This window comes from Carassius gibelio, chromosome A25, assembly GCF_023724105.1.
Source record: "Carassius gibelio isolate Cgi1373 ecotype wild population from Czech Republic chromosome A25, carGib1.2-hapl.c, whole genome shotgun sequence".
NCBI lineage: Eukaryota > Metazoa > Chordata > Actinopteri > Cypriniformes > Cyprinidae > Carassius > Carassius gibelio.
Window position 1 is genome coordinate 19994553 of NC_068395.1, and position 60948 is coordinate 20055500.

At 38.9% G+C, this 60948-nt stretch overlaps 2 protein-coding genes across 4 annotated transcripts; both read left to right on the forward strand.

The window, feature by feature from the left end:
• The first annotated feature begins 650 nt into the window (after positions 1-650).
• LOC127947413 (calcitonin gene-related peptide-like) lies at positions 651-3041 on the forward strand. Of its 3 annotated transcripts, XM_052544528.1 has the most exons (5): positions 655-734; positions 955-1046; positions 1153-1284; positions 2543-2714; positions 2804-3041. In XM_052544528.1, exons 2-4 carry the CDS (start codon positions 961-963, stop codon positions 2694-2696), a joined length of 372 nt encoding a protein of 123 aa, XP_052400488.1. In that variant the 5' UTR covers positions 655-734; positions 955-960; the 3' UTR covers positions 2697-2714; positions 2804-3041. The 3 variants fall into 3 exon arrangements, with proteins under 3 accessions (XP_052400486.1, XP_052400488.1, XP_052400485.1); XM_052544526.1 differs by lacking the exon at positions 2804-3041 and having other exon boundaries at positions 651-729; positions 1768-2685; XM_052544525.1 differs by lacking the exon at positions 2804-3041 and having other exon boundaries at positions 1768-2685.
• A 2369-nt stretch (positions 3042-5410) lies between these two features.
• LOC127947396 (protein inscuteable homolog) lies at positions 5411-59283 on the forward strand. Its single transcript, XM_052544501.1, has 13 exons — positions 5411-5877; positions 36603-36691; positions 40164-40524; positions 41826-41878; positions 41988-42111; positions 42840-42953; positions 47666-47791; positions 51667-51838; positions 52569-52747; positions 57551-57617; positions 57764-57919; positions 58241-58317; positions 58749-59283. The coding sequence occupies exons 2-13, from the start codon at positions 36636-36638 to the stop codon at positions 58875-58877; spliced, it is 1614 nt and encodes a 537-aa protein (XP_052400461.1). The 5' UTR covers positions 5411-5877; positions 36603-36635; the 3' UTR covers positions 58878-59283.
• Positions 59284-60948: the final 1665 nt, after the last annotated feature.

Consider the following 60948-nt stretch of genomic DNA (forward strand, 5'->3'; position numbering starts at 1 on the left):
GATTGATGCTCAGATTCACACTATTTTATGAATTCCTTTAATACGTCAGATTAAATATACAGTAGGTAACACAGTAAATTAACAGTTATTAACAATATCATTGATAGTCAATATTGACTAATGTAGTTAACTGGTTAACAAAAGGAACCTTATTGTAAAGTGTAATCAAAAATGTATGAAACAGATAAGACATCTCAACACAATTCTTCAACTGATGAGTTAAGCTCCTGTAAGATTCACACACAAATCTGAAGTAAAAGCTAGAACAGTGTAATAACTGATCATGAAAAGCTGAGAGCTAGTAGTGCTCCTCTCTCACCAGCAGATGGCCTCCATGAGTCGCACTGATACAGCTGTGGATGACAGTGAAGTATTGATCTCATAGTATTCAGAGCATTTATTCAGTTTAAGCTAAATGAATGACCCACATGCAGATGCAAGTGCAGATAGCGAAGAGCGTGAGTTTACTGAATGGAGCACTTAGTGGCCAAAGGATGACGTCACAGTAAATCTTTAGACATTATCAGTGTGCCAGAGCCACGATTGGCTGCCTGCTGCCTGTCTGTCTGATGATTGGCCAGTGGGAGATAATTAAACACCTACACTGATACTACATAACTCCTCATAGTGAATATATAGGGGCTTGACCACTGAAGCTGCACACAGTAGTATCAAGGCAGTCACCAGGTGAAAAAGAGAATCAATATTTTTATCAAGCAGCAAGACAAGGTGAGGTAAGACCTCTAAAAACTGACTTTTTATGAAATATAATTCTTTGTGCTTTTGGACAGGGACATCTTTCCTTCTACTAACTGGTTAAAGGAGTGAATGAGGAACAAGGAGAGGAACCTAGTCGGCAGATATTCATAGCAGTCCACCCTCACAGAACCTGAGAGAAAGATCAGTGAATTTCCAAATCCTCCGTTTTAAAGCATCACTGTATTTTTGTCTCAGGGTACCATGTTTATGTTGAAGATCTCTGCCTTCCTTGTCGCTTACGCCACAGTGGTGTGCCAGATGTCCAGCTCAAACGCTGCTCCAGCAAGGTAAACTCAACTCATTTTCTGTCCGTGGCATTAGCTGATGGCTTCTTCAGCTGTATCTCATCAGGTGGCAAACTCTTGCTCTTCTCCGTCACTGTTTGATCTTCAGACCTGGTTCAGAATCTCTGACAGACAGATTTGCGCTCATGGACTACGAAGCACGGAGATTACTGAGTGCTATAGTCAAAAACGTAGTGCAGATGACAGCGGAGGAACTGGAGCAGACGAATGATGACAACAGGTACGACCTCAGCATCCTCTCACAGCTTCTGCTGTATTTTCTCACTGGAGGGTTTTCAGTGGAAAGAGTGTTTCTTTTAAACATCCCACTTCTGCTTTCATTCTGCAAGAGGCAGTCAAAGTAGATCCAAACTGCCTGCCACTTCTAGCAGAGTTAGTAAAGTGAGGAATCCACTGAAATGTGTGACAAAGTCTCTCTGCCCGAATGAGGTGTATCTTCTTTTATTTCAGTATAATGCAGTAAAACCCTGTCTGCTTGCCGAGGGAATGTCCTAACAGCAGCAGCATGTCAATCTTCCCCTTCACTGGAATGGCTGCATGTTAACCCCAAGAGTTTTGTTCGTTAGTTTTCCCGTCTGAAGACGCACAGCATGTTCTCTCTCTTAACCTGATGCATGCAGTGTATGAACTCTAACGGTGGTCTGGGTGGGACCCTGCATGTGTGTGATGATACGCCTGTGTGCATGTGTGTTTCTCCCGACAGCCAGGGCAGATTCCTGTCCAAGCGTTGCTCCAATCTCAGCACCTGCGTGCTGGGAAAACTCTCCCAGGAGCTGCACAAATTGCAAACTTTCCCGCAGACGGACGTGGGCGCCGGTACACCCGGCAAGAAACGCAGCCTGCTCGAGGGCAATCAGTTTACAAGCTACGAAGAAACTTTTAACACCATCTAACCCTAAGCGTATGCTCTACGGTCCCGTTGCATGTGGATTCTGCCTGCTTGACTGATCGCACACAAACGGCTGGTTGCAGTGCTCCCTTTCTTTCTTTCTTTCTTTCTTTCTTTCTTTTGGCAGAGAAAGGCATGTTAAAAATCTAGATAAAATTTCTTCCGCACAAAAATTCAGGAATAGTTTTCTGTGCATTTTACACATGCCTCTTGAATAACTGAATACATGTATTATACAAAATATTGAAAATAATAATAAAAACAGTGTTTAAGTTCAATAAAGTTATTTTTTTATATCAGGAACTCTTACTTTGTCAAATTATTAGCTACGTTAATTTGAAGTCATTTTATATGCGTGTTATCATTGAGTGTCTCTACAAATAAACATCCAATGCATGAAGATTTCTGCAGGTAAGACGTCTGAAATGACATCTGTGAATGTGAGCAGTTAATAATGGATTTAATATACATAATCTCTGTTTATATGATAAATAAACCTATGAATATAATGCATGAAAGTAATCTAATGACTGTTGTAGATGTATAACAGGAGAGTGTGTGCTGAAGTCTGGTCTCGTCTGTGTTGAAGCAAGCAGAAGCGCGCGTGTAACACAGCCACGTGTGTCACTCACCGTCTGGCAGACTTCCTGAGCCGCTCCGGTGGGATGGGCAACAGCAACTTCGTCCCGACTAACGTGGGCTCCCAAGCTTTCGGCCGTCGGAGGAGAAACTCGCGGATGTGAGCGGCTCCAGTCAGGGGGGTATGACAACACTTCTCAGAGTTTCTCCTGTGGGCATGAGTCCCTGATAGTTATGTGATTTGATTGATTATTGCTGTCTTCTGTTTCAGCTGTGAACTCGGGGCCAAATCATTTTCAGTCGGAGAGAACAGAACAACTACAGCTACAGAAATGGTCTCACTTTCCAAGCAGAAACAGCGGTGTTCTCGGCAATGGCCTCTCTCAACAAGGCGGGAATTAAAAAATGCACTTAAGCACTTGTGTTATTAATCCTTATGTATTGACAGAGTGTCTAAAATACAGAGACATCTAGATTTTTATACAAAATAAATCAGATTCATAAAGACATTGAGTGTTTATTCTCCATCTTTGTGAGGACTGAATAAATCCAGACTGTTCAAGACTCAAGGACGGATGTACATATGTGCCTTCATGCTTGTGTAGGTTGTGATAATAAATGGGAAATACAATAGATATTAATTTAGTGGTTGTTAGGAACCTCTGAGAAGATGAAAGGCATTGTGGATTGAAAAGGTTGCTTTGGGAGAGCATCTGTTCTGTTCTCACTCAGCTTTCTGAACAAACAGGTGAGACCTGCTGAACGGCACACATACAAACAATCCCACAGGACTCACAAACAGGACTTCATTCAGCATCCTCTCTCTAATTGAGTCTCATGGTATCGCTTCACATCTGCAGGGGCTGGTGTAAACCTGGAGCAGGTGAAGATAAAGGCCATTAACATCAGGAAATGACAAGACAAAACAAAACTATTGAGTGAACTCCAAAAAGCCTTGGACTTGATATAATCCTGTCATAATAGAGCTTGTTACAGCTTTGCTGACATTATAGGTTTAAAATGCATTAGCTAAACCATCAAATACCTTCAATCATTCATCAAGTCCTGTCAGTTTAGACCTTTTCTGACCTGTCCAGATGAGAAAGTGTTGTACCTTCATAGTCCAACAGATGGCAGAATGAGTCTCATTTTAAAAGAATTGAATTTATTGAAAATTGATGGTTGTTTAAAGATAGATATAAAGCTGCTGATATGATGCAGCTAGTTGAAACAAACGCTATAAGCTAAGCAACCCTTAGTGACAGAAGTATTACTAACGGTGTTCCTAACTTCAGGGGTTTGTTTGAACACGCTTCTTTCTTCAAACTGTGTCTGTGGGGTTTTTCACCAGCAGCAGATGAGGATCATTCATGTCTGGAGCAGGATGCACTAGTTTAATATTTAAACTATTCATATCCTCTTTAGAAAGAACTGTTTTAAAACATAAATAAATAATCTTGTCATTTGACCATGTTTCGAGTGTCTCATTTCTTCGGTGATAGTAAATCAGAATCACAAAAATAATCTTTCACTTTTCTGATGATATAACAAACACCAATTCAACTTTAAACTCTTTGTTATAGAGTTATTAGTAATGTGTTCATCAGTAGTTGATGCAATGTTAAAACAGTTGTTAAAGCTGATATAATATCTGTAAATTCAGTGGTCAGATGCGGTGTAGCCACCTAAGACTGTTCTTTGTGTGAACGTGCACAAAACTGGAAGACTTTCTGAAGCCATAGGCTATATCGGAAATGACCATTTAAGAAATGATGTATCAAAATATCAAAATATTTAGAACAATTGCTATTGTGTGAATAATATGTAATCATGTAATCAATAAAAAAAGGTAACTGTTTTTGAGTATTAAAAATTGTTAATTGTTAATTTTTGGAATGTGCTGTAATCCAGATTATATGTAATCAGTTATTACCAGCTATGTCTGTAATTATACATCGAGGTGTTTCATCAGTCTGTCCATTTAAACTAAAAATTATTTAAAATAAAATAAAAAAAATAAGGAATGGTTTTCCTGCACACATACTGTTGAAACTAAGAAGAAAGATATGCACTTCTGGTGTGCTTGTGGTTAATGGCAATTTACTGGAAGTTGGTGTTCTTTGAGCACATTATATAACCCAAAATTATAGCCATTATTTCAAAGAAATAATTTTTTTCACTAGTTGTTTTTGTGGTCTCCGTGCAATCCATTTGGATGAACTCAGCTGTGGAGGCTCTTGCGGTATCCACATGGAAAGTTTGCATGGAAGATCGTGGCAGGCTTGAAATCAGGGATTGTTTCTTTCTTTCTCTCTTTCTTTTTTCGCAGGGTTTTGTAACATTCTTAGTTCTAAGCAAGCCATTGAAGAGAGCACTCTTAATAGTGAGCAGCTGTTTGTCATTTAGTCATTGCAGATGAAAATAAATCGTAACAGTGTGAGCAAGGATCTCCTTCTTTATAAACACCCAGAGAGTCACTAGTCTTTTTTCAGTAAGCCATAAAACTGTAAAAGGGCCATTTGTCTTCCCTATTTCATTCTTCTTCTTTTTTTAATGTATATTTGAGCATCAAGGTCTGCATGCAGATCTAAATCTGCTTTTGATGCAGTCCGATGAAACGGACTATGCGTTCCTCAGCTTGTTTTCATAGGCGTTTTTTTTTTTCCATGGCTGATTTTTTCCACAGAGTAGCTTAGGCGAAATCAGATACCCTGAAAGTTTAATGGTAAAAGTCTAGGAATAACTGAGCCCAGACAGCTCCTCCCAAAATCTCGCCTCTTTTAAGATATTTAAAAAAACAGTCATCTTGTCACATAAGAAAAAGAGAAACGTTTTCTTTCCCATCGCAGCAGCAGCTCTGGCTCTCCTAACTGTTTTCCCCAGCGTCTGTTACCTCTCTCGTTCCTCCCCTATTCCACATCTGGATTCCAGGCCCACATTTATTTATGGGACTTGAGTTGTTTTTAAGGAGTTTAAAGTTCTTGACCATGTACCGTTGGCAGCTGGGCTGGATCCGATGAAGTCTACAATTACATTTTACCATACCCGGTCACTCTGCAATTACATGTTTGACCGCAGAATGTCTTGAAAAGCACAACCCTGCCGCTCATATGGCAGACAGAAATAGACGGGTTTCGTGTCTGGTTGGACTTTTGCCCGGCAGAAACTATGCTGCTTGACTGACGAAGAGATGTGGGCTCAGCTCATTTCAGGCTACAGCCGTGTCTAGCACGTTCCAGATCCACCGTGAACATCGCACAGTGGACACTCTCAAGACCAAATGTGCTGTCTTACTGAATGAAACGCGCAAGCTTTGAGAAACTGATCAACTGATCAACTGCCCTGGTAAGTGTTGCTTCTTTTTCAAGTTTTTCTTCTCGACCCCTGAACTCAGTGTGTGTGGGACAGTTTATGGGACAGCATCATCAGCATCAGGCAGCTGAGTAAATACTCCAGTCTGATATTAGACCAGTGTGGCAGATCTGTATTCCTGTGCAATATTTAAAGTGTCTCATGTCTGGTCACCGGAGCTTTAAATGCATTATTATAGTGCCCTGTCCACTTGTCTTGAATTCATTAGTCACACCATTATTGTGCTCGACAAATTCAGACTGCTGTTGTGGAGCTGCTGGGTGTTCATGGAAGCATCACACATGTCTAATAGCAGAGCTGGAGGAGCAGAACGGTTTAATGAGCATCTAGAGATGAGAGACGACACTCAAGCGGCTCCACTGACTCAAACAAATGCAAACGTGGATTTAATGGCTCGGGATACTGTTACTCCCCTCGATCCACACAGAAAGACTCTTTGTTTTAAGAGAGTCAGGCCTCGAGTCAAACTCACCCATGCAGGCTTGTAGTCAGCATTTTTCTCCAAACCAAAAGTGGAGGTTTACAGCTTGCAAAATGTCTTCATAAGCAGTTTTAAAGTAGCCGGTCTGTATATTGTGGGTGGAGGAGAAGTGCCAAGAGTTCAGCATTAGTTTGATGCAGGATAGCCTAGTCTACATTTATATCTGCAAAGGCTGTTTGAGCTTCTGTTTGGTACTGTCTCCCAAATTCAGTCTGGCCTTCCAACAGTCAGGCCAGAAAGCAGGATTACCCGAACCCTAACCCTTCATTTAGAGTAAGCTGTTAAGAACACACGTAACTTAAAGTGTATGTTAGTAACAAAACCGGCTCTGTACCAGAAGTTATGTACCAGGGTGAATTTACTTCAGGTAAACGTTGCTCAGCTTCAGAGGGACCGGATGCACATGTGCACGTTTGATGAGGCTCCAAATGACTTGACACCACAGATTACACATGATATTGTAATTATAAAAACTTTATACAATTCCAAAGTTTCTGTATTTATTTATTTTATTTTATTTTTTCAGTTCTGTATTTTATATTTTCAAGATGTTAGACTCCAGAAGAGGAAAACTGACCATGCAAATGTGCAGAGCTATAAATGGCAGCTTCACTTCTTTAGGCTATTGCTAGCATTAATGGCAGAAAGTTCACGTCAAACATGAAGATTATGATATAAAACTAAACAAACATAAAATCACAGTTTGTTATATTAATTTATAAATTACATATATTATTGATAATACACCATTGTTAAATGTTGCTTCACTCTAAACTCCTTGTGTGGGTTGAAATCAGTCCTTTCTATTTATTTATGTGGCCAGACGTTTTCCAGCTGTTGAACTAACCACAGAGTAAAGCTGCAGCTGTTGAGTGAAGGTGTGTCTGCCTCCACACATTTACCTTCTTTAAAATCACTGCTCGCAAATACATTCATTTTAACTAGAAAATACTAAATACCCTTGTGAAAAAAGTACACTTCAGCATGCTTTTAAAAAAAGTGCTTATTAAAGGAATAGGCTACTTTTAAGGAGCTCTTTTTTTAGAAGTGGATTAGTGATGACATCATAGCAGACAGTTATGTCATGAACCCTCTGCTTGGCCCTCATATAATATGTGAATGTATTTTAGTTTAAATCTATATTAAACATAATTAGTTGAACTACTGTATATGATTTATAATTACTTCTTTTGCTTTTTAATATTGGTAAAGTCTATTATCGAATACACTTTACCAGTTTATTTATATCATTATTACACTACAGCTAAAATCAAGCACTACGTGTATAACACAAGATTTAACAAAGTTCACCTCCAAAAAATAAATATGTAATCCATCCAAGGCCATCCAAGATGCAGATGAGTTTGTTTGTGGCTGCATGTATATAGACAAATACTAAATAATTCACTTTTAAAAGATTACGCAACCTAATCATGACGGGTGTGAGATCTGTGGAGCAGGGATAAGAACAGTTGAGAAACACTGCTCTAGCTAACATTGACATCTGCTCATCCTAGCTCTTTTCTTTTTCCATGGATTGAGTGGAAAACCTGAAATCAACACACAATAGTGTGTCTAAAACAGGACGGTACAGCTGTTGGGCTTATTTCTGTTTTATACTCCATGTGCTGGTTGTTTGCTATTCTCTTTGTCTAAGGGAGATGTGACAACACAGCAGTCAAAGGCAGCTGATTTTATAACAGGGCGCTTGCGTGTGTTTGCCTTCATCCTCATTGCAGGAATGTCAAGTGACTGACAGAATGTTTCAGTTTCCTTCTGTGTTTCCTCCCACTTTTCATCGCTTCTCATACTTATAATTGAGCCTTGTATGTTTTGTTTGCGTTGTAATATAAATTATATTTTCATACTCACGTTTTTTTCTTCTAAAAATGGTATACTTCTGTACAAATTCATACGAAATCCCCACTTCATGGAATAGTTAATTTTTTCTCATGAGATTGCATTGGACTATCATAATAACACCGACGTGAAGTACTTGATTATAATTTTAACTGTAGTTTGTTATTTGATATAACATTTAAAGTTAATGTATTTTAAATGTACTAAATTGCAAATTCGTGATTACAAATGTATAATTACATATATTTAAATACATGACATACAACTTATATTTTAATTTAATTCTAAGTACTTCTCATGACTTTCGGCAATACAAAGACAAAATAAATAATTATGAAATTAATTGACATAGTTAACAAAATCCAACAAATTATATTTAATTTAAATGTTAAATATAATTCATTTTTAGGTGCTATAAAAGCTTAACGTCATCTGACCAAACTGAAAAACTGGAAAGTGTTAACAGTGGCATGAACTAATGGGAATATAATATAATATAATATAATATAATATAATATAATATAATATAATATAATATAATATAATATAATATAACAATCAGCTAACAGCTACTTCAATTAGGGTACAATAATCAGCAATCAAATATTTATTTATCATCATTGGACACCAATTTGGAAAATTTTAGCATCACAACAATTCAAATTATCAATGTTTTGATTTTAAATGTAGACAGAAAAATAATCAGAAAGAAGCAACAATACTTGTCAAGGATTATTAACCCATCTCCAACAACTGAATCTATCGAGAGACATAGAAGTATAGCCTACACACACACACACACACACACACACTCTTATAAGAACTTCTATGACTCATTCATCCATGCTTCCGTTTTCATGCCAATGTTCCCATAATTCCTGCCCATTAAAAGCTGCACGGATATATTCACTTTCCCCATAGGCCCGTCTATGTAAACAATTTAGAAAAAGTCCAGTCGATTCACTTTTTATATCATTGCCATGATATGTATTCTCCTCTCTTTTCTTCTTTAATGTTAACTAAAGGCAAATCTGAATGATGCGGTATTTTATTACCTGTAATCATCGAGTACAGCTGAGCATGACATCCTCCCCTTCTCTCACTCAGAGCTGAATGGAGCTGTACAGCAGCAGATAACGTGAGGACTGTACAATCTAGCATTTTCTATTTCAAATACGTATTTTAAATACATGTGTCTGAAATACTGCCCATCCCTGCACACACACATGCTGTTCTCATCCCAGGTTGAAGAGGCCGTTTGTGTTGGGATATGACACTGCTAGAATGCATATAACCCTGTTTGAAGGACGTCCCAAAGGTAGTCTTCAGATCTGCTGTAGTTATTCTCTGCACTAATCACTCAGTTTCAATGAGTCTGTAATTGTGACCTTTGACTTTACATACCTCCTCAAACAAGAGAGTCTTTTATCACAGAGATACAGACCTAGACACATTATGAAACATCACCTCAAGTCATTTAAGATGAACAAAGAGATCTAAAGATGACACATTTAGAAAATAAATAAATAAACAGGGCATTCAGAAAATCCTCAATAATATAAATACATTAAGAAATAATATAGTTACTATAATTCAGTAATCCAGAGCACCAAAACAACACATTTCCCAAATGCATAATTTCACATAAAAAAATAAATCAATAAAAATATAAAAATAACATTTGAACATTTTCTGAACTGCTTGATGTTTCATTTTTTATTTGTTTTCATGTCATCAGTGAACCCACTAACATGCAAAACAAACTCTGTGGGGGAAAAATACTTCTATATTCTGGACTTAAAGTGCATTTTCTCAAGAGATTCGTCCAGTCTGGCTCCTTTATTATGTTTTGAGGTCCACAACTCTAAACTGACCACACGTTACAGATCTCCTTCCAGGTTGAGCAGTCATTCACTGGCATAGTACTTTAAGTAATTGATTGGTCTATGTATAATTAGAAATGAACATTATAATGAAATGGTATTATGTACGGCGTTTGAGTGATTTTGGTATGAAAGATGTTGCTTTTTCTTTCCCAGACACACATATCAATAGAGAGCGGTAGCAGTGATGACTACAGAGCACATGGACAGCATGTGCATTTGAGAGTCTAGTTGCATTTCATTCATTATTAAGAGGCACAAGGTGTTTAGCTGCATGCATCCCATCTGTTGGAAGTCTCACAGTTTCATAGGACACGAATGTCTCCGTAACTTTGCAAAGATGTTCCCTGAGTTCAGGAAGACATTAGCTGTGACCCTCTATTCAGCTCTTTACAGAAATCATCTGCCATCATCTGTGCCTTTGGATGATAGCAGCTTTTAAATTGGTTTATAAAAAGGTAAGGTGCACTTTTTTTTTGTCTTTCTGTATGTGTTGTTTTAAGCGTCCCTCTGTGTATCTATGAGAAAATGAGGAACACGTTTGACACTTTGTATTTGAAATGGCAAAGGAATGTTGTACAGACAGTAGTGTGGTTTATAAGACATGTCATGTAGATGCCAGGTAAAGTTATGTACTGACGGCTATTATCTGAATTTTGTCTTCTCAAACTCGTACTATAGAGGGAGGGTCTCTTTAAACAGTAACCTGAGCTGATTGAGTAATCTAACTCAGCTCGGATCTCTCTTCAGTGTCCACTGACAGTATGGCAGCAGCTGTTAAACACTTTCATAGAAGATGCACTTACCCTTGACTACATCTACTTTTGTATTAGTGTGAGAGAGTTATTCACCCTGACAATGTGAGAAACCTGCAGTACCTGAACATCAGCATGGACCGTCTGTGCAGAAAAATATTTTTAGTATAACAGATGAAAATGTTCTTACAAATGTTGCAAAATTCATTGGTTATGAAACAAATACATCAACAGCTCTACAGATACCAACAGTGTTATTATTCAGTTCAATTTAATACAGTGTTGATTCATTGTAGTTCAATAACAGCATCAGTTATGAATTGACTTCAAAAATAGCTTTACAGGATACAATAATGTCTTTTTTATTTCAACATTGATTAATTTCAATTGATTAAGTTCAATAAAAGTGCAACGTTCATCAGTTAATGAATTAGTTATGTAAGGAGCAGAACAAAATTAAAGTCTTTACTCAATGATCTTCATCTCCAACCTCAGAAGTGACTGTAACCACTACATTTTCCAAATTGTAAGAATAGTTATCTCAATACATATTCATAACCAAATGTGTAATGTGTGTTTTGAGGGACAGATTAATTTAAATGAGATGTGAGTACCTTTACAGAGTGGGAATAACATTTTAGCTATTAAAGAAACTTCATATTTTATTCTGTACCTCACCTCATACCAACCATACCACCAGAGAGCACCTTAAATGCAATAATCACTACTTTGGACTACTTTGGTACTTATGATTACACTTGTCTGCCTTGAATAACATTTATCTTGAAACTATATCATTTTAGGTAAATGGTTAGGATTAGGATGAGTGATAGCAGAGGGTTTAATGGCTCAAAAACATCTTGTAACTAACGTTTTTTGTTATGTAAAGTAGTTATATTTAGGTTTGAGGATAGTATTAAGGGAACTAAAGTTTCAATGTATAAATATAAGTTTGATATAACACTTGACTTGATACAGACTTGTTAATGTTTTTATTGAAAAAAAAAAAACTGTAATACTGCACACAGTTTAGATGTCCATGTTGTGTGTCTATCCGTATGTTTTTGTACCTGTAAATGTTATGTACCTGAGAGCAGGCTGGTCCAGTCAGTCATATGTCACATCACTGAGGTCTACTGAAGCACGTCCTCTCGCTGAGAGCTGATTAACTTCCTGCTCTCCACACGCCTCAGAGCCTCTCAGCCGTAGAGAGCTTCTCATCCACAGCTTCTTCAGAAGCATCATCACATGCAGCTCTACAGTTATTCTGCTTCACCTTCCACCTGTTTGAAAGCCATCTTTGTTGAGTTTTCATTATTTGCTTTTTTGTCCTGTTGTTGACAATTGAGGACATGTACTCATGAGCAAATAATACTGAGGTAGTGTTTAGTTGATGGGCCGACAATAATTTGTAATGATGGATGCAGTGATTATGTAACTGAGTCGTCGCTTGCACTCTGTGAAGCATTTGCCTGGGAATATTTTATTATGACTGTCAGTTTTTGAAATCAATGACTCATTTCCATTTGGCCATTGCATTCATTCATTTTGCATACAAGAAGTCCTGGGTAGTTTGTTATACCACAGTTGCCACACACACACACAAACGCGCGCGCACACACACTTTTAAGTATTTTCACATTCTACCTCATGCTACTGTTTAAGCATCCTGATTAGAAACACTTCAATGTTTTTCCTTTTTCTTTGTAGCACTCTCTTCACTTTACGGAGGAAGAGGGCTCTGGGTTCGTAGAATATCTCTATAAACTGATCTAATTTCAACCAGCTCTATGGATAGATTACTTCACCTGTCTCTGTGATCTGTAATTAAACAAACAAAAAGACTGAAAATTAACAAAATGGATCCTTTAATTTTCTTTAAGCCTAATGAAATGTGATCAATTTAAATAAATGTGAGGAAAACTTGCATCAGTATGAATTAAATGAAAATAAAATTACATTCTTCAAAATGTGAATTTACTTGTCTTATTTCAACAAACAATGTAACCCTGGAGATGTATTAGCTTTTAAACATAAAAGTAAAACAATTAAGCCTTCCAGAAATGTACACAAGACAGATTTCGTGGGAAAAATCTCACAACTCTAATGATTTTTCCTACAGCATTCAAATATGAAAAAAAAGGGAAAAAAATAAAAATAAAATTATAATCACTTAAACTTGTTCACACAAATATTCGACCGTGGAATTCACTCAATATTCATAGTTCTAAACACTCATTGGTACAATGTTTACCCTATAGTTCAAACACAAACATTAAGCGAGTGTTTTCTCTTAATTAAATACCATTCTCGTTCAATGTTCAGCAACGGTATTCACTGGGCCCAGACTCAATGTCAACCGAAACTGGCAAAAAAAAAACACTGGTTGCAGGCCTGGACGGTGCTTGGGAGCGTTGTGGCATTAAACAAAATGCCCCTTCACTCGGATGAGCAAGTATAAACAATGTACTTACGAACCTGTAGCGATCCTTCAGTGTAACTCAGTCCGATTGATCCGCGAGGAGCAGAAGAGAACGGAGCAGATGAGTAGATAGATGAGAATGCTTCTCCAACGTTGTCAGCAAAACAACGAGCGTCTTAGGAACTTGACTAGATGAGGAAATCTAGCATTGTCCAAGGGCCTCAGTCTCTGGTTAATGATCCATCCTCCCGCGATGAACAAACGCAGCACACAAACTGAGAGTAACTTGACTCATTAAACGCACATAATGGTGTGCGATCTCGACAGTCCCTCGATACTTCAGTTCGTAACGGTGACGAGAGAAAAACTACACTTTAAACAAAAGCATAACTTAAAGAAACAGCGAGCAACACTCAGCGTGCACATCTCAGCAGATCTTTTTTTCTCTCTCGAACGTTCCAAAGAAAAAACTCCTACGCCCCACGTTCAACCCTTCCACCAATCACATTTTTCTCTTAGATGATAGGCATGTTACAACACAAATCAGGCTTCGAGCTGAACACAGGTGAACACATCAAGTTAGATAAACTTGCATTGAAGCCACGTTTTTGCTGTGTCCAATTCACACAAACTATATCGATTTCAGAACTTTATTTAAAGAAAAAAAACTAACAAACAAAAGTTATTAATATTGTGAGCAACAATTAATATTGTTCATTTTACCAGGGCTACATCCTCCCCCTCCTAAAGGGTCTGGATGTCCCCATCAGACTCCAACTCTGCATGTGTTACATAGACATTACTATGATTTAAAAAACTTGCATCAAGTCATCTGAATGCAATGCACAGTAAGAACCTCTTATTACTCAATTCTAAGAGATCTGAATGATCATACCTCTATGTATTATTGTTACTGGTTGATCTGTCGGCTTTCCAGGTTCATCATAGCTAAGGCGGATGACAGGTTTTACTTTCCTCTTTGCTCTACGTTCACAAGCAGATTCCTCATCCCCATCCATGATACTAGAAGAAGGGACGTCTCCCCCCTCTAGTCCTGAGTCCACCCCAGGCTCATGGACAGGTGAAAAAGGAATTTCTGCTTCTCTCTGAACTAACTCATCTTGTCTGTCTTCTTCCCCAGGTACATCAGGAACCGAGGCATCAGCCGGAGCAGTTTCATTTTGCACAGATAAGTTATTACTAGGTTTAGACAATCTGTCTCTCAACCCTGAATGCTCAAAAGTAAACTGAGGCGAAGTACAACGACCCTCGTCGTCCGATTCAGAGGCCCAGCCCTCACAAATGTTTTGTACCTTCGAAGACTGATCATTTGTCTCTTCAATCTTTTCACCCTGAGATGCTCGTGTCACTGGTCTTTGTCTCTTAGTTGGTCCCTGGCTTATCATCGGCAATCTCACCATGTAACCAATGGGCAAAAGGTGGTCACGGTGCAGTGTCTTTACAACACCTGGACCCTGTTCTGGCTTTACACGATACACAGGCAAGTTGGGAAGTTTCCCAATCACCTGGTAAGGTAAAGGATTCCACCTGTCTTTTAATTTGTGTTTGCCCGGGATCCCTAAGTTACGTATTAACACTCTATCATTCACTTCAAGAGTTTGATTTCTGACCCTAGCATCATAAAGTCTCTTATTCCTCTGATGGTTCTTAATAGCTGTCGAGGTTGCCAGTTGATATGCACTCTTCAACTCGTGCTTCATCTGGTCTACATACTGGTGGTATTTTACCTCATCTTCGCCATGTGGGGATATACCAAAGCACAGATCAATGGGTAACCTCGCCTCTCTTCCAAACATTAAAAAATAGGGGGAAAACCCAGTGGCATCATTTTGGGTGCAATTATATGCATGTACAAGCTGGCTTATGTGTTGACTCCATTTAGACTTTTTGTCTGAATCAAGGGTTCCCAACATAGACAGCAATGTGCGGTTGAACCTTTCGGGTTGTGCATCCCCTTGCGGATGGTATGGAGACGTTCTTGACTTACGGACACCAAGCATTCCCAGCAGATCTTTGATCACTCTGCTTTCAAAATCACGCCCTTGGTCAGAATGAATTCGAGCTGGCAGTCCGTAATGTACAAAAAATTTCTCGAACAACACTTTTGCAACTGTTAAAGCCTTTTGATCTTTTGTAGTAAAGGCTTGTGCATATCGCGTGAAGTGGTCAGTGACAACCAACACATTTGAGGTACCTTTCGCATCAGGATCTATCGACAAAAAGTCTATACACACCAGGTCCAAAGGGCCTTTACTTGTGATATGTTGCAAAGGTGCAGATCTTTGGGGCAAGGTTTTTCTAGCCACACACCTGCCACAAGTTTTAATGTACTGTGTGATTTCAAAACCCATTCGGGGCCAGTAAAACCGGTCTTTAATGAGCTCCAGGGTACGTTCAGTTCCAAAGTGACCTATATCATCATGCATGGCTCTTAGAACCATAGATCGATATTTGCCAGGCATTACCAACTGACACACCCTTTTGTCTAATCTCTGCACAACTCTATATAAAAGTCCATCCTTTACTTGAATCTTAGGGCTCTCCCTCTGTAGTAGAGAAACCTCAGGGTTTTTAGTTTTTAAATCTGAAATGGGTGTGCCGGTCTCCATCCCTTTCAACACCGGACCAATAGCTGGATCAGCCCTCTGAGCTTCAATCAAGTCTTTCCGACTTAACTGCTCCAACGGACCCATTTCAAGTTGGGAGGCAAAAGAAAAAACATCAGGGATTGCATCAGGAGGAGCACCCAACTGATCAATAAACCTGGTGGAAACATCAGTCTCAGTAACACCAATCTGACGACAAAGAGCCTTTACACCGGATGGTGGTATGTCCTCCCAATCCTCCTGAAATTCTAGAGCATGCCTGGATAACAGGTCAGCATCAACATTACTTTTGCCAGGCTTGTACTGAATGTTGAAGTCGTAAGCGGTTAATGCGGCTAATCACCGATGGCCGGTAGCATTGAGCTTTGCCGTTGTCAGCACATACGTGAGGGGATTATTATCCGTTCTCACCGTAAACTTGGCACCATAGAGATAATCATGAAACTTATCTACTATGGCCCATTTCAAGGCAAGAAACTCAAGCTGATGTATGGGATAATTGCGCTCAGAACGACTCAATTTCCGACTGGCAAACGCTACGGGACGGAGTCCTTCTGGATATTTTTGATTAAGCACAGCACCCAACCCATCTAGACTCGCGTCCACATGCAAAATATAGGGTTTGCTTGGGTCAGAAAAAGCTAGCACTGGAGCGCTTGTGAGGCATTGTATGATATTGGTAAAAGACTCATCACAAGCTTGATCCCAACGGCTACCAAAAGAATCGGACTCCCTGAAATAGTGATGCTTTTCGAGAGGACCAGCTTTGCCTTTCTTATTTGCTGGAGGGTAACCTTTGGTCAACTCAGTTAACGGTCTGACGATGGAGGAATAATTAGCGATAAAACGCCGATAATAACCGCAGAAACCAAGGAAGGATCGTAATAACTTGAGGTTGGTAGGTTTCTTCCAATTCAATACCGCCCTGACCTTCTCAGGGTCAGTTGAGACCCCTTCAGCTGACACAATGTGGCCTACATATTTTACCTGTGCTTGACAAAACTGGCACTTCTCAAGTGATAATTTAAGACCACTTTCCTCCAGTCTATCCAACACCTTTAAAAGGCGCTCCTCATGCTCCTCCAGTGTCTTTCCAAACACAATGAGGTCATCCAAGTACACCAGACATTGCAACAAATTCATATCTCCAACTGTGGCCTCCATAAGCCGCTGGAATGTTGCGGGGGCTCCAGTAACCCCCTGCGGCATTCGTTCAAACTGATAAAAACCAAGTGGACAAATGAATGCTGTCTTTTCTTTATCTTTTTCTGACATCGCAATTTGGTAATATCCGCTCCTCAAGTCAAGAACGGAAAACCATTTGCTTCCTGTCAGACAATCAAGGGCATCATCAATACGTGGCATAGTGTATTGATCTGGAATGGTTCTGGAGTTTAATGTGCGATAATCAATGCACATACGCACACGTCCATTTTTCTTTCTAACGATGACGATAGGGGAAGCATAAGGGCTACGGGATTCTTTGATTATTCCAGCCGCTAAAAGCTCTTGTAGATGACGGCGAACATCATCAATGTCAGCAGGCACAATACGCCTCGACCGCTCTCGGAATGGCTTAGAATCACTCAGTCTTATGTGGTGTTCGACATTCCTGGCTAGCCCCACATCCCATTCATCCAGAGAGAAAACCCTGGCTCTTTCTGACAGCTTTTTAACCAGACGTGCTTTCCAGGCTTCAGGGATAGGTGAACTTCCAAAGTTGAACAGTTGAGGGTCTACAAATGTTTGTGAGGATTTTGATGTCTGTGGTACAGTGGCTATGTCCACAGTATACATCTGGGCAAGAAGAGTACCCACTGGAATGGCAGTTTCCTTTTGAGTCTCGTTGCGCAATGGTAACACAAAGTTATTTACATCCAGACTGGAGGGAGTCATAACCAGGGAAGGCACTAGCACACCCCCAGGAAGCTTGCTATCTTCAGAAATCTCCACTATCAAAATGTTATTACCTAACGGCTGGACTTGTTTCACCTGACAAACAGCATAGCCAGTGCTATGAGGAGGAATGGCCAATGGTCCTGGACCCTGCCACTTCACAAATCCTACAGTATCCCCCTGCGCTAGGGGGCAGGATGGCAGGGGCTGTTCTCTAGTTACCAAGTCATAAGGTGAGATTCTTAAAGATCGAATAATACCCCCATTGTCTAACTCTTTACACTGAGCCAGCAACTCTCGAAGTTTGGGAGTATTGGTACCAAGAATAACTGGCACAGAATCAGGGCTCTTGGGATCCGGACACACTAATGCCAACAGCGAAATTCTCTCTTTCTCCACCCCCTCAGAAATACAGAATCCCACATCAACTGATACAAATCCCCTATAAGGGTAAGTAGAATCACTAAGACCCCATATAGCAAGGTCAGTAAGTGGTAGAATTGGAATGTGAGGAATGTGCTGCTTATACCAACTCTCAAACACGATTGTGACACGAGAGCCACTATCAAGAAGTGCTTTGCATGGCTGACTTTCAATAGTCACATTAGCAAAAGGACACGGGCCAACTAAACCTTCTGGTACAGAGTTGGGCTTACAAAAGTCTACTGCTCCTCGTCTAACAGAGCAATTATCCACAGAGGAAGAGGGTTTTCCTTCTGGTTCTCTGTCCCCTTTACTTTTACGAAGTGCACGGATCAGTTTCTGAATGACCCTGGATGAATTTTCAGGAGAGGTACACTTGGTGGCAAAGTGACCATCCTCACCACATCGGTAACAAAAGAACTCAGAGGAACTATTTGAAGGCTGAGACTTACGATTTTGACTCAAATGTCTCTTATCATCCTTCTTTCGTCCTTCTTTCAACACTGAAGTACCATGTGAAATGGTTAATACGCTGACTTGTTCTTGAAGCTGAAGCACCTGTTTCTGCAAAGCTTCAACATTACTTTCCATAACCGAACTAAAACTGTTTTTGAGAGTTCCAGTCTTTTGCTCATTTTCTGCTTCTCGCTTTTTGGTTAGTTCCCCAAACCGTTTATGCAAAACTTTTATGTCAGCTTTTAACTCTTGTATCTCAGAGGGTTTTGACTTTATTTCCCTAGCCTGAACCTGTCTAACAGCAGGATTCAACTTACGTCGAGAGGCCTCATATTCTTCTTCCTCCCTAATCTCATTTAACAACTGCAAAAAGGTAGGAGGTTTTTCTCTTCTCTCCCTTAGACGGAGGTGTACCAAAGTCAAGTCAGACTCAGAAGAACCTCGCACAAGCTGTTCAAGTCTAGCTTGGTCAGTACGTTGAGAAGATATACCTCCTCTTTGCAAAACCTTTCTGAGAGCTCTTTCTAACCTCTGTAAAAAGTCTGAAAGTTTTTCACTGGGCTGTTGATGCATAGACCTGAAGGCAAAATACAGATCCTCCCCAGACTCAGGGGTGCCAAACGCATTCTCCAGTGCTGTTAAATACTCTAGGGCATCTGCATCCCTGTTATTTAGCCTAACCGCCTGAATGATATCCAAAGCAGGACCTTTCAGGCTTTCAACAATTCTGGTGCGCTTCTCCCTGTTGGAACAGTTACACTCCTCAACCATCAAGTAGGCCTGTGCTAGCCAGTGCTCTAGACTCTCTTCCCCAGGGGGAGTAGGGACAATCCCAGAAAAGGTCCGCAAGCGCCGAAACGCATTATTGTCGCTACTAGGCCTCATTGTTTTCTCTAGTAGGTCTCCAACTGCTCTGATGATACTATCAGGGGAGCTGCCTTGCATAGGCTCACTAGAGAAAAGAGTCTTTACATCAGCCATAGTTTTGCCTTCTTCCCTCATCAACTTTTGAAGTTTGGAAGAAAATGTCTGAGGGGTACTCACTGAGTGGGTAAGTAAAATTGTTCTCCAGGGGGCTCCCCCTCCTAGCGGCATAATCTCAGAGGGAGTGTGATCCGGATCTAAAGTCTCACGGCACTCACATAGCACTAAATTACAATCCAGCTTTGAATTATATTTTTCAGCCCTGGCCCGCACCCTCCCAAAGGCTTTCACTGTCTGAACAGCATTTTCAAAATGTCTGCTACCTCAGTGCCACTCAGTACACCACTAAGGACTAAAGCGTGAGAGGGGTCTACACGTGACTCATCACACCATTCAATCAACTCAGCGATCAACAATTCTGATTGAGAATCCATACTACAAAAATTGTTCCTTTCAAGGGAAAAAAATATATATATAAAATAAAAAAGGGGGAAAAATAGACAAATCTGGCTAAAGAAAAGAAAAGGATCCCAGCGGTGCCTCCAATTTATATGTAGCACTCTCTTCACTTTACGGAGGAAGAGGGCTCTGGGTTCGTAGAATATCTCTATAAACTGATCTAATTTCAACCAGCTCTATGGATAGATTACTTCACCTGTCTCTGTGATCTGTAATTAAACAAACAAAAAGACTGAAAATTAACAAAATGGATCCTTTAATTTTCTTTAAGCCTAATGAAATGTGATCAATTTAAATAAATGTGAGGAAAACTTGCATCAGTATGAATTAAATGAAAATAAAATTACATTCTTCAAAATGTGAATTTACTTGTCTTATTTCAACTAACAATGTAACCCTGGAGATGTATTAGCTTTTAAACATAAAAGTAAAACAATTAAGCCTTCCAGAAATGTACACAAGACAGATTTCGTGGGAAAAATCTCACAACTCTAATGATTTTTCCTACAGCATTCAAATATAAAAAAAAAGGGAAAAAAATAAAAATAAAATTATAATCACTTAAACTTGTTCACACAAATATTCGACCGTGGAATTCACTCAATATTCATAGTTCTAAACACTCATTGGTACAATGTTTACCCTATAGTTCAAACACAAACATTAAGCGAGTGTTTTCTCTTAATTAAATACCATTCTCGTTCAATGTTCAGCAACGGTATTCACTGGGCCCAGACTCAATGTCAACCGAAACTGGCAAAAAAAAAAACACTGGTTGCAGGCCTGGACGGTGCTTGGGAGCGTTGTGGCATTAAACAAAATGCCCCTTCACTCGGATGAGCAAGTATAAACAATGTACTTACGAACCTGTAGCGATCCTTCAGTGTAACTCAGTCCGATTGATCCGCGAGGAGCAGAAGAGAACGGAGCAGATGAGTAGATAGATGAGAATGCTTCTCCAACGTTGTCAGCAAAACAACGAGCGTCTTAGGAACTTGACTAGATGAGGAAATCTAGCATTGTCCAAGGGCCTCAGTCTCTGGTTAATGATCCATCCTCCCGCGATGAACAAACGCAGCACACAAACTGAGAGTAACTTGACTCATTAAACGCACATAATGGTGTGCGATCTCGACAGTCCCTCGATACTTCAGTTCGTAACGGTGACGAGAGAAAAACTACACTTTAAACAAAAGCATAACTTAAAGAAACAGCGAGCAACACTCAGCGTGCACATCTCAGCAGATCTTTTTTTCTCTCTCGAACGTTCCAAAGAAAAAACTCCTACGCCCCACGTTCAACCCTTCCACCAATCACATTTTTCTCTTAGATGATAGGCATGTTACAACACAAATCAGGCTTCGAGCTGAACACAGGTGAACACATCAAGTTAGATAAACTTGCATTGAAGCCACGTTTTTGCTGTGTCCAATTCACACAAACTATATCGATTTCAGAACTTTATTTAAAGAAAAAAAACTAACAAACAAAAGTTATTAATATTGTGAGCAACAATTAATATTGTTCATTTTACCAGGGCTACATCTTTTTTTTTCAATCACTCAAAAAGACCTTATGTGATATTCAGGGATTCGACCAGCTTTTGATGTAATGATGGCAGAGATGGTATTGAGACAGGTTCTTTTTTCTGGGTTCACAGATTTGAGTTTTAATGAATAGGCTGAGTTTAGAAAAACGCTTTCACCTCTGGGTATCACTTTTAGACAGGTGAGTAACGCACACAGCAGTGAAATATCTTTGGTAAGTAACTAAGTATCACGTTGTTCAGTGCTGTAAGACCAGATACGTTTGTAATGCACATCTTTAAAGCTCTTTACACAACAACATGTCAAAATGTAGATAATACAAATGAAAATTGTAATTTAACTTTTTTTGTCTTTTAAATTTTTACTATTCACTTTTTCAAAAAGTTTAGAAGGGTTAAGATAACAGAAAAATACTGTTATAAAAACCAATTGACAGAAGAAGTCTACTAAGGGCTATAATCTACAAACATATCTGAAATATGTTATTCTGTCAGTCTGTAGAAGAAACACTTCATTTCTCTTGATAGCCACCTTGCATCTGTGCAGCATTTCTATTGACTCTAGACAGATTTCTTTTTTTGTATGAACATTTTATTGGCCTTTTTGGAGTCCTATTAAGAGGGAACCTTGTTTGCAATGAATGCATGATTTTGTTACTATTTGTTTAAAACATCTAATTCTTGCTGTTTTTCTGAGATGATAATAAGATGATATCATCATTGATTTTGAATGGCTACTATAAAATAGTCTAAAAATATTTAGGGGGGGGGGGGGTTAAAGGATTAGTTCAATCAAAATTATGCCATTAATGACTCACCCTCATGTCGTTACAAACCTGTGAGACCTCTGCTCATCTTCTGAACACAGTTTAAGACATTTTAGATTTAGTCAGAGAGCTCTCAGTCCCTCCATTGAAGCTGTGTGTACGGTCTACTGTCCATGTCCAGAAAGGTAAGAAACACATCTTCAAAGTAGTCCATGTGACATCAGAGGGTCAGTTAGAATTTGTTGAAGCATTGAAAATACATTTTGGTCCAAAAATAGCATAATAACGACTTTATTCAGCATTGTCTTCTCTTGTGTGTCTGTTGTGAGAGAGTTTAAAACAAAGCAGTTTGTGATATCTGGATTGTTAACGAATCATTCGATGTAACCGGATCTTCTTGAACCAGTTCACCAAATCGAAAGGAATCGTTTAAAACAGTTCACGTCTCCAACAAGCATTAATCCACAAATGACTTAAGCTGTTAACTTTTTTAATGTGGCTGACACTCCCTCTGAGTTAAAACAAACCAATATCCCGGAGTAATTCATTTACTCAAACAGCACACTGACTGAACTGCTGTGAAGAGAGAACTGAAGATTAACACAGAGCCGAGCCATATAACGAACGAAAGACTGACTCGTTCACGAGTCAAGAACCGTTTCTGTCGGACGCGTCCGATTCGTGAACCGAGGAGCTGATGATACTGCGCATGTGTGATTCACCGCATGGCCGCGGGAAGTGGGGGTGCTGGGGGTGCTGCAGCACCCCCTAGTGATGAGAGGGAGATTTAAAAAAAAATGAAGGCCTATTAAAATATTTTGCACAATTTATAAATTCCTTATGAATATTTTAGAAAATTATTTTGACACACGTAGGCTATTACGTATATTTTGGATTTTAATTTCATATTTTGAGGCCTAATCAACACAGGTTTGGAAGTTACGTTGTCAACGTCAGGCAGGCAGGTTTGGTCGCCGAGTAACGAGGTTTCCCGCTCGTTCCATGCAGAATACCTCCATCTTTGGCAGCAGCTGACTAGTAAATTTACATAGTTTTCTCTGATGCATACCAACACAGACATTCTGAACTCCCTGGACATTCGTCCCCTCATGAGAGACTTTATGTCCACGACCCCAGAGCGCACCTAGACATTTGGACACCTGTAACCAGGGCACCCCGCCTGCATGTAGCTCAGGTAAGAGCATGGTGCTGCCGCGCTTGTAACATTAATTTTTTTGGCAACAAGTGTGGGATCATCTTTGACTAGCCAAGCAATTGTAAGTAGTACACTATAGTTTTTTTTGTAAGGTGGTGGGGATGGAGAGTATTATTTCGTTCGTGTGTTCTTTGTGTAATGGTTGTGGAGAACTGTTAAATAAAGTTTAAATAGTCAGAGATTATTTCCTTGTGGTTTGTGTAAAAAGGTTGGAGATGGAGACAGAAAGCTTTATACTGTGCGTGTTCTTTGCGTAATGGATGTGGAGAACTGTTCAATAAACAAATTGCTTAAATATTCAGAGATTATTTCCTTGTGGTGTGCGTAAAAAGATTTTGGAGTTAATAGAGTTGCGTGTGACATAAACGTGCAGTGACTCAAGCCAGCTGACCAAATCGATTGCATTGTTTTAGCGTTATTGTGAAGTTTGATTAATATTATATTTTGTTGTAATAGTATTTGTTGTATCTAAATAAGTTGCATGTATGTATAGGATATCTGAAATTGTAATGAAAGTAATTATTTCGTTTTCTTTCTATTATTAAACGATTATTTCTGCTTCTGCTACAGATTAATAATGCATTGCGCATATCTAAGAACTGATGTCTGTGTGTTTCAGACCCTGGCTGGCTGTGCACTGAAGTGTATATGACAATAAAGTAATAAATCTCAATGTATTTATTTTTAAAATTTATTTTAAATAGGCCTATAGGCTCATAGGTTTTTGTCAAAATTTTTTTTGTCAAATTCACAGCACCCCCTGTTCAAAATTACTTCCCGCGGCCCTGATTCAGCGTGACGCAGACGGACACACAGAGAAAAATGCAGTTTTACAAATGCTAGAAACGTGGCTTTCTAAGGAAAGATTGCGATCAAGTAGCACACCTAGGTTCCTAACTGATGACGAAGAATTGACAGAGCAACCATCAAGTCTTAGACAGTGTTCTAGGTTATTACAAGTAGAGTTTTTAGGCCCTATGATTAACACCTCTGTTTTTTCTGAATTTAGCAGTAAGAATTTACTCGTCATCCAATTTTTTATATCGACTATGCAATTAAATTGTTAACCTTAACTTGGTTTGGACGTTTTTTGTATTTTCTAGTTCGTGGAACAGACACAGTCTCTATAGTGTGATATCTAGGTGAAAGAGTCTCTATGTGCTGAGAATTAACTGACCTCTGTGACGGGAGGCAGCTAGCAGACGGTCGGTTTAGCCAGTGTGTCTGCTTCCTGACCTGGGCCCCAGTTAGTCAAGTATAAACACTAAGACTATTTGCCATATTTCTAGACAGAAGAGTGGCGCCACCCCAGGAGGGATGAAGACCATCTCTTTTAAACAGGTCAGGTCTGCCCCAAAAGCTCGTCCAATTGTCTATATAACCTATGTTATTCTGTGGGCACCACTTAGACATCCAGCCATTGAGTGATGACAATCTGCTATGCATCTCATCACCACGGTAAGCAGGCAGGGGACCAGAGCATATTACAGTGTCTGACACTGTACACTTCACACTTCACAGCAGTTCAGTCAGTGTACTGTTTGAGTAAATTAATTACTCCGGGATATTGGTTTGTTTGAACTCAGAGGGAGCGTCAGCCACATTAAAAAAGTTATCAGCTGAAGTCATTTGTGGATTAAAGCTGAAGTAGGTAACTTTTGTAAATATATATTTTTTTTACATATTTGTTAAACCTGTCATTATGTCCTGACAGTGGAATATGAGACAGATAATCTGTGAAAAAAATCAAGCTCCTCTGGCTCCTCCCAGTGTCCTATTGCCATTTGCAGTTACGGACTGCTCCCGGTAAGAAACAACCAATCAGAGCTGCGGTCCGTAACTTTGTTTGTGTTCAAAATTTAGAAAAATGTATATAATAAGCGAGTACACCATGAATCCATTTTCCAAACCGTGTTTTTAGCTTGTCCTGAATCACTAGGGTGCACCTATAATAAGTGTTTATATTCAGACTATTTTAGATTGCTTCGGGGATACCACGGCGGAGTAACCCAGTACCTTTGTGATTCTTCATAGACATAAACAGAGAGAAGTAGTTCCGGCTACGATGTTCTTCCGCAAGACGCAAGCAGTTCTGTTTATTAACCGCTAGAGCGTCAAAAGTTCCCTACCGCAGCTTTAATGCTTATTTGACGCGAACCGTTTCAAACGATTCAGTTCGATTTGGTGAACTGGTTCAAGAAGATCTAGTTACATCGAATGATTCGTTCGCAAACCGGATATCATACACTACAGTGAACGTGCTCACAACAGACCCTGAAGAGAAGACAATGCAGAATAAAGTCATAGTTATGCTATTTTTGGACCAAAATGTCTTTCCGATGCTTCAACAAATTCTAACGGACCCTCTGATGTCACATGGACTACTTTGATGATGTTTTTCTTACCTTTCTGGACATGGACAGTAGACCATACACACAGCTTCAATGGAGGCACTGAGAGCTCTCGGACTAAATCTAAAATATCTTAAACTGTGTTCTGATGATAAACGGACGTCTCACTGGTTTGGAACGACATGAGGGTGAGTCATTAATTACATAATTTAGATTTTTGGGTGAACTAACCCTTTAACCAGACTGCTTTAGTATTAACAGAAATGCACAGCTTTCATCAAATATATCCTGTTTGATAATAAACAATTGACAGGAACACCTTATTTCACTTACTTTCTCTCTTTTTTTGTCTTTTCTTTTTCTTTTTTAATTGCGTAACATGTACAGCTATAGCTACATTCAAAATAATGCCCAAATCCCACTATTACATTAGTCACCACAATATCAAATCACTTGATTCCAGTGAAATTGGCCCTTATAGTGAAATGGTGAGATCATTTTCAATGGCACTTGACATGTCACTTAAGTGAATGCTAATGGTCATTGACTTGCTTGAATTATCTACGTCAATTTATATGTTAATGTTGTAGGTGGTTTTAATGACAGCTCTTGAAAAAAGGACAAGACAGAGGGAGCGTTTCAATGGAAACATTAAAACTGACAATCCAGTTTGAAGTAGAACTTTTTTGATATTTTCCTGCATACAGAATGTACAGTCACCCAGTAGTGTGAAACACAGCAAAATCTCCACAACACACACAAAAAAAGTGCAATACAACAGAAACATATCATAAGACAATGGAAACAAGCAACCACACAACAAAATTAGCAAAACACACCGGACAACGAGCCATAACACAACGAAATTGGAACAGCACAACAGAAAGTGTCCTGTGTTTGCAAACAAATTGGCCTATATTTGTGACTTTTTGAAGTGTGAGCTCCTCTTTAATAAATATGGTGCTTCGTCTTATTAAGCGCTAGTGTTGAGTGAGCCAAGGGATTAAATGTAGGGTCTAATGATCTAAATAAATCCAAATTTTGATTTCAATATATTTTTATGAACCTTTGAAGTTTCTATGGGGCAATATATTACAGTATATAAGCCCATAACACAGTGCTGTTGATAATAAGTCTTTCAAGTGTTATTTACATAAAGTGCAAATAGCAAGCCTTGTTGACATATAGGCTATTTAGAGTTATTATGCCCACAAGTGTCTGGTTGGGCCACATAAAATTGAACATGGTGTGCATTTTATAACAGTTTTAGTGGTCAAGTGAGTAAAGCACATAGAAGCAGCGGGAATGTGGATCTGGCAGAGGGAATGGAGACGGGCGAGTCCCAATCTCCTTCCACTTCAGCCAGATCCGGCGCCCATCCCTGGGTTTGGAAGTACGCTCTGCAGTTCCTTCCCCCCAGGGAGAGGGATCGACACTCTGCCTCTCTTCCTCCAAGGAGGTCGATGTGGAGTCTGTTGACGGGGATTTGCCACCAAACAGTATGAGGATGTGGTTACTCACACGGTGACCTAAACATCCTAAACATCAAATGGCCCGCCGAAAATACATCCGAACCGCAGAAAAGCAAGCCCTTTTTTCTCAGTCTGCATGAAGAGATAGCCAGATCGTGGAAATGCATGTTTTCAGCCCGCCTCTACATCCCCTCGTCTGACTACTATGGCAAAGTTGTGGGGATGGGAGAGCACGGCTATATAGCGATGCCCCGGAGATGCATCGTCTCTGAAGGCCCCGGCAGGGCAGGCTGGTGCGTGTCTGCACACCATGTCGTTGACAGGTTTCAGGAGGCACGCAAACAATTGGCGGCGTTCCATAAGTTCCTCCCTCGTCGCCCTCTTGAGACATTTGGGCGGGAGATGCCACAGCCGCATGCCAGCTCCTCATACAGGGAGGTTCAAAAGCAGAGCGTGCCTCAAGAGCTTCTTGTGCTCCTCCGCGTCTGGAACAAGAGTCCCAGCGACGCTCTCAGTCTAAGCCCAAACAAGATCTTAGGGCAGTAATTGAAGCTAAGAAGTCCTTGGGCCAAGAAGTCCTGATGCCAGAGGGTCGGACTTCAGTGGACAGCCTCTGCTGGGGTAGAGCGGCATACACCACATTGCACGGTGCCCGTCTCACCTCAGCGCCCTCTAGTTCAGTTTCGAGAGACTGATTCCCTTAGTAGATTATTTAGTAGCATAGAAACTACTGACAAATGTATCTCAATGGGTCCTGCATACAGTAGAAAAAGGCTACCGTATTCAGTTCAGCTCTCCACCATCGATATTCAATGGAGTTACTCTGATGTTTGTCGGCCCAGAGAATGCTCTGGTTATGGAACAAGAAGTGAAAACCCTATTAGGGAAGGAGGCCATCGAGGTGGTCCCTCCTCAAGACAGGGAGTCCGGGTTCTACAGCTGGTATTTCATAGTTCCAAAGAAGGAGGGGGGTTGCGTCCGATCATAGATAATCCCTCAGTCATGAAACTGAAGTTCAAAATGCTCACAATCAGGCATGTTGTAGCTCAAGTAAGATCCGAGGACTGGTTTGTCACAATAGATCTCAAAGATGCATACTTCCATATATCCATGCTTCCAAGTTTTTGAGGTTCGCTTTCGGGGGCAAAGCTTACCAATATCGTGTACTTCCCTTTGGCCTTGCACTCTTACCCCACACCTTCACGAAGTGTGTAGATGCGGCCCTGGTTCCTCTACACATGCAGGGCATCTGCATTCTCAATTATATACATGATTGGTTGATTTTAGCTCAACCATAGCAGGTGGCGGTTCGACACCGAGATGTCGTTCCCGCACATATGGGGGAGCTGGGTTTGAGACTGAATGCCAAGAAGAGTGTACTTTCTCTAGTGCAGAGAACCACCTATATAGACTAGTATGGGATTCGACTGCGATGCAGGCATGTCTGTCCCCTGCTCTTATCGAGGTGATCCTCATCTCAGTCAAGAGAGTCAAAGAAGGCCAGTCACTCACTGTCAAACAATTTCAGAGATTGTTGGGTCTGACGGCAGCTGCGTCCAACATGATACCTCTTGGTCTGCTGTAAATGAGACCCCTACAGTGGTGGCTCAGGACTAAGGGATTTTCCCAGAGGGGCAATCCACTTCAAACTATCAAGGTCATGTGGCGATGTCTCTGTACCTTGGACATGTGGGAGCTCCTTGTCACCGTTTAATACTAGCAACGGATGCATCCCTCAATGGCTGGGGTGCGGTCATGAGTGGCCACCCTGCCCGTGGTCTGTGGAGCGGTCGCATCTGACACGGCATATCAATTGTCTAGAGATGCTAGCAGTTTATCGTGCACTAAAGCATTTCCTCCCAGACCTGAGAAGTCACCATGTGTTGGTGTGCACCGACAACACATCGGTGGTCTCTTATATCAACCACCAGGGAGGTCTGCGTTCACCAGATCCTTGTGTGGTCCCAGGGCAAACTCCTCTCACTCAGAGCAGTGTACATTCCTGGGAAAATAAATATGGGATCAGACATACTGTCGAGGCAGGGGCAGAGGCCCGGGGAATGGAAAGTTCATCCCGAGGTGGTGAAGCAGATATGGAGAATCTTTGGCAAAGCTCAAGTAGATCTCCTTGCGACTCAAGAGACATCACAAAGTCCCCTTTGGTTTGCTATAGTTCATCCAGCTCCTCTGGGACTGGACAGTATGGTACAGACCTGGTCGAGGCTTCGTCTGTACACCCCCCCCCCCCATTGCTCTGGTCCCGGGAGTTCTGGCGAGAGTCCGTCTGTTGCTAGTAGCCCCGTACTGGCCGGGCCGAGTAGGGTTCGCAGATCTGTTATTGCTCCTCGACGGCTCTCCATGGGAGATACCGATCAGGACAGACCTACTCTCATAGGTGCAGGGCACGATAATTCACCCTAAACTGTACTTACCATTATTGTTTGATGAACTCGTGAAAAACGGCAGGAGAGAAAATAAATGAGAGAAAATAAACGAGACAAAAGAAAAAAAGAAAATGATAATAGACATGAATAGAAATGCTGATATGTGAATTTCAAGCTAACCTAGCTAGCTGTAGGTGCGCTGCACTCACGATTTAAAATTTTAAATCAAATGGTCAGTTAGACAAATTAGATTGACAGACAATATTGAATATATGGTGGGAATTAAGCTAATCTATGTCTAATGGTTACTAGTAATCTACAGACAGGTGAGTTTTAATCAAGGTTGGCGCAAAACTCCGCAGGACTGTAGCTCTTCAGGACCGATGTTGGTCATCCCTGCTCTTTAATACTGAGAGTGTGAAACTGATTTTCACACTCTTTTAATGGTCTACAAGAATTGTAAATAATTTTAATGATCATAGGCATTTATAAGCATTTGCTTATAAGCATTTGTAAAATGATTATAAAAAAAACTACAGTATATTGACAGTGCATTACATTTTAATTGATAATATGCATTTCCCCACCTTATTACCCCTAACTAATAGGATCTGACGGGAAAAAAAAATCATGTTTAAAAGATTTCTTATCCCATTTTTTATCACCCAGTGGACAACCTTAATATTACAGCCTTTGCCTGCAGCCATATCACCCTGGAGCCCAAGACTGGTTGTCCACTGAAGCTAAGCAGGGCTGAGTCTGGTCAGTAGCTGGATGGGAGACCTCCTGAGAAAACTAGGTTGCTGCTGGAAGAGGTGTAAGTGATGCCAGCAGGGGGCGCTCACCCTGTGGTCTGTGTGGGTCCTAGCGTCCCAGTGTAGAGACGGGGTCACTATACTGTCAACAAGCACCGTAATTCGGATAAGACATTAAACTGAGGTCCTGAGTCTCTGTTGTCATAAAAAATCCCAAATCCTAAATTTGCCCATTGGCTTCTGACCATCATGGCCTCCTAACAATCCCCATATCTGCTGATTGGCTTCATCACTCTGTCTCCTCTCCACCAGTAAGTTGGTGTGTGGTGGGCATTCTAGTGCAATATGGCTGCTGTCACATCATCCAGGTGGATGCTGCACACTGGTGGTGGATGAGGAGATACCCCCTGACAATGTAAAGCACTTTGAGTGCCTAGAAAAGCCCTATATAAATGTAAGGAATTATTATTATTATTATTATTTATATGTAAGTTAAAATTTTTGATATTTTACAATTTGCTGTTATGCCCCACATCATCAAAATTCATAAAACTAAACATGTTTCTTCAGAATTACTTGTTCTTTTCAAAAATCTGCATACAAATCAAAATAGCTGACTTCCAGTTCATTGTAACTAATGACTGTAAATAAGAAAGCAACTGGCTTTATGAGAACAAAACATGTACAGAGTTTGGTGATTGTGGGTACAGTTTTACATTGGACATGTTTTGGCATATACGTTGAAGTTTGAACCAATTTGGTGCACACCAATTATCATCTAAGTTGTCCTGATAGTCCATTGCAGTCTGATTTGTTGACTAACCTAAACCAGACAGTTATAGAAGAGCACAGAACAGGGTCAATAACAGCTGAGTGAAAAAACTGTGTCTGTTTCTGTGGCAGATTGAACTTGAACCTCTGCTGGGCCTTTTCACAATGAGTCATTGTGAGTGTCCCACTTCAGGTCCTGAGTAGGTAGATCCCAGGAACTTGAATGACTCTGCAACAGTGCTGTTGTGAATGGTGAGTTGGTATAGAGCACATGTAAGCATCAAACAGGACAGAAATTGTGTTTAAGCTTACACATCTGTGTTTGTGTACTTCAGTGTCATTGTATACTTGACTTAGCAAGATTTGCGTATAAACAGCTTAAGGTTTTTGTGGAGTTCTTAGAAACTTAAAGCTTTATGAATGAATGAATGAATGAATGAATGAACGGTAAGGTGGTCTTCTGTGAAAGTTGTTAAATGATAAACTTTGCGACTTGTGTATTGTGGATAAAAACAGTGCTTTCCTCTCAAAGGTTAAACACAGTAAGTAAACTTTCTATCAAAATTATGTGTCAAAATTAAAGGGACACTGAGTAGGAATTACTCCCATCTAGTGGTGAAATTGTATTTTGCATTCAAACTAATTTTGCTCTCCAGCGCCTCGCTTTTTCAAATGCGCGTTGCATCTACGGTAGGCGATATGTACCAAAAAGCTTTGACGGGATGTATTCTAATAGCACTTCGTCGAGTTTTCCTTCAGGTGAACAGGTGTGTTATTTCAAACAAACTGCAACATGACAACTAACAAACGAATGTTACAGTATGAATTACTGACTGTGGAAAACATGAAATATTGTAATTAGTAGTTATGTCTAATTTATTCGTTATATTTTCTGAATTATATGCATTGTTAGATATAAAAAAAAATTATAATATAGACTGTAACACTGACTTACCTGTCGAGAAGAAAACTGGCCACTTCAGCGTCTCTTTTGAAATCTTTATCAAGCATTAGCTCTTTCCACCTAGAAAAAGCTTCCCCAACATTAACTCTTGTTTTCTGTAATCTACGGTCATGTTTCCTTTTACGTTCTATTTTTGACTGTTTTGGCGACGATGTTTTCTTCTCTATTTTCTTCATAATAAGAATGCAATCCAGACTTTTAAACTTGCCGGTGCAGTTTCAAGCGCCTCTCACTGCTCTGCACCTGCGTTTCTGGCTCTGACCGAAAACGCGCTGTGGAAACGCGTTGGCTTAGTACTTTTTGTCCCTCTCTACTATTATAGTTTTGCAAGATGGCGGAACTACATGGAAGCCTCCGTCGACCTACCCGTCCCATGTATATAAAGATAATAAATTCTTCATTTACAAGGATTAGTTTAAACATTGGCATAGGTATTTGTACACCATTGAGGGCATATTTATGAATAAAAATATTGATTTTAGATAATAAAATACCTAAAAAGTTACTTATTGTCCCTTTAATTCAAGCTTTGTAGCCATTCCTGTCAGCTTCAGTGTATAACTTAAACTATAACTCAGAATGGATTTGTCTGAAAGAAGACATTCATCTATGCCTAGGATGCCTTAGGGGTGAGTAAAACGCAGCCCACTTTTTATTTTTGGGTGAACTAACCCTTTAATTTCTTTTAACTTTTAAAGTGTAGGTCAATGGTAAAAAAAATCAGGACAGGTTTTTGATGACAGAGCTTTTTCAAAACTGTTATGCAGTGATATTATAATATTGGTTACTGCTCTTATCATAATTCTGCTCCTTATTATTTTTTTTTTATACCTTTTATTTATCAATTTATTTGTTGGGGGGAGGGGGGCAGAAATGTATTTTTACTGGTTTTGTCCTGAGGCAACATCATTCATACTCTAAAATCATAGATACCTGCTTTCAGCATTGATAAGTAAACTTCAAACCATTCTGATGCAGGTTTCAATTGAATAAATCAGAAGAGAGTACAGGCTTCCATGGTTAGCAGGTTGTGTAAATTGAATAATGTAAATTGGATACATCAATAAATAACATGGAATGAGCACTTAAGCTTACTGAGTCACTGGATGGCATTCTGCCAGTAAATCAAAAGATAAGACCTATTCTTTTGGCATAGTAATAAAATTACTATGGAGGAAAGGACAGGACAAGAATAGAACCACTTCAATTTAGATCAGTGGTGGGAGATGAACCTGGACAGAGTCTTTCAACCACCCTAACATCACTGAGTGACACTGTGGGAAACATATCACTCTTTTACCAAAAGACAGGAAATGGAAACACAACAGTGTTAATAAACATAATTTACCAGACTTTGGGAGAATATCACAATCACATAACTTACCCATACATGGAGTTTCAGAAGACTAGAAACACTGTGTCTCATGAAACGCTATAGATTGTCGAAGTCTGATGCTCTGCTGCCTCTCGGTGACCACATGCCTGCCATCAGCCCCAGTACAGACGTGCATCAGGTGTCAAGGCTTCCATGATTATCCTTGGGGCTTCGGCTGATTAGAGGAATGGGGGGCATTGACCTGTATGGGGTTAGAATTATTTCATATTCACAAATAAATGAAAGGAGATCCACAAACAGATTCACAAATAAATGAATTCTCAGATAAACAGAAAAATGTAAAGGACTTTACAAAAATAAAGTCCCACATTAATAAAATGAGATCTACAAGATAATAATAATAAAAAAAAAATAAGTAAAAAATGTTTGTGTCAAAAACACAACAAATTAACATTTCTATTAATTTATTGATTGCTTCCTGTGCATTTGTAGATCACAGCACATATTTTTTATGACATTTCTAGCTGCTAAACAAATAGCTGGACTCCAACCACCATTTACTCAAGCCAATCAGATAACAGCTACATTGACTGATCATTCGCAGCCATTCTAGCTTTAACCAAAAACATTTTGCTTTGCAATTAGGGCATAATACTACAAACTTGCATGTTATCAAGGCTATATAATGTTTCCTGCTGTCTCATGTAATGTTAAATATGGCACTGGGTGTAATGGTATGGCAACTCTGAAAGAGAAAGTGTAATATAAATGTTTCCCTGCTATAGTTATTGGTACTGATGTCAGCACCACAGTGTGATTTTTGGATCACCCATCTCTTAAGTAGTACATTAAATGACCACTTCCCCATTTCTTAGTCTTAGGTCAAGGACATTTACAAAGGAGGCATGAGATTAGTCCTAGCAGGGGCTGTTCAATCACTGGAATTAATATAAGTGGAGGGAGTTGGTCAACTGATTTATATGAAAGGTTGATGAGATAATGTTAACTTTTAGAGCCTCTTACTGTATTAGAGACACAAAGACAACACAAGTGTGATGAAATAATTTATATTAATAAAAAGGTAAACAAGAGTAATCAACAACTACTAAATATATACCAAGAATGTTGTTTTTCTGAGACTAATAAGTAAACAAATCAAACAAATACATGGAAGATATTTGTTGATGAATTAAATCAACTATATAACATCTAAAATAAATTAGCAAATCATATCATATTTGGGGTCAGCTGTGGGCTAATGGTTAAAGAGTTGGACATGTAACTGGTTCAGTCTTGGTGCTGGCAGATGTTGAACTGTAGGTGGGAGGGAGTGAATGAACAGCGCTCTCTTCCACTCTCAAATCTCATGGCTGAAGTGCCCTTGAGCAAGGCACTGAACACTGAACTGTGTTCACTACTTCACTACTACTTTCACTTTCATATACTGATAATATAAAACAATGGCAGGGTCTTTGAAAGAGGTTTGGATAAGTAATATTTATATTCACTACGGGTTGTGCTGGGTAACAATGCAGTGGGGAAATGAGCAGGATTCCTTTTCAAGAGGCTTGAACACAAAGTGCTGTGAGATGCTGATCTTCTAGAGCGCCAAAGGGTCCTTAAATCTGGAACAGGCAGATGAGACCCTAACTAGGTGCAGAAGGTCCTTAATCTGGAACATGCCAATGAAAGTACCTTGAAGTTGAAGGTTTGCTCTATGGATCTTAAACTTGCTGCAAATGTCTTCAGCCTTTCTGGGCAAGACACTCAGAACTTGGTCAATTAACTTTTGTCTCTGTGAGATGGAACCTCAGTATGTGCTGCATCTGTTGTTGTCCCGCTGGACAAAAACTATGGACACTTCTGGTATCAGTCATGGTGTAGCCCACCCCTATATCCCTCCTGTGGATTTTATTTGCATAGTCCAAACACACAGTTAGAAAAGCATCACTTACTGATGCATCATTCACTTACAAAACCACTACCAGAATACCTTTGGCAATGCTCTGAATGCATAAAGTCTAAATATGATCATACTGTCATGCATTCATTCATTTGTTCATTAACAGGTGAATTTGTGTCAAATGTTTCACTATACTGTACATTGCTGTCACCTTAAATGCTTATTTCTCTGAATAAGTATGAAATAGATTTGTTGTAGATTACATCAGTTTTAAGGTCGGAAAAGGTAGTGATGAATGAAATTGGATGATCCTTGTGATCTGTCTTTGTTTCACCCCACTGCTGCTGCATTCAGAGGTCCTATGGAAAACCTGGCCTAGTCTCTTAATGGGTAAAGGGCAGAAACTGCATGAGTCAATGAGGTGCCCTGTCCTTCCCGGGCTGGGTACCAGAGGTCCAATCAAAATGCAGCAAACCTTTGCTCATCTTTATTGCTCTGTTGCAGGATAGTATGTGTTTTTTCAGGACACGTGTGAGAGATACATTTACTGCTGTTATACCATATAAATATTGATTTAAATTAGCTGGAAAGCCAATTTGTGATCATGCTGAATAATAACGTATATGGTCTATTTTTTATATTGTTTTTCTTCAAAAGAATTTGGTATTTTGCTATTTCCTACTTATTCTATTTATATTATACTGTATGTCTTGTCACTGTCATTCTTTTTGTGCTGTAGAAGCTTTTGTCACCATAACAAAAATTCAGATTCTTACTGTATTTTGCATGACTATATTTTAGATCCCTTCACTCTGCCCAGTAGCTAAACATAACTACTGTAGATCAGCCAGTCACTCAGAAACAACCCAGTTTAGGTACTTTCTGATCCAAGCTTGATCAAATCCAATAATTGATTCCTCTTCAGGCAGACAGGCTTATAATAAATACTATATACTAGTAGTAGTACATAGTGGTCATTTTAACTGCTGCAAAACCTGGTGAAATCTAGTGTTTTTATAGTTTTATTGTTAATATTGTGTTTTGTAGGTGTTATGTTGAAGTAAGGAGTACGCAGTCAGAATGGCGACCCCACAGAGTTCCAGACAGAGCAGCTATTCCTCCATCTCTGGAAAGATGTAAGTGGACTTTCATCCCTCATTATCTCTATAAAATTAAGACATTAAAAATAAGCAAAAGAAGTATACAGTCCTTGGTGGCTGTTATTTTATCCACTTTTATTAACATAAAAGCAGGTACAGCTGCTTTTGTTATTTGAATGTGGTTGTAACCTAAATAGTTTGATATCCTTTTGGTAATTTAACTATAACGTCTAATGAAATAGATCCTGCACATTCACAGAAAATATCTGATTTACAAAAAATAATGTGGATATGAAGAGGAAGTAGAACACAAGCAGACAGAATTCCCATTGTAATGTGCAGTAATAGATTCTGATATGTGTTGTTGAGAGTGAGACGGGCTCAGATTGCAGGTCAGAGTCAGAGATGACATATGTTTGTTTGTCTCTGACAGTAATCACACCAAAGTTTCTCAGAAACACATGCCCAACAGAAACATCTGTGACCTCAAATCTTTCTGCTTTTTTTCTTTGTTAACGTGGTCTGCCTCCTCAAACTATTTCAGTTATATGTATATGTGTTCTGAAATGGATGAAAATATATGCATACGTTGGCTACATATGACATTTTTCTAAATTAAAGGAAAAAATACTGATATTTACAATACATGTGCTAACAATGAATTATTTTATCATTTTATTTTTACTGGGGGGATATGTTAAGAACAATAAGAATAAAACAAACAAAAGCATTTCCTTTATTCAAAATGTGTAAATATAAACATGTGCTCATATGACTGAAGAGAGCAGCCTGAACTGAAGCCCGTGTGATTCATGACTCATCGCTCCATCAGACAGCAGGTGGAGGTTTAGCAGGAAGTGAGTCTGATGCTCATTCATGTTCACGGTGGGGCTGAATCATAGTGAGTTGAGCTTGCCTTCCACCCCTGATGAACAATTAGCATTGCACACGCCAGCAGTTTGGACAGGTGCTTTTCTGTGCTCCACTGGACTTTCCATCTGTTTACACACACACACACATGATATTTACCTTTGATATAACAGTATGCGTAAGATATGATGTCATCACAGTGCTTCAACTCGTTCATCTGTGATGTCACTTAAAAACAGGCCAAAAAACTCAGAATATGATTGTCTCAATATGTTAATGACAAACAGGAAACACTGTGAGTCAGAATAACTTCAGGACACGCATGAATAATACAGGAGCTTTGACTGACAGCTCATCCAAAAGCATCTTCCGTTTGACCAACAAGTGAAGAAACTGACATGAAGATTCAGACTTTTCTCCATATGCATCATCTCTGAGTAGAAAATTCCATTTTTATTCTGAAAGATGATCCATTTCAAATGGTGAACACAGACATAATGTCTGACAAGAGCAGATGAATTATTGATGTCTGTTGGGAAGAAATGCATGCTTTAATCGGCCAGGATGTGGAGGATGTAGGTGTATTGTGACATAATGTTCTTTTTTTATTCAAGCGTAAGAGAAAATATAGTGAAATTTTCAATTCAATATATTTGTAGTGCGTTTTTTCCCAATGCAAATCTTAGAGTGAAAAAGTATAGTGTCTTACGCCTGTAGGAGGATGCTGAAGGTGACGTGGCATATGAAGAAGCAGTCACACTTTATTTTACGGTCCACTTCTCACTATTAACTATCACTTTTGCCTCAATAAACTCCTAATTACTGCTTATTAATAGTAGGGTAATTGTTAAGTTTAGGTTTTGAGAAGGATTAAAATTTTATAATATGTAGAATATGCACTTTATAAGTACTAATAAACAGCTAATATGATTGTAATATGCATGCTAATAAGCAACTAGTTAATACTGAAAACTGTGTTAACTAATAAGTAGTGGCTTTAAAAATACCCTATATATATATATATATATATATATATATATATATATATATATATATATATATATATATATATAATATATTTATTTTCATTTTTTTGGTTGGTTGGTTGGTTGATTGTTGGTCTGATTATCTAGAGGCATCATGACTGCCAATGTGTCTTCCACTCTCTCAGTTGTGTTTACTCTGTAAATGACTCCTAGCGGAGTGCAGTGTATGATTCTGACCTCACTGTACACGCGAATAAAAGCACAGCACTTTCTGACCCATCAATAGGAAGAAAAGTAAATATTTGTGCTGGAAAACAGCTTTTCCTCCACATTCATTCTAATAAACCCATTATCATGATGATCCATTCACAAGAGGCCTTTTTCTCACAGAAATTGTTTGTGCTGGTTGATACTTTGTTCAAAATGGCCAGCTGTAACACACTGTAATAATGTAAAAGTATTTTTTAAACATATTAATGTTGTGTATATAATTAGACATTTTAAAGATATTCCTCTTTATAACTTTCCAATTGTGTAGCATGAAAATAAATAAAAATAAAAGTATAGAAAAGTATAGTGTAAATGCACACTTTGTTTGTCAGTGTTGGATTTCGCACACAGTGCCATTAAAATCTGTGGCTTGTGGCACTGACATTTGTTTCCTGTTCCACTTGTACACTGTGTGACACTCATTAGATCACACTGCATTGCCCAAGAGTAGGTGGAGAATTACTGTGTTTTTGTGTTATTTTATACTGAGGAACATTATTGTTAAATGTGCAACAGAACCAACTCTATTGTTAATCAGACCTAAATTGTAAACAACAACAACAACAACAACAACAAATGTGCTTGTTTTTAATGGCAGTATCTGTTGTGCCATTATCTGCAATATTTATGTTTTACTTTGTTTTAACATTAATCTAATTGTTTAAATACAATTTTCTTATTTGCAAATCATTTAAGTTCTAGTAGTGTTCTTCCCCAAATGCTTAAAAAAACCCAATTTTTTTTTCTTTTCCATTTTGTTATATTTTATATTGGTAAATGTATAAAACTCTTTTCTGCAATCACATCAGTCCTGACCTCTGAACTGACCTCAGGTTTATAATGAAGTAGATCCAGGTGCATAGCAACCATTATAACTGAAGGGTTTGTGTGTATCCCCACACTTTATCATTCTCTGTTACCCTTCTCTCTCCTTACTTTAATCAGTTAATATACCTATAGTTATATCCACATGCAAGTACAATAAAAATAATATAAATGTAATTTGACTCTGGGATTTAGAATATCCTTGTTTATCAAAATCAACAAGTTATTTAGCACATGAGTGTGTTTTGTGGAGCTCCTCATATGTTCGCTCAGAAAGGCTTCACCAATAGCTAACTGGAAAAAATGTGCCTCTACCAAAATTTTAGCAAAACTCCATACCCATGCAAAAACATGCACTACAATACAGTTATCCTCTGTTTCTAGTTTAATGAACACTAGTGCAAGGGTGTAGCCATCTTTTCAGATGCCATCTTTTTGTGCTATCTCTGCAAATCTGAGCAAAGTTCGAGACCTCAGCTGTAAGGCTTGAATCATTTACAAGCTCATGGATGAACAGAAATGTACATGATCTGACAATGTTTTGCGTGTCTGTGCAGCAGGATGCATGCTATACAGGTGGACTCGGTACAGCGCTGGATGGAAGACCTACGGCACATGACGGAGGTGGAGTGCATGTGTGTTCTGCAGTCTAAACCCATCGGCGTGGATGAAGATGCTCCAGGTGAGCTCATCGTATCTGGGGCGGGGGCCATTGGTCAGCACGTCACTCGTGATAACTTGCAGACACTGCTGAAGAGGGCACTGGTGGTCAGCACAGAGCTGGGGAAGATGTTCCAGCGGCTGGAGAAAGGCCGCTGGCAGCGGGTCCACAGCACAGCTGTCAGGGTCAACTGTCATGTGCGCTCGCTCATCCAAGAGTACAGCACGGCCAGAAACGCCCCACCAGAAATGCAGAAGGTATGATAAAACACATTCAGAAATAAGCAACAGATGTGTCTTCAGCATGTGCAATTACATTTAAAACGTTTTTCAAACATTTTATTGATGATATAATTGGTTACACTGGAGTATTCAACTCAGTCTCATGACAAATACGTTCCTTTGGGTATGTTTCTGCAACACTGGTTTTACGCACCTTGCTGAATGTTCCCCAGCAGATTTTAAAGAGAAAAGTCCACTGAGTACTAAAACACGGTTTCAACATGTGAACCCTGGCACGTTTTTATTTTGTTTTTATCCCTTGTCCAGTATTATATGTCAACTCTATGTTACATGTGTGTCTCTTGGCTACCCTGTGTGTTCCCTGTGTTGGAATATGAAAAAACAAAAAAAACTCCCCGTCTCCTCGGTCCAGCACAGTAGGTGATTGTGACAGATAAGCAACAGATTATCTTGACCTGAAAAAGAGAAGGATGACAGGCTGTGGCGTTTGCAGCAGGGTGACCGGAGATTGGAGTGATATGTGGAGGAGTTCCTCAAGCTTGCTAACCAGATGAGATGGTGTGACGCTGCTCCAGGTGTGTGTTTCCAGCCGGGGCTTGACAAGAAGACTATCCGCTGTGATCTTCCCTTGATCGAGCTGGTTAATATTGTCCTTTATTTAAACAGTTCCGATTTTGAAGTAGAAGAAATAAAGGAAAATTCAAAGTCTCTTTGTCCAGGCCCCTCTGGAGCTTGACGCATCTCCGCAGCTCACCCCTTGCCAGGAACTCCCACATAACACCCCAACATCTCCGATCACCTGCCCAACCCCAGGAATCCCCGAATCCTCTAAAACTCCTCCCTTGACCTCAGCCCAGAATCAGCGGCCATTTCAAAGTCAGGCCCGCAAGCCACTCCGAAGTCATGCCCACCGGCTGGTTCACTCCCAAGCTCTCAGCTGACAGCAGCCCGATCCTTAACCCCAAATCAAGGGTGGAATCTCAGTAGGAAGCGACTGTTGGCTTGAGCCCCTGAGTCTGCTCCAGAAAGGGCTCCTGTTCCGACATCCAGCCAATGATGGCTCCAGTTCCCACATCCTGAAGCTATTTTATTTTTGGGTGTATAGGGAGTTGTTGCTCTTTGCTGGTTTGATTGTTTTTTTCTGTTTCCCTCATTTGTAAGTTGTTTTGTGTAAAAGCATCTACTAAATGGTGTGAATGTAACATTCTTCTCAAAAATCTAAGTTGTGTAGTTTATATTCACACTGTGCAAAACGTTTTACTCAATATTTTAAAGTACTGCATTTTGTTTTCCTTTTTGCTCGTCTCTCATGACAGTATGAGAAATCATTGCTGGATAAGTGCATGGAGCTGAATGTCATTACTGAGAGGTAAAGAACTCAACACACCATCTCACAGCCTCTTGCACCTATTTTCATTATCTTGAAATTCTCATAGTGAAGATCAGATCGTGTATAACTGACAGTGTTTACCCCCCAGGTGTCTTCATACTGAGGATGAATACTTCCTCAAATCTATGAAGGAGGCCATTCACGAGATCCTTACTGATGTCAGTGACTCCTTTAGCCATATGATTGACATGGCTCTGGCCAATGAGATACAGGTGAGTGTAGGCTGATACTACATAAAGCTAAGATGTTGCTCAAATGGATCTTCATATAGGTCTATAAACAGGTCTTCACTGATCATTAGATTGAAATTCTTCAGCTAGTATTCATGAACTATTCCTAAAAAAATAACAAGTGATTTTGACGTTCATCTTAAAACTGCATTTATAATGTTTACCAGACAGCCTGATTTTACTCACTGCCACAATGTGAAATTACTTGCTGTGAACTGGTCCGATGACAACAAAGATTTTACAACCACAACAAAGTCTGTGTTCAATATTATTTTGTTAAGTATCTTAAAGGCAAAATAATAATCTTCTCACTATAAACTTAACTCAAAGTAATATGATAAAAATGTTTTAATGTGATACTAAATAAATATGGTTGACAGTTATTTTATTGTTTATTCGCACTGATGTCTTGAAATATAAAAACCTTGATGTCATTGTCATTATTATTAGTAGTAGCAAAAAAAAAAGCCATTTTATTGTTTTGAAGTCTATTTGGTTGTACATCATTTTTTAATGTTTATAGATAAAGATGTCTGAATCTACATTTTACTGAAGGCAGTTGGAACATATCATATGAGTTTGCATTAAAATTATATTGAAACATTAAGTTAAATTTTATTAGTATTATTTAATTTAAAGATTAAAATGTCTACAGAAATAAAACCTGAAACCCTAAACCATTAGTTACATTTAATTTTCTTTTTTCACAGATTTTGATTCGTCAGATTGAGGATTCTGATAATGTTTTTGCCATCAGTACTGCCATCAGTAACTTGCTGTCTTTAACTCAGGATGGGCCGCAGCTCTGCAGCATCATTGCTAAGGTAGGAGAACACACATACACACACACACACACACATGTTTGTTTTTGTGTAAAGTGTGTTCATCCAATAGGTGTAATGGTTTTTATAATGTACAAACTGTATATTCTATGGCCCTACAAAAACCCTACCCCTAACCCTAACCCTCACAGGAACATTTCTGCATTTTTACTTTCTCAAAAAAAAAAAAAAAAACTCATTCTGTATGATTTATAAGCGTTTTGAAAAATGGGGACATGGGTTATGTCCTCATAAGTCACTCTCTCCTTGTAATACCTGTGTCATACCCATGTCATTATACAGTTGTGTTGTTCAGTAGAGTTGTGTCCTGATATGTCTCAAAAAGATACTGTGGTGACGTATATGACACATCGGGCTGTTAACATTATAACTGTAGGTGGAATTTTGATGTGACGTATTTGTCACATTAAGAAAAATGCATGAGCTGCTCAATTCATTTAGCAGGTTCAGTTATTTAGGTGTTATGTATTTTGTGCTGCTCATTTCTTATATTTTATATGCCCAAGCATTTTCCTATAAGGACAAATTTGTCTGGGTTCTTATTGGTTAACTATGATGACAGTGATGGGGAGGCCTCATGTCCATTAGTCATCTGATAAGGTTTTACTTGTGTGTGTGTGTGTGTGTGTGTTTCTAATCAGATTGATACTGCCCTGTCCCATTAGCGTGCTGCATTGATCAAAGTGGCAGGCTTGTTTTCTGGGTCTGTGCCTTTGCTACTGAACATCTGCTCCTGTTAGTGTTCCTGTAGCTCAATTAGTAGAGCAATACGCTATCAAGCACAAGGTTGGGGGTTCGATTCCCTGGGAACACATGATAGGTAAAAATTGATAGCCTGAATGCACTGTAAGTCGCTTTGGATAAAAGCGTCTGCTAAATGCATAAATTTAATTTTAGAGAAATGACAACTGGCTGTTTGCTACCAGGCATCTGAATTCATCATTCACTTCCGTCTGCTGCAGTTCACTAATAAAATAAATAGATCATGTTAAAGATCTGTCAGCGCTTTTGTCTCTCCCTTTCTGTTTAATCTACACTCATTGTTCTAGTTTTTGTTCATAAATTCAATTCATACATTGAACATCACAGTTCAAAAATGAGGCAAACTTAACTTCACCAACATTGCACTGATATTGCTTTATAGTTCATAATGCTATTCAATATTTGAGACCATAGATAAACCTTCATCTTTCATGCATGAACCAGTAATGGACTGTTTTATATTTTTTGTTTATACAAATATATATATATATATATATATATATATATATATATATATATATATATATATATATATATATATATATATATATATATATGTAATGTGGGTTTTGTTTCATGTTTGGATTTTGTCATGTTCATGATTTCTGAACAACATTCATTAAAGTGAAGTGAAGTGACATTCAGCCAAGTATGGTGACCCATACTCAGAATTGGTGCTCTGCATTTAACCCATCCGAAATGCACACACACAGAGCAGTGAACACACACACACACACACACACACACACACTGTGAGCACACACCCAGAGCAGTGTTCATCATTTATGCTGCGGCGCCCGGGGAGCAGTTGGGGGTTCGATGCCTTGCTCGAGGGCACCTAAGTCGTGGTATTGAAGGTGGAGAGAGAACTGTACATGCACTCCCCCCACCCACAATTCCTGCCGGCCTGAGACTAGAACCCACAACCCTTCGATTGGGAGTCCAACCCTCTAACCATTAGGCCACAACTTCCCCATAAGTGACCCCAACTAAGCAAGCCAGAGACGACAGTGGCAAGGAACCAAAACTCCATCGGTGACAGAATGGAGAAAAAAAAATATATATATAGTGTAACAAACAGAATGAGACTGTTCACCCAAAAAAAAAGTGAAAGATAGGTGAAAGATAGTTTATTTGAATTCTGGTGCTCTCTCGTGGTGGCAGAGAGGTGACAGCGGCATGGAACCGAAACTCCATCGGTGACAGAATGGAGAAAAAAACCTTGGGAGAAACCAGGCTCAGTTGGGGATCAGTTCTCCTCTGACCAGACGAAACCAGTAGTTCAATTCCAGGCTGCAGCAAAGTCAGATTGTGCAGAAGAATCCTCTGTTTCCTGTGGTCTTGTCCTGGTGCTCCTCTGAGACAAGGTCTTTACAGGCGATCTGTATCTGGGGCTCTAGTTGTCCTGGTCTCCGCTGTCTTTCAGGGCAGTAGAGGTCCTTTCTAGGTGCTGATCCACCATCTGGTCTGGATACGTGCTGGATCCGGGTGACGGCAGTGACCCTCTGATCTGGATACAGACTGGATCTGGTGGCTACAGTGACCTCAGAACAAGACAGAAACAGACTAATATTAGCGTAGATGCCATTCTTCTAATGATGTAGCAAGTACATAGGGTGTTATGGGAAGTGTTCCCGGTTCCGGTTTACCTAATTAATGCAGCCTAAAAATACTTTAATGGATTTGGATAATAAAAGCATATTAGTATTTATGTGTAAGCCAGGTTAAAGAGATGGGTCTTTAATCTAGATTTAAACTGCAAGAGTGTTTGTGCAGCATTGGTCTGCTCACTACCTCATTCACCATGGAACTGACGTCATTCTACTACCTCTTCAGTTAGTTAAATAAAATAACTGCTCTTGTTGAACCCTTCGTCACTTTAATCAGACGGAATAAGCTTTTTTTTTTTTTTTGCACAAAAAAATATTTTTATCTCCACTGTTTGTTCACTTCACTGATTTGCACTCTATCTGCCATGTGCCTAGCGCTGCTTTATTTAACTTTATTTTTAAGTTTATTATATGTCTTTTTAAATTCCCTTATTGTATAGCTGTATCTTATATTTTATATTTGATCTAGATTTTTAGGCTCCACTGTTAGTGTTATCTGTCTGAGAGTAATGCAATTTCGATTCTCTGTATGTATGTACTGTACATGTGGAAGAATTGAAAATAAAGCATACTTGACTTGACTTAACTTAACACTAGTGATGTGTTTATCAACCTGTTAAAGAACTTTCTGGTCTGAGATGGTGCTGTTGCCATATACCACACTTTGATGCAGTTTGTTAAGATGCTTTCAATTGTGCATCGATAAAAATTTAGAAGGATGTCGGGGGAAAGGTGAGCCTTCCTTTTACTTTCTAAGGAAGTTAAGGCACTGTTGCGCCTTTTTGATCAGAGTGGTGGTGTTGTGGGACCAGGAAAGATTATCAGAGATATGGACAGCCAGGAATTTGAAACTATATAAACTCTCTACCTCAGCCCCATTAATGTAGATTTTATGGATGTGTGTGTGTGGTCTTCCCTAATCCGCCGGGGGTCCACAATTAGTTCCTTGGTCTTCTGGGTGTTGAGTGGGAGATTATAATTTTCAAACCAGACTGCCAGATGCTGAACCTCCTTCCTGTAGGCCATTTCATAGTCACTGCTGATCAGGCCAAAAACGTGATACTGTCTGCTGATTATGGAGTAAGAGCCATATACAAGTATGCAGTCGTGGGTGAAAAGGGAGTAGAGAATTGGGCTTAGGACACAGCCCTGTGGTACACCAGTGTTCAAGGTGAGGATGGAAGAGTTAATCCTAACGATTGTAGTCTGTTGTTGAGACATGTCCTTAGGGAATCTAATATGCTGATTTGTTGTACATTTCTTATTATTATCACAGATGAAAATGGTTGTGTTGTAATTTTGAAACCATAAAACAGTGTTTTATCAGGATTTAATGCCAAAACTAAAAGTTAGTAAAAACAGCATTTATTTTAAATTAGTGTTTTTGTTGTTGTTGTTTACATTACAAATGAAATTTGTGTCCATTTTGTTAAATTTAATATGTCCTTGCTGTATAAGTGTATACGTAGATATTTTAATGCTTAAAAAACTCTTTAGTATATACAGATTATTAAAATTAAGTTAATTAATTATTGATTACAGCTAATAATTATAAATCTTTCTTAAAGGAATGTATGAACATGATTGCATAGGAACACCAAACCATTTGATGTCATGGTTAGTAAAAGAAAGGATAATAAGCTAATAATAATAATAATTTACACTTAAACAATGAACAGTAAATTTAATTGAAAGATAAAAAAGGGGCGCATTTAAAAAATTGTGATAGTTACCCATTGCTAAATGTTTTTTCGTCAATAAACCCAGAGACAGAACAGACTGGTGGGCATGAGAAAGCTGAAGCCTGGTGTGTTCATGTGCCTTTGTGAATATCCTGCAGATTGAGGCTCTCTAGTGTGGCATCGCGTGGCCCCAGGATGACGCGCTGATCTGCCCATATAATTAAGCTTATTCACATAATGACAGTGGTTAGCTCGTCTCGCAGTCATTTTCTCTGTAGTGGCGACCGATTTCTGTCATCCACAGTTCTGGGTTAAAGGATGCTGATCTTATTACTGATTTCTGTAAACAACAACACACACTCACTCACTCACTCACACACACCCCTGATTTACCTGATGTACCTATTCATATATTCACGCAGCATATATATATATATATATATATATATATATATATATATATATATATATATATATATATATATACTAAGTATATTGACTTATTTAACTCTGTATTAAGTTTTACATTTTTGAAGATACATATCCACTTAAATGTTACTGAAGGTTGGATTTTTCTCAGCAGATTAATAACTGATATTTGAATGCACTTATTAAAGCAGACGGTTTGTGTGGTCCACAGGAGGGAGCTGTGGTGGCCCTTCTTAAGATCTGCAGACAGGACTGCTTCAGTACTCTGTATGCACAGGCATTGAGGACTGTGGCTTCTATCTGCTGTGTTGAAGAGGGCATCGGCCAGCTGGAAAAGGTATCAGTTTCTCAGCATACACATAAAAGCTCCCAGAAGAGTGCAGCAGAATCTGTATGAGCTGTGAATGCAGTATCTCTCGTTTATTATTTCATGTATATGTGTATATACATACTTTTTTTCTGTGATGACAGTGTATTCAAGCCTTTAGATTAATTTTCACAGATATTATTTAGACGGAACATTTAACTTCACAACACTACCAATCTGTAGATGTGAAAAGCTTATCACCACATCAAATAAACCAACTGATATATAAAGCCAGCAGCTACATCGCCCTGCAGCCCAGTGCCTGTATGGGAGAACACCTGGGATAACTAGGATGCTGCTGGATGAAGTGTAAGTGATGCCAGCAGGGGGTGCTCAACCTGTGGTCTGTGTGGGTCTTTAAGCTCCAGTAAAGAGGATACTATACTGTAAAATCACCATCCTTCGGATGAGATGTTAAATGAGGTCCTGACTCTCTGTGGTCATTAAAAATCCCAGAATGTCTTTTGAAAAGAGTGGAGGTGTGACCTCGGTATCCTGGTCAAATGTATCCATTGGCCTCTGACCATTATGACCTCCTTACAAATCCCCATATCTACTGATTGGCTTCATCACTCTGTCTCCTCTGCACCAGTAATTTGGTGTGTGGTGGGTGTTCTGGTGCACTATGGCAGCCATCGCATCATCCAGGTGGATGCTGCACACTGGTTTTGGATGAGGATTTACCCCCTGACAATGTAGACTGCCATGAGTGCTTAGAAAAGCAGAAAAGCACTACATAAATGTAATGAATTGTGTGATTAAATGAATTAATTATACACAAACACACACACACACATATATATATGTGTGTGTGCTCAACTAGAATGCTTAACTGTTTAAAGTGAATTGCATAGGAAGACATTTTTTATTAAACTGTAATATATATATTTGTGAGTATGTAGAGGATTGATTTGTACTTACACAAATCTGATATGGCCACGGCCAGTTATTCCTACTCACCTGCTCAATATATTAGTGATAACGTTTTTGTAGTATTAGCGGCTGGTGAGTAGTTTTATAGTTTGTGTAACAGTGCCACTGTGTGGTGATATATTACATAAATTGAACAGCATTCTGAAACTGCACAGATTACTGTAAACCCTATCACTTTCAGCTCAGAAATACCATGAGTTTGATTCATTTATATCTTTGAAGGGTCTGAGTCTGCATCAGAGAAAAAACAAATAACAATGTGTTCTCATATACTGCATATCATACAGTCATAAACTCTATACAGTTTATATGACTTCATAATGTGCTATGGTAAACTGAATATACTACTTTATGTAAAAGCTCTCATATACTACTATGTAGTGTAAATAATTTTTTAGTCATTTAGTGGATAAAATGACATTTGGACAGAGGTCAAAAAGATGCCATGTTTTCAGATATTTCAGATATGTTTTCAGAGATTTAAGACAGCACAATACAAATGTTTTAACTTCAGAAGAGTTAAGAAATCAATATTTGAATGAATTTTAGTGGAACTCTAAGAGACAATATATTATATAAAATATAAACAATTTGGGATAAATGTTATTTTGGATTAAAGCAAATATAAACATTTTATTCAAACACATACCTACTAAATACATTCGATCCATAGAAACAGATCATTTTCAAGTGGTCTCTTTTTTCTATAGTTGTGTATATATACAGGTGCATCTCAATAAATTAGAATGTTGTGGAAAAGTTCATTTATTTCATTAATTCAATTCCAATTGTGCAACTTGTGTATTAAATAAATTCAATGCACACAGACTGAAGTAGTTTAAGTCTTTGGTTCTTTTAATTGTGATGATTTTGGCTCACATTTAACAAAAACCCACCAATTCACTATATCCCCTGCATGGTTCAAGTGAGCCAATTCCTCTCATGTGGCACAGATCGGATATGACCGGTGAACGAGTAAGCAGGAAACATTGCATGGATCCCGTTTTTTTTTTCAGATCGGATTCAGGCCTCATTCATATGTGGTAATAAATCGGATATGTGCATTTGCGTGTGTCCTGTAAGCAGACAAATCGGATATTCCCCAGTAAATGCGAGTCGTAATTCATTAAAAAAGTGACGTCAACTCAGGTGGACACCACCAAATGAGATCATATGACTTATAGGCACGATGGAGGACGAAGCATACACACAGTGGAGCAATGCCGAGGTTTCATGTCTTTTTAAGTCTTTGCAAAAATGCAGGGTTGTTACAGAAATAAAGGGCTCTCCTTTTTTTTCTCCGCCGTGAGACCAATGTTTTGCTGATTTTTTTGTTGGCTTTTCAAAATATTGTGGAAAGCAAAACACTGTATAATTTTATTTGCATATACATCCATTGTATTTCGTGCTGTTTTGCTTCCTTTTCCGGGTCAGAACGTCTGCGTTTGGTAATTTCAGCAGTGTATAGTATAATTTGCAAAAAACGGGTACGGGTCACTTTTAAAAGATGATGTAAGCGGGTAGTCAAAAAAATTTGATGTAGTCAGAAAATCGGATTTGGGCATCAAGACTATCATGCAGCCAATCTCAACTAATTAGGACATGGTGACATGCCAATCAGCCAATCAACTCAAAGCAACTGCAAAGGTTTCCTAAGCCTTCATAAAGGTATCTTAATCATTAATACCCTTCATAAGGAGAGTAAACCAAAACATTCATTGCCAAAGAAGCTGGCTGTTCACAGAGTGCATTATCCAAACATGTTAACAGAAAGTTGAGTGGAAGAATCACAGACTTTTAGCAAAATTAATTCAAGAATTTGAGTGAACTTCACAAGGAATGGACTGAGGCTGGGGTCAAGGCATCAAGAGCCACACCACACAGACGTGTCTTAACTGGGCTAAGGAGAAGAAGAACTGAACTGTTGCCATTGATCCAATGTCCTTTTTTCAGATGAGAGCAAGTTTTGTTTCTCATTTGAAAACCAAGGTCCGAGAGTCTGGAGGAAGGGTGGAGAAGTTCATATCCCAAGTTGCTTGAACTCTAGTGTTAAGTTCACCTCCATACCATGCTGAATTGAGGCAGTAATTAAAGCAAATGGAGCCCCTACCAAGTATTAAGTACAAGTACACAAAAGGTTATTGCAAAGGAGGCTAGCTGTTCACAGAGCTCTGTGTCCTAACACATTAATAGAGAGGTGAAGGGAAGGAAAAGATGTGGTAGAAAAAAAAGTTTACAAGCAATAGGGATAACCGCACCCTGGAGAGGATTGTGAAACAAAACCCATTCAGAAATGTGGGGGAGACTGACAAAGAGTGGACTGCAGCTGGAGTCAGTGCTTCAAGAACCACTACACACAGACGTATGCAAGACATGTGTTTCAGCTTCGCATTCCTTGTGTCAAGACACTCTTGAACAACAGACAGCGTCAGAAGCGTCTTGCTTCAAAAAGGACTGGACTGCTGCCGAGTGGTGCACAGTTATGTTCTCTGATAAAAGTACATTTTGCATTTCCTTCAGATATCAGGGTCCCAGAGTCTGGAGGAAGAGAGGAGAGGCACACAATCCACATTGCAGTTAGGTTAATGTTAAGTTAAGTAAAATAAGTTTACTTGCAAATTTACTCATAGTCAGTAGAAGGTCTGCTGAGGTACAATTAAAGTCAGGTGTTAGCAGACATTTAGCAGATAATGTACTAATTCTCCAACGAAAGTTTGTTGACAAAGTTACTTATAGTTAATAGAATGTTTAAATATAGTATGACTGTCAAAATAAAATGTTTCCTAGCTTTATTATAGCTTAGCAAGTCACATGACCAATCTGTAAAATTGCCATTTCACATAAAATCAAAGCTAATCCAGCAGTTTAATCCAAAGGTTTAGTTTGACGTGTTCATCGGTTGTGTTACTCAGGTGGATGGGATCCTGTTTCTGGCAGACATCTTAACAGACAGCACATGTGCAGAGGGGACTCGAGCGGAGGCTGCGGCTGTGATGGCTCAGATCACCTCCCCCCATCACACCTCCACACAACACCTCGGCAGCTTCCTTGAGAGTATGCAAGACATTGTCACAGCCCTCATCAGTGAGTTCAAGCAGCGTTTAATGTTTGCACACATGCACAATTGGAGAAAATAAAATGACTTATTAATGAGGGGTGAACCACTCTACTCCTGGTGGCTTACATTCCTTCAGACTTCAGTTCCACCACTGTGTCAATACATCTGTCCATTGTTTTCAAGAAATACCATGGGTCCATATAATGCCAAATATGTACCAATTTGGATGCATGTTACTAAGGCATTCTTCCGTACAACAGCCATTCGTTGCCATGGCAAGTAAACCCCAGAGAACTTTTCTTTTTTCTTTTAGTGGACATTTACACCTTTGTGCCACTGTGCTCTCCCCTTTTTGGTCATTCGTGTTAAATTGGATTGGTTGATTTTAAACTAAATCTACCCGTAAACCAGACCTACAAATGCAGCCTAGAAATGTCCCGCAATACAAGAAGAAAATAAGAAAATAAAGGTACAGGGTAGCGTCTTTAGTAAATACACCACCACCCATTTCTAGTGCATCATATTTTTTTTCCTTAGTGCACCTTCAAGGAAGGCATTAAGTTATCAAAATGGTTGAGTGTGAAAACGAGACTGAATTCCTGTCTCAAATTGTGTTGGGAATTATTTTTCTTTTAAATGAGCCTGTTATAATTCAGCTGAATTACAAAAAAAAAAAAAAAATGTAGCTTGTCAAACCGCAATCAGTTTTAAAAAGCTTACTAAACAGTGGCCGATTGTTCACTTATTCATCTGCAGATCTGTGTAAGAGTGCTTCCTGTGGTGAAGTGTTTCTGTTGGCCTCAGCAGCTCTGGCCAACATCACATTCTTTGATAGCATGGCATGTGAAATTCTCCTGCAGCTCAATGCTGTCCACATCCTGCTACAGGCCTGCAGAGACCGCCAACGAGTCGACACGCCATACTCCAAAGACCAGGTACTGATCTAGCAGTTTTACAGACACATAAATACACCCCATGTTTGAAATTACAATGTGTACTACTTTAGTTTTGCATTTTTGTAGTTGTTATTTACACATTGTTCCTCTTTCCTTCAATTTGTAATTGACTTGCCCGCTAAAACACTTACAGCAATGTATGAATAAGACAAATTAACACAGTGAGAACAGTACAAAACAAAATTTTATATTAGCTTACAAGGTCAGAAAGATTAGTTTTAGAAGCAGGAGTTTAACAGTTTTAAGTAGTTTTAAGATTTAGGGTTGAAAATCCATGCATCTATCAGAGTTGCATAATAACAATAAATACTTAATTACTGTACACTATTTGGATATTTCTCTTTGTGGTCACCACAGTGGAATTATTCACACACAAGTGATGTAATGTAACACAAGTTGAGTCAGGGGTGTGCATTATACAGCATCGTCTGTGTCTGTTATAAGTAAGTGTTGTTATAATGATGTGCAATCTGATGTTATCAAATAGGCTAACTTATATCACCAAATCACGCAGAGTGCACACACATTGATTTATCAGTCCATTAAAACTCAATAAATTGCAGACTCTGTATGTTTTTTATATTTATAAAATTTAATGTAGGCCTTGATAACTTAGATTCCAGATTTTTTTCTTATGTTAGAATGAAAGAAACAAAATTCTGGAACAAGTGCTTCTTATTCTCACCCAAAAATACAAAATGGAAGAAATCTTGCTACTCAAGCTGTGTATGAACATTTATATATATGAATGTTTTTGTGTGTGTGTGTGTGTGTGTGTGTGTGTGTATATATATATATATAATTTCATCACACATCTCCCAAAACAAAGAATCAATTCTGCTGAAATGAGTTGCAGTAAATCCAGTCTCACTTCTTTAATTTATCTATGTAGGTTAGTAACAAATTTGCATCATGCCAGCCTGTGATCTTCATTGGCTACCTGTGAATAATATTCTCGGTAACACTTCATTTTAAGGACCAATTCTCACTACTAACTAGTTGCTTATTAGCATGCATATTACTAGTATATTTGTTGTTCATTAGTACTTAAAAAGGACATATTAATCCCTTATTCGGCATTACCATATTTTCGGTCCTTTAACACCAACCCATACCTGACTCCATTTAATATGTGACCCTGGACCACAAAACTTCTTAAGTCGCTGGGGTATATTTTTAGCAATAGCCAAAACAACATTGTATGGGGCAAATTATCTTTTTTTTTTTTTGTACCAAAAATCAATAGGATATTAAGTAAAGATCATGTTCCATGAAGATATTTTGTACATTTCCTACCGTAAATATATTAAAACTAATTAAAATTTTTGATTAGCAATATGCATTGCTAAGAATTCATTTGGACAAATTTAAAGGCAATTTTCTTGGTTATTAGACTGAAGTAATTGGCTAAAATATTTGGATGGCCGCTCTTATGTTTGCACATTCTAAAAGCATTCACACACAACCCGTAAAGGTCCCATAAAGACACGTGTCATCAGGATGTTATGTGTAGCATGAGTCAAAAACGATAGGCACGTTAACGTTCCTTTAAAACTGGCGAACGATCTTAGCTCCAGCGTGGATACTGAGGAACTACCTGATCTCTGCTTCATTACAGTTTTCACATTTTTTTTTTCATCACAAATGTTGATCTGCCTTCAAAACAGCTGGTAAAATAGTCATGCGACAACGTGCATCATCACTCCGACACACCCTTTACGGCATTAGTTCTTGCTTTTGTTCACACAGATCTCGTTCTGGGACTGAACCTGGCAATGTTACTAGGTCCCTGACCCGGGATCAATCCCGGGACGTGCTTGCGTTCACAAAGAAGGCAACCCGGCAATGTTCCGCCAATTTTCCGGGTCCAACGTGCAGTGTGAAAGGGGTTTAAGTACACTTGAACCAATACCAAGCGTTAGCCGGATCTCTAAAGATACTGTACTCTACAGAGACACACTATGGCCTTTCTGGCTACAGAATCACCCTTACACTTTTGCTGCAATCTTTTAAATACAACACCAAGATGAAACATCCCCCAAATGGAGGTATGCACAAACAATTAGAATTGCAGTAAGCCAAGTCCCAGACCTGGGTGGTTTTACACCTCAGTTGGAACAGAAGGTAATTTACATTGAAGACCCCGAGGAAGGGCACACACAATACTGTTAGCAAAATATCTCTTAACTCTTAGGATCTGTACTATCTTTTAGTCTACTTTTGTAAGACTGAGGCCATTGTACCACTCATCCTGAGATGATTCAAATGCTACAAAGCATGCCTGTAAATATTACATGTAGAACATTATTCTATTGACCATTCTGAGTGAACCAAGTGGAGGGAGGATGGGTCAGGAAGGGGATGAGAAGGAACTGATAACAGATGTGAGAGAGGTGTTTCTTGAAGATGGTCGTGTATGTTTGTATTGTCTGTTTCTCAGGAGATCAAAGTATCTGAGGTTCTTTCATCCTTACACATCAACAGATGAACGGGTCTCTGTGCATCAGGCCTAAAGAGAAAATTTGAAGATGGGCAATGTTCTGAAGATGAAAAAAGCTAACTTTATAATGTTCTTAAAATGAGCATTAAAAGTCAGCTAGTTATCAAAAGTCCCCCCTAAGTTCCACACCTGGACAGAAGTGGATATTTGGCTATTGTCCACAGAAATGTTACACTTATTAAGATTTCTGTTTTACAACAGTTAAAGAAAGCTTAAGCCAAAGCCATACTTCTGGATAATCTGCCCCAGAAGCAGCATATATACACTGTAACAGTTTTGGACCCGGTTCCCCAAAACTATGTAGTTCTTAACCTATTCCTTCACCTCTCTCTTAACATTATGGCACAATTCCCGACACATTCGTACGCTAAGTATAACTTCTGTAAGTCACACTTTCGTAAGGTTGTCTGGACCATTCATAAGCTCTCTCTTAGTGTTGTTTGAGCTCAAGTCTCTAGTCACTGCCACTGTGCAGCAGTCTTTAGAAATCAGCGCAGCGCAAACTATGGTATGTTGACAATGTTGTGGCTCAACAATGATTTTATGTTATGGACATTTTAAGACTAATAATAAAATATGTTCGCAATGGATACAGGCCTATTTATGAAGTTGACTTTATGTGGTAGCAGAACTAATATAATGGTAATTAGCCTAGGCTATTTCGTAATGTCATTAAAGCGTTTAAATTGGCAATCACTTTTGATAATTAAAATCTGGCAAACAATTTTGCTCTAAATGGCTAAGATATATAAATGGATAAGCATGGTGGTGTCGACCAACTATGGCAGTGATCCAACGTGTCCTTGTATTGAATCAAAGACGGCGCCGACCAAACAACGTTTAGTCCATGTCAATTTTTTTATTCGGCAAAACTTAAGCCCTTTTGACATTTTGCCTGACGTGGCTATATAAAAAAATTAGCTTCCCAAGACAAGTCATTATGGAGCTGCTGGACCTTCTCAGACCTGCGCTTGCCAGCCTAATGCGGCGGAATTTAGCTTTAAGCCCTGAAGTCCAGCTGCTTGCAACAGAGAGCTTCATCGAGGTCGTAGGAGAGGGCATTTTACTGATAACTTAATGTTATCACTTGATGTTAAAATAAATGTTACTGGAATAATTTGAGGAATGACAATTCGTCAGTTCATCCGACATGATGTCTCCGTTACATATGTAATCGAGATGTTCTTTGTCCACAACATCACAAATTGTAGCTGCTGTATAGTTTATAAATCGAGTGTTCAGATGCACAAACATGATTGTATCTAGGCAGACACAACCACTGGATACAATAGAATCTCTCTGAAGTTAGGAGAGATTTGAAGAACCATGCAAGGATGAGTGATGACGATCCTACAACATTTAGACCAGACTGTGTTTATACCAGCATTGATTACAGACTAATTCCAGCAAGAGCTGGATAAATATATTTGGGCCAGCAAAGGAGATTTAATGATCGCAACGTTTACAAAAGCCAGGAGGCAAAGAGTGTTCAAATGGAATGAATTCAGTAGAGGAGTATTTTGACGTGCTGAAGACCAGATAATTGAGATAAATCTTGCCATAAACTCCATATAATACCAGAACAGAAGCAAGTAGAAACCAGCAAGGCCACATATTAGCTGCAGTTGTAATCCAAAAAACAAATATATCAAGTCCTGGCTGGTCAAAAGTCAATGGAGTCACCACAAAGACTACATCCAATAAAACAATCAAGATCATACAAACAATGTATTAACATTGTAATGGAGAAGCAGGACCACAGTTGCACCAGTGAACTCCCAAACCCAATATTCTTTGGATGATTGCAAGTCAAAGAACCCACACCAGAATCTCTATTATTTCTTTGTTATTCTGTGCACCAGAATGTAGTGGGGCATTATCTTTCTGATCATTTTTGGCAGTTCTTAAATTAAAGGGATAGTTCACCCCCCCCCCCAAAAAAAATCTCATTATTCACTCATCCTCAAGTTGTTCCCAACATATATCCAATTGTTTATTTTGTGAAAAATAAAAGAAAATATTTTTAAATGTCTCAGAGTTTCTGTTTGAGTCTGTTCCAAGACTTTACCATGTCAGTTGGGTCCAGTGCAGTTATTTATTTTCATTAATCTTCTTTTCTGTTGTACAGAAGAAAATCTTGACATGATGTGGAGTAAATGATGACAAATCTTGGGATCTTGGGGATAACAATCCGTTAAACCTTTTAGTTTGTTTGTTTTTTAATATTGCAGTATTTGTTTCCCCAGAATCACAGTAATGGCACAATGCTTTGTTCCTCGTAGGTTGTAACAATTCTTGCAAATCTGTCTGTTCTGGAGCAGTGCACTGCAGATGTTCTAGAGGAGAAGGGTATGCAAGCACAACAGCCACAAATTCACTATCTGTAGGCAAAACATTCAAGGCAAAATATTTTTGTATCTTCCAGATGATTACAATGTAAATGCAACTTTTCAATGTGGCCTGTAATGTCTGAGTGTTGTGGATGCTTAATGAAGGTGTTGAGCAGCTGTTGGTGTTGCTGAATGAGAAGCCATCATCTTCCAGTCCGTCTGAGAGTGCAGCATGCGAGCGAGTTCAACAGAAAGCTGCCGTCACACTGGCTCGTCTCAGCAGAGACCCGCTGGTTGCCCAGACAGCCATACAGCTCAAGGGTACAATGCAGCTCAAAACAACTATATCTGACTATTTTCACACAGCTAATATTTAGCCCAAAAAGGGACGTGCACTGCACTGCAAATACTGCACAAGCATATCTCAGCAAAACCTTTAGTATTTATTGCTTAGATGCCTGAAGTTCACTCAGACGTCCTTGCAGAGGAAACAACATGCATAAATAAAATACTGTGAATACTAGATAACATTAAAAAATTTATTTATATAGTATGTATATCTTTAAAATGATATTTAGGTTTCAGTTAGACCTTATGCAATAATGTAGTTTTAAATAATTGAGCCTTTTAATTTTTCCTCAGCTGTTCCTCGTCTCATTGAGTTGTGTCGGTCACCAGGGGAAAGGAACAACAGTGATTCAGTGCTTGTGGCCTGTCTGGTAACTATAGATTTTAAATACATTAAGCATAAAGCTGTGTTATATGTATTTATATTAATAATTAGCAGAAATGTCTGTTCTCTTTTGCTATATAAATATACAAATATTCCTGAAAATATGCATTTATAGTGTCATTAGTTAGCTGTGATGAAACCTAACATATAGTTCAGCAGACAATTAAGTCAATTACCTGATCTTAAAATCTATCAATTGTATGTAAACTGTGACTGTACATAAAAATAAGGTTCAAACTAACTTCTGTAAGATAATTCTTAAAGATTAAAATGTCAGTGGACTTTCTTAGTTGATCCCAAAATATCAGCATAATCATAAGAGCATAAAATCTTGAGAAAATAGTGCACTTTATGTTTGAGGACATTTGTAGAATATGTGTTGTACATAAATTATAATCTCATCTGTATCATTGACAGGCTGCTTTGAGGAGGCTTGCGGCTGAATGTCCAGACAGTATTGGGCCCAGTGACCATCAACAGCTGATTAAGCCCAGACTCGTCGACTCTTTCTTGTTGTGCTCCAACATGGAGGAAAGCTTTGTCTGAGAGTCTCTCTGAACTAAAATGGGAAAAGAACATTTTTGTGCAATTTTTGCTATATTTATTTGTTACCAACACAAACCAAATTGGCTGATGTGTATGTTTTTGTATACAATATCCAGCCATCTGGTCAAGAACATTAATCATGCATGACAGAAATTTTAAAAAGGCATAAGCTTTCCTAAGGCCTAAGAAAATCATAGAACGGAAGTATCAACAAAATTAAAACTCATATTCAGCTGCAATTGTGCTTGAAGAACCAAACATTTTTAAATGTATCATTGTGTAAATTTCGTATTCAAATTAATGTAAATGTAAAAGTGATACCACATCTAGGATCAGCCTATATAATGCTGAACACTATTCAAGTAATGTAGCAAAAGCATGTCTTGAATAAAGCAAAACCACTAAATCTGGGTCTGTTAATTGTCTCTGTCCATCTATGATTTTTATTGGAGATATTAATATTCATATCGTTGTGCACACTTGCAGCTATTCAGCATATTCTTCCTTCCTACTCCCACTTTAATTTCTTCCTCTTCTTACCAATGGCTGTAATAAATGTAGATGCCTACACTTTTGTGCATTATCCCAATAACATTGGCATTTATTATTTATCCCCTTTTTTATTATTGATTTGAATTCTGCTTTACTATATGTTATTTGCATATCTGTATTTTCTCTTGTGTAAGAAAAAGTGACAAGGACGTTGAAGATCTTTGATGAAAAATAAATTTTATTACAGAGTAGCAGTGATAAAGTACAAACAGCACTTCAGATTCAGAGTAGTCGGAATAAACCCAGAGCATCCTGAGTTCAAACCTTTTATACATTTTCAGTTTACCACCCTTCATGTAAATTAGGTTGCTGTTGTCATTACAGCTGTGGTCTATATGTTAATCAAGTTCTGACACCCCTTTTTCTGAGGTGGTTCTCAGCGTCCCACACCTGCTTCCGTTCCACAATAGGTCACCATTTGCTCAGGATGTGATCATCCCAAATTGACTGCAAACAACACAACTGTTGACACTCTTCTCTATATTAATTAAGCCATTTTGGGAATTTAGCATAATCAAACATATTGTGGAGGGGAGTCTAGGTCGGGGCAGACTAAAGATTCTCAGAGACCCCATCTGATGCTCTTGGCCCCCCCAAAAAAGCGTCACACCCACACAGATAACACCTCCCTTCCGGGGGCAGGTGCCCAGTGGTCTTGAAACCCTGCCTTAGGTTGTCCCCCTCTGGCCAAAGGAGAATCTCACCTGTCATCGGGGCAGGGGGATTTGGAGAAGAGCACACAAATTTTCTAAATTTACTAAACATTTTGACAGTACAAACCTAGCCAAAGGTGCAAAAACGTAAATCAGGCAACATAGTTTGCAACATAGTTTATTTAGTCACTTGCATTGTGTCCATTCTTTCAGTGTGAAGGTTCTTTGTCCATGTGTGCATTCAGTAGACAATTTTCTGCATTCGAGTATGCATATGTTTGTCTCTTTCTGGTGTCATGTACAGAGAGTCTGTCTTTGTGCATTTCTCATTTCATGTTTTCCATCTTGCTGATAAGACTACTTTCCACAGTCTCTGAAAATGGTTTGATCTCTTTGTTTCTCTTTTCCTCTCTTTGTCCATTCATTTCAATTTTGAAAAGTCCTTATGACTGTAGTTGAAGTTTGTGAAGTTCCATCAGGTCCATCCATGCCATTGTGGGTCTCAGATTTCTGGTTCTGACTATCACTCTGTTCTTTAAGAAGTCCATTCTGTTGTGGAAGTCCCCTGGCTCCACTGGTTTTCTTTTCCTTCCTTTCCTTCAGATGACTGGATCATCTTTCTCCAGGAGGGTACACATTTCAAACAAACATCTCAATGCTCATTCCTGAAATGAGATCAATAAGAAGAGGTAGCCCCCCCACCCTTTCCCCCACAAAAATCTTTTCACGTTGAAAACATCAAAGCTATAGAAATGTAATCACAAAATTAAATTAAATAATTTTTTTAAATTATATTCAAATATTAATGCCGTAAACACTTTTCTCATAAATTATAAATAATCAACCCCCTTTTGATAGTGAACATA

Coding starts and splice junctions, on each gene's coding strand:
- LOC127947413 (XM_052544526.1), top strand. CDS start 961: ATGTTTATGTTGAAGATCTCTGCCTTCCTTGTCGCTTACGCCACAGTG. Junction 1,047..1,152: donor TCAAACGCTGCTCCAGCAAG/GTAAACTCAACT, acceptor TTTGATCTTCAG/ACCTGGTTCAGAATCTCTGA. Junction 1,285..1,767: donor CAGACGAATGATGACAACAG/GTACGACCTCAG, acceptor TTCTCCCGACAG/CCAGGGCAGATTCCTGTCCA.
- LOC127947396 (XM_052544501.1), top strand. CDS start 36,636: ATGGCGACCCCACAGAGTTCCAGACAGAGCAGCTATTCCTCCATCTCT. Junction 36,692..40,163: donor TCCTCCATCTCTGGAAAGAT/GTAAGTGGACTT, acceptor GTGTCTGTGCAG/CAGGATGCATGCTATACAGG. Junction 41,879..41,987: donor CTGAATGTCATTACTGAGAG/GTAAAGAACTCA, acceptor TTTACCCCCCAG/GTGTCTTCATACTGAGGATG.